Raw genomic sequence first — 72,089 nt, 5'->3', positions numbered from 1 at the left:
TAACACATTTGTTTTTCATAAAGGATGTAGCTAATGCATGGTCTCCAGAGGGACCAAAGAGAATATGAAGATGAATAAACATAATTTCAGCAGCATTTTGGCAGGGTCTTTGCAGGCAGAGACTAAAGAAAATGAAAACAAATGCATTCTTGATATGGCATCAGCTTTATACATACAGACAATATATTATAATGATGGTGATAATGATTACATGTAAAGCATGAGTACTTAGTGATCTGCAAAGAAATCATTTGTAAAATAAGGAACATTCTTACCCAATAAGCAGAATAACTTCTAATGTTTTAATGTGCAGTGGGATAACTGCTGTTGACAATGCTAAATTGCATATTTCAAAATAACTAGAAGAGAGGATTTTGAATGTCCTCAACAAAGAAATGTTATAAATCTGAGGTGGTAGTTATGCCAGTTACCCTGATCTGATCATTACACATTGTTTACCTCTTCTGAAATGTCACACTGTAGCCCAGAAAGATGTACAATTACTAGGTGTCAATTGAAATAGAAATAAATTTAAAAATGAAAAGAAAAGTTTCTTAGAGGCTGTTTTAAGGAGCCAGACCCATGAGAAAATGTAGCATACTCTGGTTAGTGGGGAAAATAAATGTGGATGGATATCGGGTTGATTTATTGTTTCTCTGTAGCAATGTGATAATTAATGTCTTGGCTCCTTGAAATTGTTTTTAATAGAGAACACCATATTATTTATAAGTTTGAGTTTCACATCTCATTTGTTACTTAGTTACTGTTACTAGAATGATTATATGATGTGAAGTTCAGCTTCCTGATAGATGATAGAGTATTCATTATCCAGGTAACTTATTTCATGTGAGTTACAGTTAGAATTTTAGTTCCACACAGACTTTTAAGGAATCTTACCTCTGAGACTCCAAGTGTTAGTACTTCTTAAAAAAAATCTATAATTATTTTCTGGAGTGATTTGGCCCAACTCTTTCGGTGCATTTTTGTGAAGTATAGCAAGTGACTAAAGCACATCCATCTGTCAAAACCACAGCCTCTGTTAGAAACTACCCAGCCCATTTTTTTCTTCCTGATTTGAAAGTTAGTTGCACAACAGCTGTTTGCAGAGATACAGGTGAAACTTATGTAAATACTGCCATATTCCTTCAAAAATGGAATAAATCACCTTCTGCATGCAGTGTGAATTAGCATATTTATTCTTTCATACCTGCCAAATATGCATTTTCCTTGTACATGTACATAAAATAGGGGTTTGAGAAGCATAAAGCTTCTAGTGTATTGCATAGTTATAGGCCATACTCTGAAGAATGAAATATACATGATTTTTTTTCATACATATAAAAGAAATGTCAAAAACTTTCATATAGTTTGAATTGAGGACCTCATTCAGCAGAATGCATGGAATTTAGAGGCAGGGGGTATTTCTGAAGGAATCTGATATCTTTTAGTGGCTGTGACAAAAATGACTTGGAAATACCAGTGATTCTCTCATCATTAGTTTACTCCTCTAATAAAGCTGTGATTTAGAAAGAAAGAAAAAGTAAAGGAGCCACATTTATAAGAGGAGTTAGAAATTTCTTACCTGCCAGTTTTTATAACACAGTAACTATAAGCAGCATCTAATGTTTAAATATTCTGAATATATTCCAATGCAGTTGATTCATAGGTATCTATATATTTATTGATTTTTCCCTATAGGATAAAAATCGAGTATTCTATGTAGATTATGGGCCTTTTTTAAGGCAGACATTTCATTTATATTGCTTTTATGTTTCATCATTCAGCTGACTGCATTCTCTAAATAGTGTTCTGCAGAGTTCTAACATGGTCAACAATGCTGCAATTGAGGTGGCTGTTGTTGTTTTTCCTTATTAATGAAGAACATTTAAAAATGAAACTTTACAGATCATCTGAAAAAAAAACATTAATAATAAAATATAATGCCTTGCTTATGTGAACATTCCTGTTTATAAAATTTAATATAAATGATTTTGAGCATAACTTTTGGGAGAATAATTTTTTTGCTAACTGGCAAATGCTTCTGATTCCCATGATTTCTACAATGCAGCATCAAATTGACACAATCTTTTGACATTATATCTGCCCTCTTTCTGAAATCACATCTATTAAGATTCAGAATATTTAAATTGTTAATTTTTATAACAACTTTGTTGAGATAAAATTTACCTTTTGAAGTGTACATTTTGGTAGGTTTTAGTGTATTTACAGAGTTGTGCAACAATTACTAATACCTGATTCTAGTACATTTTCATCACCCTGAAAAGAAACAGCATAGTCATTAATAGTCATTCCCCATCAAATTATTTTTAATGGAAGAAAGTCAGCTGAAATAAATGGAGCTACCCCGAGGTGTTATAAAACCAGGGAGAGAGAATCACTGATCCACTAAGAAAAAAGAAAAAAGAAAAAAACTTGGTTGCAATTGTCCCTTCTTCAATTAGGTTCCATGTCTTAATTTAGAATGATTGTTTCCAAATATCCTGCTGAATGTGATGATTTACATGCATTCATAATAGTTTTCTTCAGTATAGGCTTTGTATTTCCTGAGGACTCAAGCAATCTAAATGGAAGGAGTGGCTAAGGATTTTTTTTTTTTTTTTGTACTGGGTATCTGAGCACTAAGCTTGAAATATTTAAAGAATAGCTTGATGAATGTAAGATGCACTCCTAGATAACTTTCAGAAGTTTTAAAGGAAATATAAAGTACACAGTCTATAATGCAGTTAAAGATGCAATTCTCTCAAGGCAAGAAGATGCAATGACAAGATTTCATATAGGTCCTTGAAGCCACAGTTCTAGAAATTTCTCAGTAGTATCAACTTGCCAACAACCTGTGTGCTTTTGTGGTGCTGGAAATGACAAGTTACTGATGTGGTTAACCATTAAGTCAATTTAATTTTAACAACACGTATTTATAGTAAGAATAGAAACTGTGTATGCGTGGACCTAACTGAACAGTTCTGATTGTTATGTGTCAGTTATACCCCAATATCCTCAATATCTTTTCAGAACAAAAAGAAGAAAGAAAGAAAGAACATCTCTCTTCTATGCCTGAAGGAAACTGGCACAAGGGAATTAATGTTGAAAGTCTGTCTATATGAGCAACTGCAGCTCCTGATTAAATTGTCTGGATGATTCAATTTAAAAGATTGGTTCTTTATATTGTTATGTTAATTTGGCACTGAGACATTTAGTTATTGCAAGTGAACTTGAGCAATTAGTTTGAGCAATTAGTCAAAAACCTATAATAAGTATTTTTTACAAGAATTTTTTAGAGAATTGAAGCTGAAATCCATTCATGTTGCCTCAAATCATCATAGAATTTTGTACATATTATTTGTGTTATAATTTGATATACACATATAATCAAATATGTGTCATATAACTGATTATAATTTTTTCTCTTATTTATAAAACTGATCTTTTCCAAAATATAAATTTCTTCAAAGGCAGGTTGATTCTGTACCTTGTCACTCTAACACTAAAGAGAGCATTCTGAGATCATAAAATTTTTTTCTACTTGGTAGCTGAACATCTACCTGGAGTCTAGATTCAACTTCCCTTTCTACTTCTTTAAAGTGTATAAAAGGAAGCTTTTGGCCTATGAGACTTTGAATAACTTAACTGCATATAAATCTACATTTAAAATAAAGCAAAGTAAATGTAAATTTAATCACACACACAAACACATGCGTGTGTGTGCCCAGGCACACACATACTTTTTGGGGCAGTACTGGGAATTGAGCCTGGGGCTCAAAGTACTATATGGTGAGCTGTAACCACAGCCTTTTATTTTGCTTTTGAGGTAAGATCTCACTAAGTTGCTCAAGCTGGCCTCAAATTTTCAATCATCTTCCCTCAGCCTCCTTAGTAGGTGGGATTATAGGTGTGCATCACTGCACCTGATCTGAGTTATATTTTTAATTAGGGATACTGGTTAAAAACTACATGATTTCTTCAGCAGAGGTAGTAACAATTAATAAGTAATTGTGCTGTAAAAGTAACACAATTTGAGTTTTAAGGAGTTTAGTAAAACCTTTTATTTGTCAATAAATTATTTGAACTCTGTAACTTCTATATTTCAAGTATCTTATTAGATTCTGGGTCCAAATGAGAGATGTTGGTAATTTTAATACATCACCATCTTTTCAATTTTATAAAATGCAGTAAAAATATTTTTCTACTTAGTAGGGAGTATTTTCAAAGAGTTACACCTAGTAATTCAAAAATTGATAGATAAGATATAATAATAATTTAGGCACTTTCTCAATCTTCCCTCCCAAGCCTCACAGAGATCTTAATAGGGTTGGAAACCTCTCTGAGAGTACAGAATTGCTGTTCATAAGCAGTATTTCACAGTCGAAGATAAATTCTCCAAAGCCACCCAGTTGTATTTGTTCTATATTTCCACCTGCTAGTGGATTGATATTCTAAATAAATATTTAGCACTGTCAGGTCTTCCCTTGAAAAGTATTACAACAGCTGGGTGCAGTGGTGCACCTATAATCCCAGTGGTTCAGGAGGCTAAGGCAGGAGGACTACAAGTTCAAAGCCAGCCTCGGCAGCTTAGCAAGGCCTTAAGCGACTCAGTGAGACTCTGTCTCTAAATTAAAAAGTACAAAAAAAAAAAAAAAAGGCTGGGGATGTGGCTTAGTAGTAAAGCACTGCTAGGTTGTTCAATCCCTGGTACCAAAAAGAAAACTATGGCCAAGTATTGATTTAACTTCTCAAATTGTCTTTCTTGGACCAATATTAAAACATTTCTCCCCGTTTTTCCCCCATCTCTCTGAAACAAATATACTTCTAAAGCTAACAGGAGCTTTGTAGTAGGGTACATTTTTACTAAATGAATAGAATAACAAATTCTAATAGCACTGAAATGTACAAGCTAAAACAGCAAATCTTTAGTGAGAAATGAAACATGATATCATTTTAACATAATTCTCCCAGATCTTAGTTTGTTAAACATTTAAGTTTTCTCTCAAAAGTTTTTGAGCTTTTATTATGTAATGTATGTTTTCTTTTTTTTCCTATTTTTATTTTTTTTTAAATTTATATATGACAGCAGAATGCATTACAATTCTTATTACATATATAAAGCACAGTTTTTCATATCTCCAGTTGTATACATAGTATATTCACACCAATTCTTGTCTTCATACCTGTACTTTAGATAATAATGTTCATCACATTCAATCATCATTTTTTTTAAAATTTTTTTTATTGGTTATTCAAAACATTACAAAGATTGCAGAATCACATCGGTTACACATCCACATTTTTACATAATACCATAATAATAACTGTTGTATTCTGCTACCTTTCCTCAATCATCATTAATTACCCCATGCTCCCTTTCTTCCCCTTCAACCCCTCTGCCCTATCTAGAGTTCATCTATTCCTCCCATGCTCCTGCTCCCTATCCCACTATGAATCAATCTTCTTATAAAGGAAAAATTGGCATTTGGCTTTTTTGGGATTGGCTACCTTCACTTTCACTTAGCATTATTTCTCTAACTCCATCCATTTACCTGCAAATGCCATGATTTTATTCTCTTTTATCGCTGAGTAATATTCCATTGTGCATATATGCCACATATTTTTTTTTTATTCATTCATCTATTGAAGGGCATCTAGGTTGGTTCCACAATTTAGCTATTGTGAATTGTGCTGCTATAAAAATTGATGTGGCTGTGTCCCTGAAGTATGCTGTTTTTAAGTCCTTTGGGTATAGACCAGGGAAAGGGACAGTTGGGTCAAATGGTGGTTCCATTCCCAATTTTCCAAGAAATCTCCATACTGCTTTCCGTATTGGCTGCACCAATTTACAGTACCATCAGCAGTGTATCTCTCAGTATGCACAAAACTCAACTCAAAATGGATCAAGGAATTAGGAATACAACCAGAGACCCTGTGTCTAATAGAAGAAAAAGTAGGCCCTAATCTCCATCATGTGGGATTAGGCCCCAATTTCCTTAATAAGACTCCTGTGACATAAGAATTAAAATCAAGAATCAATAAATGGGATGGACTCAAACTAAAAAGTTTCTTCTCAGCAAAAGAAACAATCTATGAGGTGAATAGAGAGCCTACATCTTGGGAGCAAATCTTTACTCCTCACACATCAGATAGAGCACTAATCTCTAGGGTATATAAAGATCTCAAAAAGCTAAACACCCCCCCCAAAAAAAATAACCCAATCAATAAATGGGCCAAGGACCTGTAGAAACACTTCTCAGAAGATGTTGTACAATCAATCAACAAATACATGAAAAAATGTTCATCATTACTAGCAATTAGAGAAATGCAAACCAAAACCACTCTAAGATTTCATCTCACTTCAGTCAGAATGGCAGCTATTATGCGTACAAACAACAATAAGTATTGGTGAGGATGTGGGTAAAAATATGTGTGTTTTCTAATGCTGTGTTTCAATTATCGAGCACAAGTTTAGTACATGTAACCGGGACCATCCAATAAGACATTTGCTGTCACTTTGCATGGTAGAAAAATATAAGGGAATTGACATAGATTATTTTATCAGGTTTACTATTATCCGTAATTTCTTTCATATGCTTTAGGATATTAAATTTGGATATTATGCTTTAGAATATGAAATTTGAATGTTATTCATATATGTATTTGAATGTTAGAAGGGTGGGAGAAGAAATGCATATAAACAAAGTTAGTCAACTTTGCATTGCTATGATCAAAATACCCGACCAAAAAAAAAGAAAAAAAAAACTTACAGAAGGGAAAGTTTACTTGAGGCTCACTGTTTCAGAGTCCATGATGGCTAGCTTCATATCTTTTACGGGGAGGTGGGTACTGGGGGATGAACTCAAGGGCACTCAACCCCTGAGCCACATCCCCAGCCCTATTTTGTGTTTTATTTGGACCTGCCACAAGGCAGAATATCATGGATGAAGGCAGAGGAGATAAAAGCTATTCAACTCATGGCAGTCAGGAACCAGGGGAGGGAGGTGGAGAGAAAGAGGGAGGAAGAGAGAGAGGGGGAGAGATGGGAGGTATGGGAGGGAGGGAGGGGCCACAGACCACAGGGAAAATAAACTATTCCAGGACATGCCCACCTCCTCCAGCCACACCTCACCTGACTACAGTTACTTCCCAGTTAATCAGTTCCAATTAGGATGGATTGCTCAGGTTACAGTTTCCACAATCTGATAAATTTACCCCTAAACATTCTTATGTTATCACAGAAGCATTTGGGGAACACCTCATATTCAAATCATGACACTAACCTAGAAAGTAGTTGTATTAAAGAGACTACATTGTTCAGGAAACAGTTTGGATGTTCATTGTGCTGACCTTAAAGAGGTCAGGGTTAGAGGATTAGTAATATTGTTTGAAAATGAGTTCCATTCCAGGTTCCTGGGCTTAAACTCCTTTTGGTATGTCATTAAATTAATATTTCTGGTTTTAACATAGATAGAGATACTTTAATGGATCTTTTTCACTCCATCTTTATCCATAGTCAGATTTTTTTGTGTGATTACATTATGTAATGTATGTATTCTGCAAATTGGGTGCATGCTTTACTGATTATTCTATTATGAATACTTCATACTTATATGCAGACATCTAAAGTAAAACACTAAAGCATCCTTAGACAATGTAACATGATGGTTCAAGCCATGTGTTCTGTATAACCTGTAGTATTAAATACTTATTGGTAAAAACACTGCTGTTCTCATAGCAATTGAGATTAGATTTATGAGAATGTTTCCAGTAAAGTATTATCTAGATGGAAACAGCTATGCTGCGGTATATTTTGTGGAAATGAGTTTTATAATACATCAGTAAGGTTTCTATAGTTAGAAATTGGAATTCTTATCAAGGAGGTTAACCTTGTAATGGTTATATTTCATCATTGTGTTGCCAAAAACTCTGGGTATTAAATGTGAGGGTAAAACTAATCCTTTCAATGATGAGGTAGGTATATGAACATGTAATTATTAATAGCTCTAACTATGAAATTTCCTTTGAGGTATATTATAGCATGGGGATTATTCTGAAAAAATAAATAGCACTGTCACTTAGTCCTTTTGAATTTAAAAATTATTTTATACTCATTGAGAGAGAAAGTATTGCTAGAGGCTTGCAAATTAAAATCCTTCAATATGTAAGTATAGATGAAGATGATTTAAAATTTTATTTCATTAAAAGCAGGACTCAAGGGCTAGGGATATAGCTCAGTTGGTAGAGTACTTGCCTTGCGTGCATAAGGCCCTGGGTTCAATCCCCAGCTCTGGGGGGGGGGGGGGTAAAAAAGGACTCCTTCTAAAGATACTTTATTTGTTTAGACACTCAAAATATTTAAAGTTTATTTAAATGAAACCTTCTGGAATTTCATATTTGCCTATTCTAAGCACACCTTCCATGAAGGTGAATCCCACCTAATTTCCAGCCATATTCATTTCATTTGGTAGCTAATGAAATCATAAAATGACCCAGTTTCTCTGTAAAATTATACAATGCCGTGTCCTCTATGTAGTTCTTTATGTATCTTTTACTATGTACTTAATACTGAATTGGTGATCAAGGTCCATTACAGATGACTATAGAATTAAAATTCTTAAACAGTAATTAATTTATTACTTTTGAGCAATTATTCTTTTGCAATCTCGAGAATCTTTTCCTGATGACTCTTATTTTGGGTATATTTTGACTTCAGAGAACAATCAAGGAGAGAAAGTTCTAATAAAGTCCAAAGTTCTAAAAGTTGAAGGATTTCACATTAATTTCTTTCTGGTTTTCCCCCCATTGTGAAAAAGGTGATGGTAGAAGAAGAAGTTTGGAGACAGAGGTAGAAGGTTAGGGGAGCTGTTAGGCCAAACAAGACTGAGAAGAAAACTCAAAATAAGGACCAGGGAATTAGAGAAATTGGTTGATAAAAGAGTAGCAGAAGTGTGGTATTAGCATTTTCTTCATCTCTCTTTGTCCTGCTTTAAGTGCAGAGAAAGAAGAATAGATGGACTGACATCCAAGATTTTGCCAGTTAAGCATGGCCAAAGGATGCTGGGACAGTGTTCAACTCTATTGGCAAGAGAGAAGTTGAAGTAATAGATAAGGGACATTAACTTGGTTAGGGAAAGAACTTCTTTTGCATAAGTAAAGGTATAACAATTTTTGGAGATGATGGAGTAGTCTGTGTAGATAGAATTTGAGATACAGGAGAGGGAAGAGCCAGAGATGTAAAAAAAAAAAAAAAACCTCTGAGGTTCTTTAAAAATTGACAATGCCTGTGTTCCAAATTTCTTGCTAAGTTGGTTTATAGTACATCTTAGACAATGGAGTTATATTTTACAGAGTTGAAAACCATTGCTTAGAAATATTCTTAAGCAAACTAGGTTTGGTTTGGTTTGGTTTTTGCAAAGTAGGTTGTCATTTTCTCTTTAAGGCAATAGAATCAGCAAAGATTTTAAAGAAGGGAACAGTATAAGTCTTTCCATACTTAAAATATGGTTTTTCCTCAGAGTTATTGACAGATAACAATAGAGGACAGTTAGGCAAATAGGAGATTCACAGAGAGAACACTGCATCCTTCTGAGCTAGGAATGATCAGATCTTAAAGAAGGGACTGACAAAGAAATTATAGAGTATGTATTTGTGAGATTTAGTATTTATTTTACTACTTGTACTAATATATGTGTAGAATTATAAAACAGGGTGTAAGGAAACAAGATAATATGAGATTTTTATTTTGATTATTTCTTAGATTTTAACGGGCCCAGACTGCAGCTCAAAATAGTCTATTTATTATCTCAGTTTCCATGTGTCAGGAATCCAGGGATGGTTTTCTCTAAATCCTCAGCTTAGGGGTCTTACTGAACTATCAAGGTGTGGGCCAAGGATAAGGATTCATCAGAGTCTGGATTAGGGAAAACTCCCCATTTAAACTCTCAGGTTTTGGCCAAATTCATCTTCATACACACATAGGACTGTTTTGTTTGTTTATTTTTGCTGACTGACAGCCGAGGGTTACCCTCAGGATCTATAGGCTGCTTGGAGTTCCCTGCCATGTCACTCCATTGGCATGTTACAGCATGGCTGTTTGCAGGCCAAAAAGAGAATCTGTGTACAAAAAGGGACTGTTCCTCTTTTAAGATATTTCACCTGATTAACTCAAACACACCCAAGATATTCTCCCTTTTGATTAACTCAAACTAATTAACGAATTTGGCACATTAATGTATTTCCCTTAAAAATTATCAGTACATAATGATTATACAGAATAATATGCTTCATGTGACATATTCATACATAACATAATATAATTTGTTCAATTTAAGTTCTGAGTACTTCCCCATTCCCCTCCCTCCTCCCTCACCCTGGTCCCCCATATATTTTTATGGGATGCATTTTTAATTTGTTTTTTATTTCTGGCTTCCTCATATGAGAGAAAATGTACAACCTTGATTTTCTGAGTCTGACTTACACCATTTAACGAGATATTCTCCTGTTCCATCCATTTTCCTACAAATTACATAATTTCATTCTTTATGGCTGAATAAAATTCCATTGTATATGTACATGTTTTCTTTACTCATTTATCTGTTAACAGATGCCTAGGCTGGTTCCATAACTTGGCTATTGTGAATTAATTCTGCTACAAACATGGGTGTGCGTTTTTCTGTGTAGTATGCTGAATTTAGTTATATTGGGTAAGTGCCAAGTGGTGGCAATAATTCAAAGAGATGAAGAATACAAGAGAATTATAATGTTTTTGAAGTACATTAATGATATCCATTTTAGACATGGAGCAAATTGGGCATCAATAATAGTGACTTCATAAATGGTATACAATTCAGTAGAGAAATCAGGATTAGAGACATTTACTTGGTAGCAATCAGTAGAGGTGAACATTAAAACAAGGAGATCATCCAGAGAAAGATTATAGCAAGAGTAGTCCAAATAGTGGAGCAAGAACAAGTAAAACTGGAACTTCTGTAGCTATACTGTAGTCCATATGTCTTGATTCCAGTGCAATATCCTATTATACAATTTTTTAATTTTCCTTCTACTTTCTTCTTTCAGTAATATCTTGCTTTTCTTAATTTGTGGTCTGTTCTCTGTTCTTGTTCTACTTTCAAGTCACACTGCCTGGAAGTGAGAATCAACATCTATATTAGTGAAAGCCTTGGTGGTCACAGACAGAAGAAAGATTGACTCTATTATACTTCCTGTTCCAGAGGGTGACTTTCAGGATTGTAGGATGGAGAACTCAAGGCCCAATAAGAGAAGATGGCCCATGAACTGCTTCATTCTTTATCAGAAACCAAAAATAAATGTACTTTTTCCTGTCTCTTCCATCTCAGATTGTCTATTAAGTAAACAGAATAGCACATGTTTGAATGCACATGTAATCACATTGATTTATCTCTTAAAACTTTGGTATGTTTATAAGTACAAGACTGAAGCCACTGTAGCAATATATTTTTTAAAATATTCTGAGCTCTAATAGAAAATAGAATTTGATAAGAACATTTTAATCAGACTTTCCTCCCTCGTCTTAATTCTTCTTTCAGGTTATATTCAAGAAGAATGTGTCATCCCCTGCCCGTTTGATTGCAAGTTAAGTGATTGGTCTAGCTAGGGTTCTTGCAGTTCATCTTGTGGGATTGGAGTGAGAATTAGATCCAAATGGTTAAAGGAAAAACCTTACAATGGAGGTCGACCATGTCCCAAACTAGATCTCAAAAATCAGGTAAAGTGCATGGAACAACAACTACAAAGCTAAAAACTCTCCTCCTTGCTAATTCCTGTTGACATTGAAGTTGTCCTCTTACCACAGGTAGCTTGCTGAGCTTGGAAGAAAGATGAGAAGGGCATAAATTAAGATAATAGAACCAGTAATAGAAGCTTTGCCAGCTCAGAGGTAACATCAAGACCAACTTGATTTTCTTAGCAGTAGTAGGGTTTACAGAATTAAATGCAATTTTTTAAAATATTGAAATGTCATTTGATATTTAAAAGTTCATACACACACACACACACACATACACACGCACACATAGACACACACACACACACACACACACACACACACACACATGCATACGCTCCCTACATATATATGTATGATTTGGGGATGTATGTATATATTTGTTTGTATTATAAAATGTTGGAAGAATATCTATTACTATATGCAGTATAATTAGTGGACTTATCTGTCAGTTCCAAAAGTGGTAATTTTTTCCCTTACCTAAGTCTTTATCCTAATTTTCTTCATTCTCAATCTTATCTATTTGATAGCTCTCCAAGTCTTTTTTGGCTATTTCTCCACATTTTTTCCCCAAAGTCATGCCTATTTCCAAATGAAATCCTGATGGATGCCTTCCCATATAGATGTCTAATAAAGTTACCATCTTAAGCCATCAAAATTGCTTAGAATATTTCAGTCTGCTTTATTAATGTCACAACAGTATAAGATTTAGTTAAGAACAATAGTAAGAACTTAAATTTCACCTATGGTTGTATACTAATTATTAGCTTATGAGTGATATCAGTTTTAATTTTTTAATGATTTGAGTAGGTGGAACACAAGGCAATGTTAGTTAAAACTCCTTTATTCTGAGAGAGGTGAAGTTTGTCTCATGTCGGGGTAGATACTTTGTGAGTAGGAAACTTTTAATAGAATAGCTACTTAAGCTTCTATCACTAATTCTATTATATTAATTTCTTTCCTTTAAACACCATTCTGATCAGATGCTCTACAGATTTCTAATGGTAGAAAAATTCCATATGTCTGTTCTTACTGATTTATTCATTTTTGGTATTGGGGATTGAACCCAGGGATGCATAACAACTGAGCCATATTCCAAGCCCTTTTAATATTTTATTTAGAGACAGGGTCTTGCTGAGTTTCTTAGGGCCTTGCTAAGTTGCCGAGGCTATCTTTGAACTGGTGAGCTTCCTGCGCCAGCCTCCTGATCCACTGAGATTACAGGCATGTGTCACCATGCCCAGCAATATGTCTGTTCTTGATTAATTTGAGTAGCATATGTAGTATTACTTGAACTTATATATCCCATGTTATTTCAAGACCAGTATTACTAGCTATTTTTCTCAAGTTTTTGTATAAGATGTATAATTCACTGAAATGAAAAATTATCCTAGTGAGAAATATTTAAATTCTATTACAGAGACTAGTTAGTATGCCAGTCTTGTTTTTTAAGGTTATGCATTAAAATAATGACCATAGTTTCTTCCCTCAAAGAGGATGTAAATCTTTTGAGGACAGTAGAACAGAGGTTCTTAAGAGCAGAGGTCTTCTGTGGAGTTAAGCCTTACAGAGAAAGGAAGCATGCAGGTTTCTGGTCAGGAAGATAGATTTTGAGAATATTCTGTATGAAAATGATTTCATCATTCTTAGGGATTTTACAGGCATTTGAAAGAACTACTAAGAATTTTAATGTATAATAACTAATGACAACTCTTATCATATCTTCTTCAAAACCATCAATGAAATCCTAGCCTTTATAATACTAGTGTTTAACACTTATTTTAATATTCTAATTTTATAAATCAGAAAATTATCGAAGGGATAAAAGACTTCATTGAAACACAGACATTATGACTATATTCTCAGTGTTGGAATGCAATTGAATAGAAGAATGTGTATAAAAATTGAGAATATGAAGAAGTTAATGGTACTTATATGCCTGTTATGACTTAAAGAAAACTTGTTCCAGGCACCTAATTGACACATAACACACCTTTGAGAAGCAGTACAAGCTAGAAATGAAATCCAGTTTCAAGATTAGTTAGATAAATATAATAAGTGAAAATTAAGTGAACGTAGGCCCATCTGCAGAAGATGTTTCTATCTTTTGAGTTCAAGAAGGCAATTGTAGCCTTTCAAACACATTTGTTTTGTTGTAATGCTTAGATATGAATCCTGGGTTTTACTAATCACAAATAGAATTTAGTATGGCATTTATTCTAATATAAAAAGGTTTCAGATATCTGGCATGTATATGGCCTAATTAAAATTGAATAATTAAAGGCACCCCACTCCATACTTTATATATTTTTAAAATTAATTTTATTATAAATTGACAAATTGTAGTTGTATATATTTCTAGTGTACAAAATGAATACAATCAGAAACAATTCAATCCATATAATCAACATACATATTCATCACCTCAAATGCTTATCATTTTTTTATGGTAAGAACTTTCTTAGCAATTTTGAAATGTAAAATACATTTTAGTAACTGTATTTGTCATTCCATGTAGTAGATTTCTTTTAAAAAAAACTACACCTATTTCTTGCTAATTGATGATGAATTGATGCTTCATACTCTCTGACCATCATCTCTCTATTACCTCTCTTCCCATCACCTGGTAACCATCATTCTCCTCTCTCTGAGTTCAAAGGTATTGATACCACTCATGATAATATGTGGTGTTTTTCCTTCTGTGCCAAGCTTATTTCACTTTACATAATATTCTGTAGTTCCATTCATCTTGTCATAAATGACTAAATTTGTATTTTTTCTCAAGGCCATATAGTATTCCACTATAGTTTGGACTACATTTTTCTTTATTCATTTATCTGTTGTTGAACACTTAGGTTGATTACCAGGCTTGGCTGTTGTAAATAATGCTGTGTTGAGCATGGTAGTACAGTTGTCCTTCAACATACTAATTTCAGAAATTTCAGATCTTTGGGGTAAATTATTCAGATCTGGGATTGTTGGCACATAGGGTAATTCCATTTTCAGTTTTTTGAGAACATCCCATACTGTTTTCCATAATAGCTGTTGTACTTTATATTCCCATGAAAATGTACAAGGATTCCCTGTTTTCCATACATACTTTATATTAGGACAATAGGTAATAAATCCTCTCTCTCACAATGAGTCTGTGAATGTCAAGGGAAAACAATATTAAGAAAAATCCTAAAATTAAAAGAATTTTTTTTTTAAGAACCGATTGCTTCTCTAAAGCAAGCACACTTATTCCTGTAAGCTTGTCTGTGGAAAAATATTTGTGAGGACTTTGTTGTATATCTGCCCTTCTATATAGTAAACTCTTTTTTATGCATGTCATGTATGTTATACTGTATTATATAATTTTATTTGGACTTCTTTGTGTTTATGTGTGTATTTTGCTGATCAAACCCACGGCCTCATGTATGCCAAGAAAACACTCCACGACTGAGCCACATCCCCAATCCTGAAGTAATTCCTATTTCCTTAATCCTTCTGACAATAACTTGGGTTGTCATGGATTTTCATTATTTAGAAAATACTGCCCAGCTTCTATTATGAATGGCACTTCTTTAGAAGAGACTGTGATTGGTTTCTCTGTACCAGAAATCTGGTGAATTAGAGACGTACTGACTGAGGCTCTTTTGTAAAGTTCAATTTTACTGTTGACTTTAGGTTGATTTCCAATTGCTTTGTAAGTTTCAATTTATTTTCCTATTTTTGGAATCAGATTAATCTCCTATTGTCTATCACACATATGTAAGAGCTTTAACAGAGTTACCAAATTGTAACAGTAAGAGAGAAACAAAACTTTAGTACCTGGGCATGAGAAAAATACATTATGTGTCAAATTGAGCCTAACATAGTGTTCATAAAAACACTGAATTTGTTTTGTGTGTCTATTTATGTACATACTTATTCTATGAATATTTATCCTTTGATTCTCTTTAAAAAGAGGTCTTTTTTGAGGACAAGAGTGGTTTTTCTGTTTTTTGTAACTCAATCCATCCCCTAGTGCACTCTCTTGTGGGTTGACATCTTATATTCAATGGATGCCTAATTTGAAAAATAGCCTTTTCTTGGATGACTGGGTGTCTAGCTGCATAGAAATCAAAAAATGCATTAAGATGCTGGTATCTTATGCTGTGATTTGTCATTTGAATTCTTAAAAGCATGAGCTCTTCCAGGAGAAGAAATAAGAACCTCCAAATTATTATTGCCCAAAGAGAGTCTATTAATATTTTCTTGAAAAATCAGTGTTTAGATCCCCATTGAAATCTAACACAATGATATAAATGGAAAGGTCAATATTATGTACACAAGCTCATAAGCTGATCCGAATCTGTAAGTGAAATCAATATTTATAATCCCTCATAAAAGCCTCTCTTTTAAGCCAAAACCTATCATCCTGATAGCTCTTTCTCTGGAAGTGCCTAAGTGACAGCCATCCTTGAGTAGCTTTCTGCTAAACATATTTGTGATGCTAAATAGTTTGAATATCCAGCTTGTCCAAAGCTCTTATCTAGGCATAAATGTCTTCTCTGTAGGTTATTGGATTATCAGGTCACTTGGCTGATGCCCTTGACTCTTCTTGCATAATAAAAAACATAATGTGTTTTAATTTTACAGTCTATAATGTGTTGAGTGGATTTAAGTATACTTATACTGTGTACTTTTTGCTTTGAAATGCTGCCATCAGAAGATTAAATATGAGGACGTTAGAGCTCAATTGGGCTTACATTTTCCTTTATTAGATCATCATACAATTGAAGCCAAGGGAATTTTAGAAAACTATGTTTTGTTTATAAGTTATAAGGCATTGATATTTACAATTTGAATAAAAATCTTGTGTGGAGGTTTAGTTCCTGTACTTTTTAAAGATACATTCTACTTCAGTACATTCTTGAAAGATCTTTTATGTTTGCAACTGATTGAGAAAATATAAATTAAATGTGTGTATTTTCTAGAAACAATTTGCTATTTTAAAGGTGCATCTTCTTCCCCCAAAGAGAGGTTATTTGAATTTGGAAATCAGTAGAATTTGATTTTCAAATCAGGGCAATTATGTTTTTAAGTATGCTTTCTTTCTCAAGTATTATGGTTTAAATGTGGTGTCCCCCAAAAGCTCACACGTGAGACAATGCAAGAAGGTTTGGAGGAGAAATAATTGTCTTCTAGCCTTAATCTAATCAATGACTTAATTCTTGATGGGATTAATTGAGTAGTGGCTGGAGGCAGGTGGCGTGTGACTAGGCGGGGGAGGGATTCATTGGGGTTGTAGCTATATATTTTGTATCTGGAGCATGGATCCTCTCTCTGCTTTCTGATCATCTTGTGAGCCGCTTCCCTCTGTGACACTCTTTCACCATAATGTTTGTCTCACCTCAAGCCCCAAGGAATGGAGCTGACCTTCTAGGGATTAAGATATCTGAAACCATGAACCCTCTAATAAGCTTTCCCCTAAATTTGTTCTGGTTAGAATCTCTTAAAAGACCAAGATATACAAATATATTTCAACATGAGCATCACTTCCTTAGAAGAAGACTTTGGGATGAGAAAAATCTTCTATGTGAAATTAGCTCGTACTCATTTTGATTCTGCTTCATTCACTAATAGCATCATGTTACAATGCAGATAGGATAACTCTCATTCTATTTGGATATTTGTTTACCCAGAAAAATATGGCAACACTTAAGGTTTAATTTCACTTAACCAGTTTTAGCCTCATGCTTCTTTTCAAGCAGCCTGCCTCCCACAGATTGTGACCTAAACCAAAACATTCCTGGCAGTGTGCTACTCACTTTGGACTTGGTCCTTTGGCAAGAGCCCCAAACTGTTTGGAACAAGAAGCCTTCTTTGTGAGAGAGTTAATATAGAAGGAAGCTCTAACTGTCCCATGGTTAAATACATTCAGGTGTATTCTTCTTGCATGAGGAGTGGCAATTGGTGGTCGTAACTTTGATAAGAATTTGTTTCTAATACAAAATATCACTTGGAATGAAGGGCTGCAGAGTGATTTAGTGATTGGGGTTATTTGGGAGGATGTAAACTCCCCTCTCTCTGACATAGCAGTTATTGCAATGCCCAGGTACACAGCATCTCATCTCAGAGGCAGCATTAAATAGTCTGTGTGAGTTGGTGTTCTTGCATTTGTAACCTCGATACCTCTCTGCCAGTCCCAACTCTGTGTTCTCAAGTTGTTGTGGTGCACTAATTGAGCCAAGTGGAACTCAAAGGATAAGTAATCTTTCTTTTTTTTTTCTTACTTTTGCCCTGTTGCCATGTCCACAGGAAAAAAAATGTTTTTTCTTCTCAAGACATTCCCTCCCCCAAAACACTTGCATTCACATTTAATCATTCCAAAGTAATACCACTCAGGCTTGTCAAAATTCTTAAGAGCTGCCAGAATTCCTCATGAGAAGCTATTTTCTTATATCTTCTGTCCACTTGGTCTTACCTTTTACTCTTCTTTAATACTGGGTATCACTACTCTGCATGTTTCCAAACTCACTTATACTTATTATTCAAGATGTTCACTGTGCACCCATGGAATGTTCGATGGAAGGTTAAGCAATGTCTTTAATGCTGCCTCCAGGCTGACAAGTTTTGTTGGATTTGATTTAGGAACTCTTTCATTGTCCTCCCCCAAGTCGAATTCTCCTTGGCCTCTAACTCAAGTTCTGAAGTGCTAGATAGCATCAGTTTAAATAGGAAAATCACGTCATGTCTATTTTTAATTTTATAAAATTTAAACAAGTGCATAAAATAAAAGGTTTTGGGAAATTTGCTAGGAAGATATTGATTGAACCTGCTTTTTATATCTTTACTGGGTATGTTATTTAAGCTTTAAATATAGAATGGAAAGCTACCTCTGTCTTTCAGGCTTTGAAAGAATACAGACCTGACTTTCACTGTGAGTGTAAATTTATTTGACTAAAATGCATGTTAAAAATTAAAGCAAACTGAAGGGAATGAAGCACTTTCTTTTTTTAATATTTATTTTTTAGCTTTAGGTGGACACAATATCTTTATTTTATGTTTATGTGGTGCTGAGGATCGAACCCAGTGCCTCACGCATGCCAGGCGAGCGCACTACTACTTGAACCATATCCCCAGCCCCTGCACTTTCTTTTAAAAGCGATAAAAAATAAAAATTTGCTTAAGATCTATTTGAGAATAAGATCCTAAATTGCATTCTAATTTTGCAGTTCTTTACTTTTTAAAGCTTTATCCCAATATTAAGTTAAATAACTAGAAAGCAAGTAACCTAGATCCTATCACAGATCCTTGCAGAAAAGTATATGTTGAATCATGATTTATTTTTTCTGCATGACTTAAGTGTCAAGATAAAAATGTTCTCTCTGAGAACCTATCTATCAAGTCTTCTGAGACCCAGAGTTTACTGTTTCATAACCATTGTTGATAAAAAATACATCAAAGACTTTGGGATTAAGAGGAGGTTGTTGTAAAAATACTTTCCCAAGTAACTGCTCAGGATACTGGGGTTCAGTACAATGAGGTGGAGATAGGAATATGATTTTGTTTTAAAATAAAAAGTTTCTTTAGGTAGTTTCTTCTGATTAGGCAGGCAGGGTTGTGAATACAGCCCCAGTTGAGATTCTTGCCCACTGAAGCCAGCATTTCTGGTAAATTTAGTCCTGAAATCAATTCTTCTCCAGAGTTGACTCAGTCTGCCCTATTCAAACAATGAATTATTTGTTTTCTTAGTTGTGTACTCCAAGGAAGTCTGTGAGGACCCTTCCATTTCATAGAGCAGGAGACCAAGGTTGAGAGCAGTGTAATAACTTGCTCAATGTCACTAACTGGTGTATATAAGGGATTAATTATATAATGGAGGGCACATAAGGGGTTAATTGAGTCTTTCTGAGTCTTGATTTTATAGTCTATCAAATGGGTATAACTAATAACTGCCTCATCAGCTTATTATAAGCATTAAATAAGATTAAATGAATATAATATGAACGTTCTATCTCATTGCTTGGCACATAAGTATTGGACACATGTTAAATACAATCATTTTCCCTTGGTCTCTAATTGATTTCAGTTCAATGTACTTTTACTTGTTGCCTTTTAGAATTAAGTTATACAGATTGTTCTTCATTTTGTGGTTAGTTACTGGAATGTTTGTAGTCACATACTTTAGTTGTAATGACTCAGCTTAGATGCATATTAAAAGCTAGTCACCAGTTTCTGAATGGAAATCCGCTTATTTAATTTCTGAACCTCCTATCTGGCATTTCACTTTTCTTGTAGTGGGAGGAAATAATATAACTTTTATGTAGTTATACTCACTTCACATGAATTTGTGATTCTTTGATCCTTTTATGTAAATAATTTTATTAAGGAGTATGTACAGAAGGTTAAAAAAAAAAGAGAAACATTAGGAGCAAAACTCCATGAAGTTCCACAAAGAAAATTTTGCCACTCAGTCACTACCCTGGTGAAGAAATAAAACATCATTAATATCTCAGATGTCGTCTTATGCCTTGACCCCTTTACTACAATATTTTCTCACCAAATATAACTGTAATTCATATTTAAAACACTCATTTTATCATTTATAAAAAAAAACCTTTTTGTAAATGAAATTCTGAAATGGACACTTGTGTCTTTCTTTTCTCCTTAACATTGTTTGTGAGATTTATCCATGTCATGGTGTGTAGCAATATTTTGTACATTTTCAGTGCTTTATATTATTTCATTATGTACACCATGATTTTGTTAAGTATATCACATTTTATCTATTTTCCTGTTGGTGGGCATTTGACTTGTTTCCAGTTTGAGGCTATTACCAGTAACACTGTTGTGACCATTTGTGTCCATGTCTCATGCACATGTGTGCACTTTTTGTCTGGCATATACTAAGAGTTGAATTCCTAGATATAGAATATGATATACTTAACTTCAGTGATCATTTCATTTTAACTTCTGTACCATGGCAGAGCTTCCTAAATACAGATAATTTCCAATTTTTGACACATTTGAAATCTGAAATGTCTGATACTATGAAATCAGCGTAAGGCCTTACAGACACATTAAATGTATATCTCTGCACTTTTTCTAGCACAGCGTGTCAGTGATTGCTACCCACACCTGGGCCTGTATCTGTCCCCAAGCACAAAAAGTATATGAGCACTGTCTTCCTCCTGTATCTGCTTTCCTCTCTCCAAGATAACCCTCATGTTTCCTCTGTCTGTATTCTCCTTCCCTCCCCTCCATTGTACACACAGCAACCTTTAATGAACTTTCTACTTCACAAACCCGATCATGTTTAAAACTCTTTTAAGTTTTTCTGCATCCTTGGTATAAAGTTCAAATTTCATAATATATGTTGCAAGGCAAAGTTTTGTGGTCTGACACCAGTTGCATCTCTCTGAGCCGGGTGGCATGCCACACAGCAGGGTCCTTGCCCTCTGGCTAGGGAAGCTATTGAAGTTGGAAGAAAGGGACCTCTTCTATCTTTCTCTCTCCTCAGCAGCCCTCATCTAGACTTTCTTATGAAGTGGGAGAGTTGCACATTCTTAGGCTGATCACATAAACCCATTGATTGATGTCAAATACGGTGTCTTTTAAGAGAAATTATCTTTCAATTTACTTTGCAAGTCACCATACAATCTTTAATGAAATTAGATATTTGTGGTTACTCTCTTGCCCTTTCTCTGGGAACTACTCATCAAATTCTTCTACTTGCATTAAAATTTTGCTCCACTGTCATTTAGTATAGACTGCTTGGGACAGAGGGGAGTTATTGTCTTCTTTTCAAAAGTGAAGTCTCTTTCTCTTTGATGACAAGTAAGGGACACTGCAAATCATCAGTGCTAAAAGTAAGTGTGGTACCAGTTATAAAGTATGCCTTCTAAGAATGGCCCCTCACATACTCACAAGAGTTGTCCAAAGTTATCACCACCCCAATAGGCAACAACCCTTAGAAATGAAGGTAAACTAATTTGGGAAGCAGTATTAGGGAAGAAGTATGAATTGACCTGACTCTTCAGGATACTCTTTGTCAATTAGGGGACCACCAGAGACCATGTGGCAGAAATCAGAGTGGCAACCACAACACACAGAGCGAAACTGCTATTGCTTTTCTGTTTTCAAAGCAAAGAGATACAAGTTTGAAGTTATAGTTGGTCAATTTTTTAAGTTATTTTGTTTATTTAGGAGAACAGTTGCTCAAATTCTACTTCTTAATGTGTCCTTCTTGACCACTTATTTAATGTCACTTCTTGTCCCCCGCCCCTTGCTCTCCTCATGTTTACCCTGCCTTGCCCTTTCTTTTCCTACCATATGATGTCATCATTTATTATTATTTTCTGGTTTTTATTTTTGGATGTGTCTTCTTCACCACACACCTCAAAACAGATATTTTTCTGGATTTCCATGAACACCTTTAAGGCTAGTCACAGTGTGGTCTTAGGTTCTCCTAGAAGCAGAATCAGAGACAGGATTCAAGAACAAGTATTTTACTTCTCAAATCCAAGGAACACCACTCTAGAGGTGGTGAATAAGGAGTGTTACAGAAAAGGGATGAAGCCAGTAGGGGACAGGGGGTATCATGAACCCAGGAACATCAGGGCATCAAGGGTTAAGCTTGAAGGTGACTCTGGGGAAATGAAAAATACGTGTCTCAGATTTATTACACCTGAAGGGACAGGGAGGTGGGGTTTTCACAAAGAAATTTCCAAGATCCCCTGGTTGAAGGAAAAATATAAAGTATGCCTCCAAAGAATGTTCCCACATACTTGGTAAATCTAAGCCATGATTTGATGTCATGGGGGTCCTGAATTTCAACCCATAGTTTCTTCCCTCTCTGAATGCCTCTTTAATCCAATTCAACTCAAATATAATAATAAACACCATGCTTATTGTTTTCATAGACAAGTAAGTCAGGGGAATTTGACTTCATCCTGTAAAATTTGACTTCATCCAGAACACAGTAAAAACTTGCCCCTAGTATTATCCCTGTGTGACCACAGGTACCTAGAAAAACTGAAGTTACTAGATTGGCATTTTTCACTGGGAGTAGCATATTATCTGTGTTACCCATGGTCAAGCAAGAAATCCATTCCTTTTCTACTTAAAATACATTTAATATAGCTCGGTGGCTGGCTACATGTAGAATTTGTGTAGCTTACATTTGGAGTAAAACAGATAGATATGCATGTGGCTAGGAGTCTCATGTGGTCTCTCCTGAAACAGATTCCATACTCTTTGTGGATGTTGGATCAAAAAGCAAGGGAACTGAACAAATCTGGGTGCAAAGACTAAACTGTGCCCCAATTCATAAGACAGAAATAAAGATACGCAAAGGACTTCAGAGTACCCTGTATATATCCTCTTTATTCTCCCTTAGGGACTATGCTATATATTGAAACCCTTTTCTCTATCATTTCTGCTCACTATAATTTTGGCTATCTAGAACTGGGAATAAGCAGAAGGCAGAATAAGGCAGAACTGGTACATTTCCCCCTTTTTGAAAACAGTGTCTGAACCTAAGATATTCCAGGACAATACTATAATATAAACAGTTCAAGTGAAAAGAAACCTAAAAACATCTAAGCTACTAGTTCTTAGGGCTATACATGGGATTTACTGAAGATTTCATCTCTATCCCTCTCCCAGACTCATTAAATCAAATTTTCTAGTGATGGGCTCCAACTGTTTCTATTTGTAAAAATCCCCAGGTAATTCTAATGTGCATCCTGGGATGAGAATTGCTGTCTTATCATCTTGTAAATAAGGTAACTGGGGCTCAAAGAAGTGACTTGACATTTAATCACCAACTAGAATGGGGGTCCTGACTTTCACCCTATGATGCCTTCCCTCTTTGAACACCTCTTTCATCCAAATGAACTCAAGTATAATAAGAAACATCATGCTTATTGTTTTTTTAGGCAAATCAGTAGGGGACATTTGACTTCATCTGTAATATTCCCTCTGACATTGACTCCATCTGAACCACCAACATAGAGTGTCCTCTACTATGAATGAGAAATCCATTTTGGAAGGTAGTTTATTTAACTGAACATGCTACTTGCCTAAGACAGAGAAAGGACATACTTAGCTGCACATATACCTCTCAATGTGTAGGGAAAAAAATACACAGAATCCAATGGCTTCAAGGTTTTGAGTACTATGAATACTGATCTGCTTTACTTTGTATCATTCAATAAATGTTATACATATATGGAAATATATATATGGACATATGGAAATGTTATACAAGTGAGTGAAATGATGTAAAAGTATGATGTATGTATTGGTTAGTCTTTTGTTGCCATAACAAATACCCAAGAGAAACAATGGGAAAAGGTTTACTTGGGCTCACAGTTTGGGAGGTTTCCATCTCTGACTGGGTGGGCCCATTACTTTGGGCCCTCTAGTAAAGCAGCACATTCATGATGGAAGCACATGGCAAAGCAAATCACTCATCTTATGACTGGGAAGCATAAAAGGAAACAACAGAGTGGGATGCCACAATGTGCTTAAAGGTCATACTCATAATGACCACAAGACCTCCCACTAGGTGCCACCTCTTAATGGTTCTAGTTCCTCCAAATAGCACCAAGCTGGGGATCAAGCCTTTAATACATGGACATTTGGTGAGCATTTTAAGATTATAATTATAGCAATATGGATGAGGACTTCTTAGTAAGAGTTATTTGTTGGTGAGCCCTGGTAGCTTTCCACAACTGAAATAACAATAAAGTGGAGTTCAAAATAGTGAACATTTTGAAAGGCAACATTAATTCCATATCCATTCCTTTTTTCAGTCCTTCACCACATATTTTTTGACACTCTGCCAGGAGGAGAGTTCTGTTCTTCTCCACTGGAAGCTTACATTCCTGGAAACGTGAGTGGGGGATTAGATAGGTTTAAAGTAGGGATAATAATGCTGTGGTTATTGGTGACATCAGAACTACTCCACATACATGATGCCAGTTCAAACCCAATTTATAAAATTGTATTTCCTTTCCAGTACTGGCACAATTTGCAACCCACAGAAACCTTGGCCCAAATGGGTTTAAACAATAAGGCAGCCCATTTCCTTATGTAAAAAGAAGTCCAGTGGAAACCCAGGCTCCAGGTGGTTGTTTCTGGGTTTTGACAGTGTTGTCAAGGACAGAGCTTCTTTCATTCTGTCTCTGTTGGTGATAGGCAATGTTGGCCTTTTCCTCAGGTCGTCAGCAGGATGGCTCAGCAGTTTCTGACTTAGCTTCCAGAGCCATCAGTGACCAAAAGAATAAGTGTCTCTTTTTTAGAATCTTAGGAACAACAAAAATTTCCCAAAGTCCCCTGCCCAAGCTAACACAAAAGACTTCTCTTCACACGTCATTGGCTGAAGTTGGATTTTGTGTCCATTCCTGAACAGATCACTGGAAGAAGTGATGTCAAGAACTTGATTAGCTCAAACAAGTGTTTCCATCTTTATATTTTTAAAACTGCATGGCACGTAGAACTCTATGTATGTATGGCAAACTGGGATACCTGTTTAATGCTTTCTATGGTACTTGTGGATGGCCTGAGACCCACACACTTTGTGGGGTGGTGACAACAGAGTGTCAGTCACACTTAAAATGCATTTTTTTACATGCTAGTCTGTCAGGGCACTGCTTCTCAAACTTAAAAGTGTAAGTAAGTAAATCACTTGAGGGATCTTGCTAAAATGCAGACTCTAAGTAAGTAAATCACTTGAGGGATCTTGCTAAAATGCAGACTCTAATTGAATGGAACTGGGTTAAAGGAGTTCCCCATTCAAAGAAGCTCCCAGATGGTGGCAAAGCTGCTGGTCTGTAGATACTCTGCATACTGGTGAACATTCTGAGATGCTAATGAGTACCAGTCGGGGAGCACCTTCATAGGCTAATTAATCACTATAGATGGAATGTACATTGAGAAGTGAACCAGTATTTCTCTACATACTCTTTATTTTACTCTTTTTGTTGAGAGTATAATTAGTTTTAAGTAATGTTTTTGAGCTTTATACTGAGAAGGAAAAATTAAGTAATACTTTAAATCAATTATCAGATCTCTTTTGTGTTAAGGAAAAGTGACATAATGCTTTCCCTATGAGGACACAAAATTGCCTTGACCAATACTTCTGTGACACTTCATTTTTGACTAGGGCATCATTCCATTTTGCAAGTTATTTAGTAGAAACAGTCATCCAATGCCTCACTCATAATAAGCAAAATCCAAACCAGATGAGCAATAGGTTCATGTACCCCATTGCTTCTCCCCTTACCCTTCCCTCTGTAGCCATGCAATCCTTTCTTGGGTTGTTCACCAACAAATTAAAGGCATTTTAAGATTATCCATATACTTGTGAGGGCTCATAACAATACTCAAGAGGGAAGCCAAGTCTAATAGTTTTTTTAGATTCCTCTGAATGTTTCAATGTTTCAATCCAAACCTTCTATAGACCATTAAAATTTGCACCACCATTTGGTAATGGCATTACAATATTCTATCATTGTAATGTATCATTACAATGTATCAAAATTGTATCATTATACTAGCAGATAGTAATGAAAAATAGAACTGTATATTATTTTGTATGAGAGTGAAGTAAGAGCTTATATTTATGAAAAAGAAATCCCTGTGAAATTATTCATTTAAGGAGTTTTTTACATATATATATATATATATATATATATATATATATATATATATATATATATATAAATAATAATTTTATATTTATACATGCAAGTTTTTTTTAAGTTAAAAAAAAAACCCTGGGGGATAACGCATGTAGAATAAGTGAAGGTGGAATCTGAGAAAATGTAAAGCAGTGTGACATCACACACTTACAGCTTGCTTTAATCTGTACCATTGTTCTTATATTTCCATGTGTCTCTCCTGGTTCATCTGATCTGAGGCTACCTGAAGCAGGTGCCTTATCTTCCATTGCCCACAATTCCTTCAAGGACTGAGCACTCTCAACCATATCAGTGGAATCCATGTGTCCTAACAACAAAAACAGAAGAGGGAAAAAAATAAGAGTTTTAGAGGCAAACAGAATATTGTTGAGTTAGTAGGACTTTTGACATAGTGAAGTTACTGAGTTTTTTGCTTGAGTAAATTAAGAGTCACTAGATAAAAGAGTTAGCATGTGTATTTAGGTATTTTATATTCAGATTCTAATTTTAGCCTTACATTTGCTGTCCTTATGGCTTCTTTATTGTGTTTGAATTATCCCCTGAATAATTAGTCAAAGCTAGAAACAAGTAGACAAGCAGAATCAAGCCCTGAGATACAGAATAAAAGGGGAAATGATAGATTCAACCTCTGTGATTTATTGGAATGATTCATTCTTCTCTTGTGGTGAGAAAGAGATTAGAGGTTTTTGTTGACCACTTACTTGCATATTACATATTTTTTCCAGTTTTTTTTTTAAATGTTGATTTTTATGTAGTTGACTGAGGCCATGTCTACATTTGCAAATGACAAGGTTAATAAAATCCAGGGATACAGGCCATGAAAATGGAAAATTTGGATTTTTCTAGATTCTGTTCCCCATGCCCTTGGAATCATAAGCATTGGAATCTAAGTTCACTATGTCTAGGAAAACAAACCAGAAAGGTAATTGAATAAAATTACTATAATTCTGTGGGGAAAAAATTGGTCAGGGTAGCTACTTATTGCTAAATAGGGATAGGAAAGAACTAAGGGAGAGAAATAGAATAGAAACAGCTTTAAAGTGGAAAAGTGAAATATGAATATCTTGAACTCAATATATGATCTTCTTTTCATGAATTATTGCCTGTCATTTGAAATGCACATTATTCAGAACTACTGAAAAATATGTTCTGGCTTATTACTTAATTAAAAGTAAGTTATGATCATTTTCAATCTTTATATAATTTATGTCTTTTATAAGTCACAAATTTCCCATAATTCTATTGGCCCTAATCATCCAAAAAGTATTGATATCCTGACGTACAGTCATCATACATCCTTTCTCCTCTCCAGCCAATGTAACAAAAGAAACTGTCACAGCTTAGAAAATTGATATTCAAAAGTATAAAACTTGGCAGTGAAAAGATTAATTTTCTGTACTTAATGCCCCTAATTTTTGAAAAACTTTCAACTTTCTTCATAGTAAGACCAGTGTTTTCATTTTCTGGTTGGCAGTGGGCAGATGATAATGTTCTGCTCTATTTTACTTTATGAAGAACCAAGAGGATCAGTTGTTTCTCTAATGAGTTTGTAAGAGATGCTTCAATGCTGTGCCATTAGCTGCATCTTTTGGACAACTACAATAGAGAAGTAAGAAATGGTTTTAACAACTTGCAAAAATGATCACCATTAGAGTGAATGAAGCACTAAAATATATATATACCTACCAGATGTTTCAGATGACTAGATTTGGGAGAAAACATACAATTAATTTACATTTTAGCACTAAGTACAAATTTTAATTTATTCTGATTAACTACTTTATGGCCCATCTAGAAGAACATTTGAAGGAGTTATGGAAAGGCTATAAAAGAAATCGTAATCAAGAGATGACACTTCTTTGGCATCGAAGCAGAAGAGTTCCATGCCTAATGCTTGTATTGTTCAGAAGCATTCAAGTTTCACCTGCCCGAAACCTGTCATTGAATTACAGACCTGGAATCAAAACATGAGAAGGAGATTATTACACTTACTTACAACCTGTGCCAAAGTTTAATCCTTCCACAGACCAGATAAATTTTTCGAGTCTATGCTACACTCTATATACTTACTGTGGTCAAGTTGCTGAGCAAAAACACGAACAGATTTCTTGATAAGAATTAATATAAAGGATCCAGGTGCAGTGGCGCACACTTGTAATCCCAAATTCTCAGCAGGCGGAGGCAAGAGGATTTCCACTTATAGGCTCACCTGGGCAACTTAGTGAGACCATATCTCAATAGATAGGAAACAGTCTGGGGTTACGGCTCAGAGACAGAGCTCTCCTGGGTTCATTAAACCCCACAGTACCAGTAAGAAAAACGTGTGTGTGTGTGTGTGTGTGTGTGTGTGTGTGTGTGTGTGTGTGTGTGAATATATAAAGGAGATTGGCAAATTGAAAAAAAGTGATTGGGCTCCAAAGCTTTCCCATAGACATGAAAACACTTGAACATTTGAAAGCAGGAATGTTATTGAGATAATGCATTCAGTAGTCCTAATATATTGCCTGGTATGTTATCATAAGTTCTTGACATTATTATTTTTTTTTAATTAGTGACTTTTGGATATACATCCTGGTGAGATTCACTGTGATATATTCATATATGTACATAAGAAATTTAGGTCAGATTCATTTCACTGTTTGCCACAGTCTCTCGGCTGGGCACAAATCACGAGTCTCCACACAGCTTGTAGATTCAAACAGCAATTCTTTATTCCCGAACTCACACCGGCCGTCTACAAACACGTTCTGGGGGAATCCACGTTCTCTTCCCAAATCCACTCCGTTCTCTGCCCAAATCCTCTCCTGCCTAAATCCACACCGCATGGGCTTCTGTCTCTCAAAAAAATACTGTCTGACCCTAAGCACTCAAGAGGAACTCAGCAGCAGGATACGCCCTATTCCAAAAGAGGAACACCCTAATCTCCTATTACTAAACCGCCCTATTCTAAAGGGGAAACACCCTACTCTCCTATTATGCTAAACTGCCCTATTCTAAAGGGGGAACACCCTAAACACGGATCCTGCCCTGGTCCTTGAGCAAGGTCACCTTTCAGAAGTCCTTCCACTAGACAGCATGGGAGTAAGCTGGCAAGGAATTTGTCATACCTACTTGGCTGATGGCTCCCAGCATCTCCCCCCTTCTGATTAATTAAACAACAAGTAATGTGGCTTAAGGACCGTGCCTGGTAGGTTGTCCAGTTCAACATATGGCTCTTACCCGTCATCGGAAAACTGACCTTTAGGTAACTGACCTTTAGGCGTCAGCCTCCTGTCTTAGGTTGATACCATTGCAACTGGATCATACCCGTCACTGACTACCGGTCCAGCATACAGCCATACTTGTGGATAGGTCTATGCACCAGTGGGGGGGTGAGGTTCTTTGCCTCACCTCTGTTGGCCCCCAAATTTGGCCTTGGTGCCAGTGGGGGAGTGAGGTTAATGTGGCTTAAGGACCGCGCCTGGTAGGTTGTCCAATTCAACATATGGCTCTTACCCGTCATCGGAAAACTGACCTTTAGGTAACTGACCTTTAGGCGTCAGCCTCCTGTCTTAGGTTGATACCATTGCAATTGGATCATACCCGTCACTGACTGCCGGTCCAGCATATAGCCATTGGCCCCCAAATTTAGACCATCACTAGCAGAAGGGAGGAGGATACAGAAATGCCACGACACCAAGCCAATTGACAGTTCCTTTGGAAAAATTGCATCATTGGTGACACCATCAGCAAAGATCACTGGTGACACCATCAGCAAATATATGCCGTACGGGCCACCAAATGCCACAGTCTCTCGGCTGGGCACAAATCACGAGTCTCCACACAGCTTGTAGATTCAAACAGCAATTCTTTATTCCCGAACTCACACCGGCCGTCTACAAACACGTTCTGGGGGAATCCACGTTCTCTTCCCAAATCCACTCCGTTCTCTGCCCAAATCCTCTCCTGCCTAAATCCACACCGCATGGGCTTCTGTCTCTCAAAAAAATACTGTCTGACCCTAAGCACTCAAGAGGAACTCAGCAGCAGGATACGCCCTATTCCAAAAGAGGAACACCCTAATCTCCTATTACTAAACCGCCCTATTCTAAAGGGGAAACACCCTACTCTCCTATTATGCTAAACTGCCCTATTCTAAAGGGGGAACACCCTAAACACGGATCCTGCCCTGGTCCTTGAGCAAGGTCACCTTTCAGAAGTCCTTCCACTAGACAGCATGGGAGTAAGCTGGCAAGGAATTTGTCATACCTACTTGGCTGATGGCTCCCAGCAACTGTTCTTTCCTTGTTGTGTGCCTCCTCAATCTCCTTCATCTAATACACCAATGTTTCTTCTATTTTGATGGAATTCTCCCCTCTTTTTTCTCACTTTGGATTAGCTTCTGCATATCAGAGAACATTTGACCTTCAACTTTCAGGGTCTGGCTCATTTCACTTAGCATGATGGCCTCCAATTCCAACCATTTATGGACAAACACCATAATGTCATTCTTCTTTATGGCTGTGTAATACTCTGTTGTGTATATATGCCACATTTTCTTTATCCATTCATCTGTTAACAGGGACCTAGTTTGGCTCCATATCTTGGCTGTTGTGAACTTTGCTGCTATAAACATTGTTGTGGCTGCATCCCTGTAATATGCTGATTTTTAGAACTTTTGTATATATACCAAGGAGTGGGATAGTGAGTCCTATGGTGGTTCCATTCCTAGTTTTTTTAGGAATCTCCATACTGCTTTCCATTGTAGTTACACTAATTTGCAGACCCACCAACAATGTATGAGTGTTCATTTTTGCCCACATCCTCACCCACACTTATTATTGTTTGCATTCTTGATTGCTATTCTCTTTTTATTTTTTTAAATACACGATAACAGAATGCATTACAATTCTTATTATACATATAGAGCACAATTTTCATATCTTTGTATATAAAGTATGTTCATGCCAATTTGCCTTTATACATGTTCTTTTTTTTTTGCATTACAATGCCAATACTCTTCAATTTATTTCAGGAAATAGATATAAGAGGCAATAATTCCAAACTCATTCTATGAGTATGAGGCCAATATCACCCTGATCCCCAAACCAGGCAAAGACACATCAAAGAAAGAAAACTGCAGACCAATATCTCTAATGAACATAGATGCAAAAATTCTCAATAAAATCCTGGCAAATCGAATACAAAAATATATCAAAAAGATAGTGCACCATGATCAAGTGCATTCATCCCAGCTGATACAAGGTTGGTTCAACATAAGGAAATCAATAAATGTAATTCATCATATCAATAGACTTTAAGATAAGAATCATATGGTCATCTCAATAGACACAGAAAAATACATTTGACAAAAATATAGCACCCCTTTATGTTCAAAACACTAGAAAAATTAGGGATAACAGGAACATATCTCAACATCATAAAGGCTATCTATGTTAAGCCTCAGGCCAACATCATTTTAAATGGAGAAAATTTGAATTCATTCCCTTTAAAATCTGGACCAAAACAGGGATGCCCTCTTTAACCACTTCTATTCAACATAGTTCTTGAAACACTGGCCAGAGCAATTAAACAGACAAAAGATATCTATAGAAAAAGAAGAACTTAAATTAGCACTATTTGTTGATGATATGATTCTATATCTAGAAGAGCCCCCCCGAAAAAAAAAACACCAGAAAACTTCTAGAACTAGTAAATGAATTCAACAAAGTAGCAGGATATAAAAATCAACATCCATAAATCAAAGGCATTTCTGTGTATCAGTAACAAATCCTCTGAGAAGGAAATGATAACCTCAAAAGGAAATGATAACCTCATTCACAATAACCTCAAAAAAAGAAGATACTTGGGAATCAACTTATCGAAAGAGGTGAAAGATGTATACAATGAAAACTACAGAATCCTAAAGAAGAGAAATCAAAGAAGACCTTAGAATATGGAAAGATCTGCCTTGCTCTTGGATAGACAGAATTAATAGTATCTTGATTGCCATTCTGACTGGAGAAAAATGAAATCTCAATATAGTTTTGATTTCCATTTCCCTGATCACTAGAGATGTTGAACATTTTTTTTCATATTTATTGGCCATCTGTACTTTTTTTCTTTTGAGAAGTATCTGTTTATCTATTTATTTATTTTTTGCCCATTTATTAATTGTGTTGGTTTTGGTGTTAAGTTCTAGAGTTTCTTATGTATTCTGGATATTAATGCCCTATCTGAAGAGAAGGTGATGAAACTCTTCTATTCTGTAGGCTCACTGTTCACTCTCTTGATTCCTTTGCTGTGCAGGAGCTTTTCAATTTGATGCCATTCTACTTAATGATTTTCAGTTGTATTTCTTGTGCTTTGGGAGTCTTGCTAAGGAAGTCAATGCCTATGCAAATATGTTGGGGTATCGGGCCTACATTTTCTTCTTTAGTTGCAGTTTTTGGTCTACTTCCCTTGTCTTTGAATCACTTTGAGTTGACTTTTGTGCAGGATAAGAGAGAAGGATCAAGTTTCATTGTTCTACAGATGGATGTACAATTTTCCTAGCACCATTTGTTTAATAGGCTATCTTTTCTCCAACCTGTTATTGGCAGCTTGTCTAGTATGAAGTCACTGTATCTATGTGGGTTTGTCTCTATGTCTTCTATTATATTCCACTGATCTTCGTGTCTGTTTCAGTGTTAGTACTATGCTGTTTTTGTCACAGCTCTGTAGTACAATTTGAGGTCTGATATTGTGATGCTTTCAGTATTATTCTTTTTGTTCAAGATTGCTTTGGCTATTCTGGGTCTCTTACTTTTCCAAATAAACTTTAGGATTGTTTTTTTTAAGTTCTTTGAAGAATGTTATTGATATTTTGATGGGGGTTTCATTGAATCTGTACGATATTTTTGGTAGTGTGGGCATTTTGACAATATTAATTCTGCCAAACCAAGAACATAGAAGGTCTTTCTATCTTGTAAGGTCTTCTTCAATTTCTTTCTTCAGTGTTCAATAGTTTTAATTGTAAAGGTCCTTTACTTCCTTTCGTAGATTAATTCCCAGGGTTTTTTTAATAGGTTAATATGATGGGATAATTTTTCTAATTACATTTTCAGCAGATTCATTATTAGAGTATATATAAGAAAGTAATTGATTTACTCTACTAAATTAGTTTGTCAGCTCTAAAAGTCTTGTGGTAGAGTTTTTGGGGTCTTCTAATATAAGATCAGCAAACAGATAATTTGAGTTACTCTTTGCCTATTTGTATTCCTTTATTTCCTTCTCTTGTCTGATTGATCTGTCTGGAGTTTCAAGAACCATATTGAATTGGAGTAGTAGAATGGGTATCCTTATCTTGTTCCTGGGTTTTCAGAAGAAATGCTTTCAGTTTTTCTTCATTTAGTATGATGCTGTCCTTGTGTTTGTCATATATAGTCTTTACAATGTTGAGGTAAATTCCTTCTAGCCCTAGATTATCTTGTATTTTAAGCATGAATGGGTGTTGTACTTTGCCAAAGGCTTTTTCTCCATTTATTGAGATAATCATGTGATTCTTGTCTTTAACCTCTGTTTGTGTGGTGACTTGTATTTATTGATTTTCTATATGTTAAACCAACCTTGTAGCCAAGGTTAGGATTAAACCAACTTGTTCATGTTTTATTATCTTCTTAATGTGTGTTTGAATGCAGTTTGCCATTATTTTATTAAGAATTTTTGCATCTATGTTCATCTAGAATATTGGCTTGAAGTTTTCTTGATGTGTTTGTCTGTCTGGTTTTGGTATCAGGGTGATACTGACTTCATAATATGAATTTAGCATTTTTCCCTTCTTTTCTAATTTATGGAATAATTTGAAGAAGAAAGGTATTAGTTCTTTAAACATGTGGTGGAACTTGGCTAAGAATCCATCTGATCCTAGAGTTTTCTTTGTTGGAAAGTTTTTGATGGCTGTTTCAATTTTATTATTTAATATTGATCTGTCTATGTTTTCTATATCCTCATGGTCCAGTTTGGGTAGGTCATGCATCTCCAGGAATTTGTCAATATCTTCAAGATTTTTTAACTTATTGGAATATAAACTTTCAAAAGAGTTTCTAATGATCATCTGGATTTCAGTAGTATCTGTAATGCTATTTCATTTTTTATCTGTAATTATGTTAATTTAGGTCTTCTCTTTTTTTGGTTAGTTTGGCTAGGGGTGTATTAATCTTGTTTATCAATTAAAAAGCAACTCTTTGTTTCATTGATTCTTTGAATTGTTTTTTATTCTCGATTTTATTGATTTTGTCTCTGATTTTAATAATTTCCTGACTTCTACTGATTTTGTTGTTAGTTTGTTGTTCTTTTTCTAGGGCATTGAAGTGTAATGTTAGATTATTTACTTGGTAACTTTCTATTTTTTTAAACTTATAAACTTAGTGTTATAATCTCTCCTTTTAGAACTGCCTTTATATTGTGTTGACATTACTATTAATCACCATGCTGTTGAGGGGGCTAGGATAAGAACTTTGGAAACCCCACAATAGTATAATCTTTCTTCATGCCCACATATTATAATCTAGTGGACCACTGGCTAGATTTTTGCTACAGAGGGCATTAGCTGGAGTATTCAGTGTTCAGCTAAACCTGAGAATGCCTGTTCTCTTTAGACAAGATATACCAATATTAATGGCTATCTTCCTTCCCTCTCCTCACAGTCCTCCTTAGATCTTTGACAAGCATCAATAGCCAGGCTCATCCCTGACAATCTGTGATCCAAATCCATGCCCACATTTCATTTGTTTTAATAATTAAACTATAAACTAAGCAAACTGTTATATAAGATGTGTTTTAGCTTCCTGTCTTGCTGAGTATGCCTTTATAACAACCCAGAAGGCTATGTTGAAATTTAGGGATTCTTAAAGTTCTGTATCAAATTGGGCAGAGCTGATATTCAATCTGTGCTCTGTGCTCCTTCTTTTCTAGTCCCAACTCTGGCTCACCTCCATCTGCCTGTACCATTCTCTGTTGACTCCAAAAACACTCCCCACACTGACTCCTCGGGCATAAGGGCACTCACACAAAGGGGTGCAGTACTCACCCTCAGGAGGACAAATCTAGGAAAGAGGTTCACACAAATTATCAGCTCAACCCCATTTGGCAGCAAATTCTGTAATCTAATCGTATAATCTAATAGACTCTAGAGGGAGTCAGGGACCCCCTTGACTCTATGGGTTCTTCTATCATGGGAGAAACATAACTAGACAAGAACTGAGAGGGCTCTCTCTGCTCAGGCATAAAGGCAGAAGGCAGTATTGTCAGTGACCATTTATAAGAAGATTTATAGTATTATTTTCTTATAGTACCTTTAAGAAAACATCATTCTTGAAATTCAAGTGTCTCTTAAAAATTTTTAACATGAAAAGACAGAAAAGTAATGTGGAGAGTTTCAAGAAAATGGAAAGGGCTTTGTTCTTAGATGGAGATTATTTTACTCACTTTGTCCTGCACCTAGAATCTGCAGGCATTTGAATTCAAAGTCCTTAATTTAATCATCTTCCTCCTGCCCAAGTAGGAGTTCCCATGAACTTAGTTGCTGCTCATGCATATCAATATCTTGTCTTTATGCCAGCATGTGAGAAGTGTCGAACACTAATTACCTTATTCAATTGAAATATGACAGAGATTAGGAAGGTTTCACCTTTTAGAAAAGTGCCCTTGAATCAGAGATCCTCATATTTTCTGGTTTCAGGATCCTTTCAACTAAAAAAAAAAAATCAGTGAATATTCAAAAGAGCTTTTGTTTATACAAATTATATCCATGTTTACTGTAATCAAAATTTAAAGAGAGAAATTGAAAATGTATGTATTAATTTACTTAAAATTAGTTAAAATTATCCATCATACATGCTGACATTAAAATACTTCTATGAAAAATAAATACATATTCCAAAAAAAAAAACAAAAAAAGTTTTAAAAAGTGCCATCTTTATTTACTATCTAGAATCTGAAATCATTACAGTGTAATTTACATATGCTGTTACCTTAAAGTCCATTGGTCTCTCTGGCACTCTGAATAAGCCTTAAGTCCATGTATTTTTTAACATCATGTGTTAGTCATTAAAAAAATTTTTTTCCACTGAGTTATGCCAAAATGCTGATATATTTTGCTACTCAAAAGCAAAAATTCATACATATTCTTTCACATCATCATTGATATTATCAGGAATCTAAGCATTAGGAAGCTTCCAATCTCTTGGTGGCAGATGCAAGTTTTGCAAAATTCTAAATTTTGCTTGAAAGCTTGAATTTTATCATTGCAAACATGTACTATTAATTTTTTTCCCTTAAAGAGACAGACTGACTTCATTCATTTTGAGAAATCATATGCAAGTCTACATAGCCACAGATTTTCTGTAAAACTTTCTTTTTAGTGAAAGTGCTGTTCCACAATCAAAGAAGCTAGTTTAACTTGGAATTTAATAGCACTCATGCCTTTTCTCAATAGAACCATCGAACTTCAGTGTGCAGTAGAATTGCTTTATACTCATTTCAAAATTAGTCATATAGAATGTTATAAAGGTAATTGAGTGTGTTGTGGCGAAGACTACAATGACTCCTATTAGTACATTTTTTTTTATCACTCTTTGATTCATTTTAGGTACCAGCAATTTACCCTGTAATTCTTCTTTAGTAAACATGTATGATTGTACATATTAATGAGTTTTTGCATTATCATTACAAATGTCATGAATGAAAAGAAAAGCAAATAATGTTTAGACCCTCTGAAAGAGTCTCAGGGGCTCTACATTTTGACAAGTAATATCTTAAAAGCAGAATGGAAATGTCCTGAAAAGGAGGGGTTGTGAGCACAATAGAGTAGTGGAGGAAATTAAACTGTACTCTCCTCCTAGATTTCCACAGTCATAGTAAATCCATTATTTTTAAAAAGAACTATGAGTTTTTAGAAGAACCCTGCTTATTACCTTTTGCCAAGACAACAATTCTTATGTTCCTCTCTTTCAAAAAGCTATTTTTCTTTTTTAAAAAAATTCTTTATTTTAATTAGGTCTATATGACAGCAGAATGCATTTTGATTCACTGACACAATTGCTGCACAATTTTTCATTTCTCTGGTTGTACATGACACAGTGTCTCACCATATGTACCATCATACATGTACCTAGGGCACAGAAAGCTATTTTTCATTCATTATCAAAACTTCCTAGAAGTTTAAGTTACATGTTTATCATGCCACCTATAATTTCTTTAAGTACTTCTCAAAAGTTATTCCTTAGTCTCCCAGTTTTTGGTAATCTTAAACTTTTCCAAAAACTTACTTATATGCCATTAATCAGTCTTTTCCCCTGATTTCCTTAATGTTTGTTTCCATTTGCATTGGAGTCCTCAGACCCAGAAGAAAAAAATTGAATTGTTTTAGGTTTTACTTGTGGAAACCTAATCACTTGGGTCTGCCTTTTCTCCACTTTTTTCTAGCTTTACCCATGATACTTTTTGTCTCAAGCTTCCCAACTTAGAGACCAAACTTGGCCAGGAAATATGGTAATGCCAAGTTAACAAGAATTGTTCATTTTCCCCTATATGCTTTGCCTTAGTTCAAACTTCTGAACCATGACACAGACACCTCAGATGATAGCCAAACTTTTTAAACAGCTATTTTTTTCTTTCTTTGTTACATATTTTTCTCAGCTCTCATCAGCAAGTTTCTCCATCATGCTCCCAGGGCACAGTTACTTGGGCCTAGTTTTGTAATCCAGCAATTGGGTCTTAAAATTCTTAGTCATTTACTAATAGCTCAGACACTTAGCAAGATTAAATCCTCAAAATTCTAGCAACCTCATCATAATGGTGATAATAGTATCAACATTATGTGAAATATGAATGCATAAAAAATCACATCTAACAGTAGCATATAATGAACCTCAATAAATGATAACCATGATTGTAGTTATAATAAATCATTCCAAATGGACTTATATCCCATTTCTACTCATCACTTCTCTTAGCTCTTTGTAATTCTGTTCAAGTGTAGGTTTCTCTAGGACTGAATATTCTTTTTCTGAAACTCCATAAAGAAACTAGGCTGTTTCTCAGAAAGGCCAGTGCCCTCTATGTACTTGACTGATGCCATTTACTCTCCTTATGTATTTCAAACAAACAATCATATTGGAGATTTTTTTCGTGTATACTTAGATAGATGCTCAATGTCAAAGTCTTTGGGCTTTTCATTTTGAAAATACTTTTGCAACACCCCTTAGCATTTAGGATAAGAACACAATATGTATTAGGCTACCATTATCAGTTCTCCAAAGAATATGTTTAACGTATGTTTCCATCAGATTTTTGAATCAGGACTATCATTTCAATATTGACAAAAAGTCCATGGCAGTGTTCTCTTTTAGAGTTGTGGAAAACTTATTTTGATTTACAGTAGTACATTATGCTAATTTGAAACATCAACATTTATCAAGGCATCCATGTGGGTCTCATCAAATTCTGCAATTCAATAAAAAATTAGTTATAAGTATTCAATTATTTTATTAAATTCATATGTAGAGTGTTCTACATTTTGAGTAATTACATTGAAGTTCTATCTTCATTGAAAAAAGATGAGAATTTTCACTTTTGATTAAGCTAAATTGCATGTTTCAAGAAGCTCCCAATTAATTATAACTCAAGTAGAGATTTTTCATTAGTGTTCAGAAGAGGCTAAATTTAAGTGCATTAATAAATTAGCAAGATTAAAATTTTAACTATGCGAAGGGCCATTGGAAGTCTCTAGATTTTTTTAAAAGACACTTTGTAAAGCTTTGGAAATCAAACCAGAATTTCAAAGTAATTTCTCCAAGAAGTACTGTGTACTATGGTTTGAATGTGCATCTTCTCTAAAATTCATGTTGAAACTTAGCCCCCAGGGAAACAGTATTAGGAGGTGGAATCTTTTAGAAGCAGGGTAGACCATGAGGGTGAAGTCCACATGGATCAGATTAGCACTCTACCAAAAAGGCTTGAGTGGCAGCTCAACCACTTGTCTCTTCTGCCCTATGAGGACACAGCATTTGTTCCTTCTGGGCAAAGCAGCCTTCAGGGCATCTTCTGAAGTAAAATGCAGCACCCACCAGACACTGGACATTTTGGTGCCTTGATCTTGGATTTCCCAGTCTCCAGAACTGTAACACATATGTTTCTATTGTTTATAAATTACCCAGTTTCAGATATTTTGTTGTAGTATACTAAGAGACTAATACCTGTACTTCCAAATCTTAGTTACTCTCAGAACTCTGAGATTTTTTCTTCGTGCCATGACTTTTACAGCTTATAAGAGAATTGTCAGTTTTTGATGTTTTAGTTTTATATCTATGACAATTTGAAGGTCTGTCCTGGCATTAGATAAGGTTATTAGCTAGACATTTTCCAGACTGAATTATTATGGATAACATCTTCTCTAAGATTACTTTTAGAAAATTGCCATCTGATTTTTAAATAAAAAGTAAACCTAGATATCAGGGTCAGCAAGCTGCTTCTATAAAGGACAAGATAGGAAATATTTTAGGTTTTGCCCCATGGTCATTGTCATGGCAACTAGTTCTGTTGCTATATATTGCAAAAACAACCATGAACTGTAAGTCAACATTGATAAGGTTGTGTTTCAATATAACTTTATTTACAAAACAGTAGACTGAATTTGGTCTAAGGATTGCATTTTGCAATCCCCACATCCCTCCAATAAATAATAATTTCTTGAAATATCTTCATTTGGGGATATTAAAATCAGATATTACATAAATAAAATAGCAGACCCTTCTAGCCCTTCAGAATCTCAGGAGCAATGCTTATAAATATGGATGGAGTGGTTTCTTTGGGCTAAATAAATTAGCCTTCTGTGAGAACTTAGCGATTAGTTAACTTCAAGTAAATATAAATTGTTGAATACTTTAATTATTTAGGTCAGATTTTCATCTATATTTTGCATGTTCACTAAGAAGTTAATTGATTTTCTAAATATAAGGGTAATTGATTTTATTTTCACATCCAGATAATTTTTAGAAACAAAAGACTGAATGAAAATAAACTGATTTATTCACTTGGCAGGACTTAGTAAAGTTTTTAATATATTAATATGCAGTATGAATGCCCAAGTGACTGGGTAGACATGGTATCTTATATTTCTTAAACTTATTTTATCATAGAATCCCTTTTGAATAACTATAGATGGTACATGGAACGTAGATTGAAAAATGCACATATAGCTACTCCTGAGCTAGTTTGCCTGACAATATTCTTGAAATGCTTAGCCATCTGGAAATAGGGTTCCCAGCTGAATGACTCATTAACCATTCAGTGCATTAACCTGTCAATGGAAACTATTCTTTTTCCTCAATCACTGTTTAAAGTTCAGTATTATTGTTGCTTTTCTCTTCTCAGCTACACTCCTTTTCCACCCTGAGTGTGTTCAAACTTTTCACTTTGTCTGAGAGCAAAGACAAGAACAGATAGGGTGGAAGGAAAGGAAGAAAACTGTGGATCTCTATGCCCAATGCAGCCTAGGTTTTCTGAAATATAGATGATTGTACTTTAGACTCCTAGGACATAAAAACATTTCAAAGTTCTCTGGTTTTTAGAAAACAGTTTGATGAAGGGCAAATGACAGGATATTTTCAAGCAAAAGTCATGCGGAAGCACTGTGAGAGTATGTTGTCCCATTTGGGACTGAGATTTGTCCCAATAGAATACCTTGGGACATGCAGTTTCTCATCCATTGACGTTCAGCTGCCCCAAACCACCAGTCATTCTGTTGACTCTACTGCTAAAGGAATAATAGTATTAAGAGTTCAAATTAATAAGTAGAAGGCTTTACCTGTATTATCTGTTTTAGTTCTTGCACTGGAAGGAGCTACTATCATACATGTCTCCTTCCACCCCCTGCAATACTGGAAATCGAACCCAGGGCCTTGTGTAATGCTCTGTAACTGAGATACATACTCATTTCCCTCCCTCCCTTCCTCCATTCCTTCCTTCCTTCCTTCCTGAGGAGTGATTTTCAGGGAAGTGTAAGTAATTGACAAGAGTTACATACCTAGAAAGTCATGGATCTAGGACTACAATGCAAGGGAATTTGTCTCCAGATTTTTAGCTAATACTTATCCCTATTGATCCTTTGCATGATGGGGGAGAACCCCCTAAACCCCTTGAAATATTTATTAATCATGAAATATGCTAGGAACTGTGGCAGAAGCAGTGTATTCAGAAGTGAATTTGATCTAACCCTAACTTGAAGGCACTTATGCAAACCTTCCCAACTAGTTATCTAGCATTTGTTTATTTATTTACAGTGTATTTATTTATTTAGTAGATGGATTTTCAGACACCCTGAGGTGGAGACAATTAATTCTAGTCAATGAAGTGAGAGAAGGTTTCTTAGAAGTAACAGATGAGCTGATACTGATTCTAACAAACAGAGAATGCAAGAAATGCTTTCTGAGTAAGAGAACACACAAAGACACACAAACTCCAAGTGATGGCAGGCAGCAGCGTATTGTCAAGTACAACCAACTATAGTTTAGCATTTCATAGACAGAATTTAGAGGACATGTTGATATATTGGAACTTCAGGGAGGACTAAGGGAGAATCATTTATCAAGTTTATACGATGCCAGCACCATTGGTGGACAGAGAACACCTTGAGGACTGGACATGATGTGATTAGTTCCAGACATGCTGCTTTGAGGTTCCTTAAGGTATTTAGCTGAAGATTTCTAATCAATAGTTGGGTATTTAGAATTGAAGCATAACAGAATGCTCAATACAGAAGAGATTGAGATAGAACTAAAACTGAAATATTTCAAGTAATATTAGCTTGTAAAATATGATCAAAAGTAACTTTTATAAATATATTATGAAGTAAATATTTTAATAACTAGATATGAATATTATGAACATACAATATGTACTTGCCAAAATATATATGATCTATAATCCATATAAAAATTTTACATATGTATAATATGCAATAGAATATTTTACATATTTATAATAATATGTAATGTATTATATATTCTTTTAGAAAACTGTGTTCTATAGAAGACATATGTAGTTAAAGTACTTTAAGTTTCAGACAATTAGTATAGAAGTAAATCTTTAAAAAAAGATTGGATTTAACTATAATTTTATCAACTGTTTGCCATAATAATATGTTTTCAATGGAATAATATTAAAATTGGAAGTAGAGACACTAGTACTCACAGGAAGTTTTTCAGTTTTTTCTCTCCCTCTTTTTCCCTTTTATGTATGCATGTGAACACAAACATAATTTACCACATCAATAGACTAAAAGATAAGAACCATTTGATTATATCAATAGATGCAGATAAAGCATTTGACAAAATACAGAACCCTTTCATGTTCAAAACACTAGAAAAACTAGGGATATTAGGAACATACCTCAACATTGTAAAAACTATCTATGCAAAACCCAAGGCCAACATCATTCTACATGGAGAAAAATTGGAAGCATTCCCTCTAAAAACTGGAACAAGTCAGGGATGCCCTCTTTCATCACTTCTATTCAACCTAGTCCTTGAAACTCTAGCCACAACAATTAGATGAAAGAAATTAAAGTGATAAGAATAGGAAAAGAAGAACTCAAACTATCATTATTTGCTGAGGAGATGATTCTATACTTAAGAGGATCAAATTTTTAATAGGGTTATGGAGGATTTTTTCTTTCTCTTCTATTAAATATTTTCTTTTTTATTTATTAAAATTACTTTTTTAAGCTATACATGAAAAACTAAAAATTGCACATGCCATGTGCTGTTTTGATACATATGTACAGTACATCAGCAGGCTAAATAGATCTATCTCCTCAAACAGTATTTATTTACTTACAGTGAAAACATTCAAAATCTTTCGTTCCTTTTGAAATACATAGTACATAATTATTTAAATTTTTTTTAACTTTTTTTATTTTAGATGATACATAAAAATGGGTACTATAGGGATGTCTCTGTACCTATTCTCCTTAAACACTTATTATATTTTTTTGTGGTGCAAAAATCCAAAATCCTTTCTTCTAGCTTTTTGATATATACAATATATGATCAGTCTCTATAGTCACCTTTCTGTGTGCTAGCACTCCAGAACTTCTTACTTATATCTAACCATAACTCAATACCCATTGATTGAAATTTCCACTTCTCTAGTCCTTTCCATTGTCTCTCTCCAGCCTCTGGCAACCACCATTCTGCTCTCAACTTCCATGAGACCAATGATTTTCGATTCTGCATATGTGTGAGATCATGCAGTACTTATCTTTCTACGTCTAAATGATTTCACTTAATGATCTCTAGTTTCATTTATGTTGTCGGAGATGACAGATTTTTAATTTTTTAATGGATGAATTGTATGGTATATATGTAGCACATGTATTTTTTATTAATTCATTAGCTGATGAACAATTACATTGTTTTCATCTCTTGGCTATTGAACAATGTACATGGGAGTACAGATATATCTTTGATATGTTGATTAGATTTCTTTTGAATAGATGCCCAGTAGTGAGATTCCTGGATCATATGGTAGTTCTTCTATTTTTACTTTTCTGCAAAACCTCCATGTTATTTTCTGTAATGGATGCTCTAGTTTATATTCTCACAAACAGCAATAAAAGATACCCTTTCCTCTATGTCGTTGACAGCACTTCTAATCATTTTTTTTTTTATTGACTATACTCCTCTTACTGGAATGAAGTGATAGTCCATTGTGGTTTTGATTTGCATTTCCCTAGTGATTAGTAATTTTGAGCATTTTTTTTATATTTCTGCTGGGCATTTTTATGTCTTCTTTTGAGAAATGTTTATTGAGGTCAATTGTCCATATTTTATTAGTGTATGTTAATTATATGGAATCATGGGTTTTATGGTGTCAAACCATACATTTATATAAACTAATTGGATCCTTTCTACCCCTCAAAATCTCCTCATACACACCCCTTACTCCCCTTCATCTTCTTTGATAGTCTTCCTTCTGTTTTCATGTTGTCCTTCTTTTCCCCCTAGATTCCACATATGAGAGAAAATACAGAATACTTTTTTTTTCTGAGTCTGACTCTTTTAGCTTAACATGATGGTCTCTAGTTCTATCCATTTTCTTGCAAATGACTTGATTCTATTCTTCTTTTTGTATATGTAACACATTTATTTTGTATTGCCCATTTTAAAATGTGAGGGCTTTTTATTTGTTTGTTTGTTTGCTATTGACTTTTTTGTGTTCTTGAATGTTCTGGATATTAGCCATTTTCAGATGTATAGTTTGCAAATATTTTCTCCAATTTTCTACAGATAGTCTTTTCACTGTGATGTTTCTGTTGCCATACAGAAGCTTTTTAGTTTTATGTAATCTCATTTGTCTATTTTTACTTCAGTTTTTTTTTTTTTTTTTTTTGTGTGTGTGTGTGTGTGTGATTTGGGGCTCTTCTTCAAAAATTTCTTGCCCATTCCAATATCCTAAAGCATTTCCCCTATGTTTGCATTCAAAGTTTCATGTCTTAAATTTATACCTTTAATCCATTTAACTTGATTTCTATAACTGATGAGAGACAGGGGTCTGATATCATTCTTGTGCATGCAGATATCCAAATCTCCCAGAACCATTTATTTAAAAGAGTGTTCTTCCTCCAATGTGTATTCTTAGCAGCTTTGTCAAAATTCAATTGACTGTAGATGTCTGGCTCTCTATTCTGTTTCACTCATCTATATGTCTGTTTTTATGCCAGTCCTTTGCTGTTTTGATTATTAAAACTCTATAGTGTATTTTGAAGTCAAGTTGTGAAGTGCCTCCTTCTTTGTTTTTGTTTTGTTTTGTTTTCCTCAAGATAGCTTTGGTTATTTGTTGTTGTTGTTGTTTCGTTGTTGTTGTTCCATATAATTTTAGGGCTTTTTTTTCTGGTTCTGTGAAGAATATCATTGGTATTCTGATAGGAAATATATTGAATCTGCATATCACTTTGGGGAGAATGGACATTTTTAACAATATTGATGCTCCCAATCCATGAACACAAGAGTTCTTTACACTTTTGGTGCCCTCTTTAGTTTCCTTTATCGATGTTTTATGGTTTTCTTTGTAGCAGTCTTTCACCTCTTTAGATAAACTTATTCCAAGGTATTTTTGTTTGTAATTATTATAAAAGGGATTGCTTTCTTTATTTACATTTTAGATAATTTACTGTTACTATATAAAAAGTTACTGATTATTTGTATTTAGATTTTGCATCTTACAACTTTGTTGATGTTTTAATAAATTTTTGGTGGTATCTTTGCAGTTTTCTAGATATATGATCATGTCATCAGCATCATTATTGTTTTCCAATGCATATGCCTTTCTTTCTTTCCTGAATGTTCTGGCTAGGACTTCCAGTAGTATGATAAATGAAAGTGGTGACAGTAGGCATCCTTATCTTCTTCTAGATCTTGAGAGAAAGCATTCCACTTTTCACCATCAAGTATTCTATTAGTTTTTGGCTAATTATAACACTATAAATGGTCTTCATTATGTTGAGATACATTCATTCTATATCTAATTTGCTCAGTGCTTTTTAATCATGAAAGGATGTCAAATTTTATCAAAAATATTTTTGTGCATCTTGAAATAGTATGGCAAATATATTGATTTATGTATGATAAACCATCATTGCATCTCAAAGATAAATCCTACTGGATATGGTGAATAATTTTTTAATATGCTATTGGACTTGGTTTGCTAGTATTTTGTTAAGGACTTTTGCATTTAGGATACTGGCCTGCAATTTTCTTATTTTTTTCCTTTCTGTGTGTGTATGTATGTCTTGGTCTAGTTTTGATATCAGAGTAATGATGGCCCCATAGGGTATATGGTGAAAAACTACTCATCTTCAGAGTTTTGCCATAATAACAAGAATTGATATTTAAATATTTGGTATAATTCACCAGTGAAGCACTTTGATGCTGGGCTTAGGTAGGAAGATTTTTATTACTGATTCAGTCTTGTTACTTATTATTTTTTTTTCAGATTTTCTGTTTCTTCATAATTTAATCTTGGTAATGCATATGTATCTAGGAATTTTCCATTTCTAGGTTATCAAATTTGTTGGCATATAGTTAATTAATAATAATCTCTAAAGATTCTTTGTGTTTCTCTGGTGTCAATTATTATACCTCCCTTTTTATATCTGATTTTGGGTCTTCTCTTTGGTTTTCTTGTTAATTTAGCTAAGGGTTTGCAAATATTATCTTTTTGAATAACCAGATTTTTATTTGATTATCTTTTGAATATTTTTAGTGTTTATTTCATTTACTTATGCTCTGATTTTTATTTTCTTTACTTATACTAATTTGAGGTTTAGTTTTTGTTTTTTTTAGTTCCCTGATATGTAGTGATAGTCTGTTTTTCCATGTGAGCATTGATCACCATTTTAATATTTTATTTGCCTTTTAAATAAAATTTATTTTTTAGATAAAATGTAGATTCATAGCAAAATCAAGCAGAACATCAAGAGATTTCCACATGCTCCATGCCGCATTTGCAACATCTCTCCACTCAGGGCTACATACATTACAGTTGACTTAATTATATTCTCACATCATTATCACACAGAGCTCACAGTTTATATCAGGGGTCACTCTATTTTCAATTTAATTTTTTCCTTACTAAAAGATGGTAAAACAAGCATCGTTGGAGAAAGTGGTAAATATACTAATCCTATATATTGAAAGTATCATACTTGGATCTAAGGATAAAGAATACAGCTCAGGAAAGCCATGAGTTATCTAAAAGAACTACACACACACACACACACACACACACACACACGTGTGTGTGTGTGTGTGTGTTTTAATTATAAAAATAATTCTCATAAAAAAGATAATTCTCATAATTTAAAAATTCTAGATTATACAAATAAACATTTTACATCCCAATATAGTCTTTCTAAACCTTAATTTCCCTTTGGGTTTCTGGTCACATGCCTGACAAGTAATCACTTGAAAAGTTTACTTTAAAATTTGAATCTTAGACCCACATACTACTGAAAGTTTATAAAATTATTGAGATCATTATTTTTTTTAAATTTTAGAAACATTGACCTAGATTCTTACACTTAATCTGTATTCTTTACTTATATAATGTATTTATAATTTATATAATGTATTATATAATATATAATGTGTTATATATAATAATATATAGTAGAATAGAGTCCCTATTCTATTTACAGAATCTCTATTATTCTGTAGTACATAGGAGTTTGAAATTTGAGTACATTGTATTTTCATATCATAGAAGTTCTTAATAAAACAGAGTTACAGTTAACCCTGAAACACACACACACACCAAAAAAAAAAACCCTGCATGCATACACATGAAAGAAATAGTGCCCCCACCATCCTGCCAATGAGATTTAACGTAAGAAGAGGAAAAAGTGAAGAGGAAGAGGGAGAAAAGGAAAAACATTTATCTTTTTTTAAAATAAATTAACTATAGGAAAAAACAATCAAGAATTACAGATGTGGCTAACTTTTCTTTATAAAACTATTACTATTTCAGACCTTTCCCATTCATCTGCGTTTATGTAATAGGAACTAGAAAAAATATATTTCTAATATATAGACTATCCTTTTGTCATTGTGAAGATCAGGTGCAGTGTTGGTCAAAGACTCAGCTGATGATGAGCTTCTTAATCCCAGGTTGCTGGGAGCCAGTTTGCTTTTTGGACACAACTTGGAGCAGAGACCACGTTTTATGCTACACTGATAAAAATCATATTGCAGCTCCTTTTCAAAAGATTTTTGCCTTTCCTACTTTAGTATCAATTGAAATAAAGGCCATTTAAGAGTCAAGTTTGGGAAAAATTCGTTGAAGAAAGTGAATGAAGTTGGGTACAACTCTATCAGTTTCCAGTATTCTACAGGTCATCGCTATCATTTGATTTTTGTTAAGCAATCAGTAATGAGCGTGATTTTTACAAAATCTAAAACTTGCCTTTTTCTTTATTTCTTTTTTTTCTTTCTTTCTTGTTCTTTTTTGTTTGTTTGTTTTTGGTACCAGAGAGAGATTGAACCCAGGGGTACTTAACCACTGAACTACGTCTCCAGCCATTATTATATTATTTATTTTGAAACAAGGTCTTGCTAAGTTGCCTAGGACCTTGCTAAGTTGCTGAGGCCAGATTTGAACTCACAATCCAGGATCCTGCCTCAGCCTTTGGAGTCCCTGCAATCATAGTCATGTGCAACCACGTTCAGCTCTTTTTTTCTTCTAGGCGTACTACTTACATCTCATTAAGGAAGACAATGGCAATTTTTGATTAGCTCCATTTTCAGTCATAATCCATGAATTGTAGTTTGACATTTAGCTCTGAACACCTTTTTAGCTTCTTTAGTATACATGCACCTACCTAGTCCTGCAAAGTAAGAGAAATGAGACTTTGTTTGTCCTCATTGTTTATTTAAAAATGGGTTCCAATCCTAGTAAGGCGAACTAACAACAAAAGGATGGCATTTAGGTTTTGAAATGCCTTTTTTTTTTCCACCCAGATCTTGTATCTGTTTTCCAGGATTCACCATTTCTACTCATGACTCCCATCTTCCAAGGAGGCTCTTCTTTTAGGCTAGTCAGTCTCCTCTCTCCTGCTCCTGCATCATCTTAACCAGTACTAAGTGAACTCTGAACTGACACAAGTTACTCTATGATCTAAGCAGCTGGTATTCATAATATTCTTATCTTCTCAGGATAAAAAATTTCTAATTACAAAAGAAAAATCCCTAATTCCAGGTTAGTAAAGTGAAAGAAGGTAGAGCTTAAAGGAGAGAACTTGAACTTTGGAGACAAGAAGACTTGGATAGTCATGCCAAGACCCAATTATTCCTTCCTAGTTTTCTCCTCTGTAAAATGGTAAAACAATGGTTATTTTTTCAGGAATCTTACCAGGATTAAATTACATAATGTATTCAAAGCTCCACAAATAGGAATTAATTAGCAGTTAAGAAATAATAAAAAGAATCAATACTTTTAACAAGGTATAATTTTAAGTACTATGGCAATAAGCTTCAGGAAAGTATTTCGGACATCAGTCCTTTATTGTTCTTTATATTTCATTCATATTAGTGCTCGAGTCTTCCTTATTATTCTGAAAAGAGATTTATAGGAAGTCAGATGCCAAATCTACTGAAGCCTTTCCTTCAGTTTTAACAATTCCTTTCTCTAACTGCTTGTAGAACAAGTCTTATTATTTTGGCCACAAAGATGCAAGTTAAATGTCAGCAAGAGATTAACTTTATTATATGTAATCAGAGAACATTCTGAAGTTAATAAACCGTGAGTTGGCCATATCAGTCTGCTGTTGTCCTAAGAGCTCCTCTTCAATCTCTCCGCCTGCTATCACCACTTCACACACTGGAACAGCAAGATAAGTGAGGACACTCATGACTCACAGTTTCCATCATAAGGAAAATCCATTATCATCCTCAAATAAAATGGCTGGTAGTAAAGGTCAGCTCATGAGTCCAAAATTACCTTTGGTTTATAGATGAGAGAAACAAAGCCAGACAGATGTGAGTCAAAAATGCTGACCACCTTCAAAGTCTGAAATTTCCTAAAACCCAGATGAGAGGATAGTAACACAATGGAAATGGTTTATCTTCTGCCCCTACTGCTTTCATTTAAATTTTCCATTCTTTAATTTTGATCAAAATGTATTTTTAAGAAAAGTGATACCAGTGCTTAGAAGCAATCTAGCTATTATTGGGTATTTACTCTCTGCCTATTTGGAAATGATTCTGTTAATATATCTCAGCTTAAATATTCATACTTCATAGCACTTTGCCCATTTTTATATGGAATCATGTTAGTAATTTCATTTGATGCCTGAAGTTTTTGAATATAAAATTTTACTAGTAAATAAATTGAACAATAGAAAATCATTTTCCCAAGATAAATCAATCTTTCTGCCTCTTGACTAACCAGAAGTCATGTAGAGACAGCATTCATTATTAAATTTTAAATTTGTGGTTAACAGAAAGTTACTAATTTAATATTTGCTATTAAAAACTGCTTAACATGTACTAGTCTATATCACACCCTTATTAAATAGAGCATGGTATGATGAATGAAATAGATGGAACAGTTTCTAATTATTGGACCACTTATTTTTCCTTAACATCATCATTTTTGTACCTGAAAATGAACTAGATTAAGTTCATAAGGTATAGGAGAGTAGACTATAACAGCTACAACATATGCTTTAGAATTTACTGCTTAAAAAATTAAATTTGTATTTATTACCAGTTTTTCTTCAAATTTCCTTATTTCTGTGAGTCAAGTAAACAAAATGAGGATAGTACTTAGTGAGGTCCTATATCTTAATCAGAAATGCATCTCTGATCATATAATATATGAACAGGGATTACATACTGTCCCCTGCCTTTTTAAGGATCTTGTATAGCAATTAGAAACAAAGTGGCAATCCCTTTTATCTTAGGAAGCCTTTATTAAGCTTCATCTGACCACTTATTTCTGCCACTCCCCTACCTTTTAAGAATATTTTTATCCTATGCCTGCTTTTAGTTCTTAAGCCATATTTTACTTCCATAATAATTTTTTTAGCTGCCATTTATATCATGAAAAGATTTATCCTCCTTAGCTTCATAACCATTTCCTTCTGTGAGCTGGTGCTATGCCTCTATAGACACCTATTTTCCAGTCATCTAACTTTCTTCCCCACAAACAATGCACTTTGTTTAATTTCCATCCTGCCTACCTAATCCAGTTTCCATTTTGTACCTGCTCTGTGTACTGTAATACTCAAATTTTGTGTCCTCTTCTCCAATAATGCTGACCTAATCACGTCCTCCATCCCAAACTCACTGACTGCTACTTTGCAATTTGGTGCAGCACTGGGGAAACTTCCACCTCTAGTCACTTACCATAGTGTAACTGTAGTTACTTCTTTGTCTTTGTACATATAGATTGAATACATTGCACAATGCTGAATACTATGTTATCATAGGATCATGTTATTTCCACCAATGTGGGGTATATTTTTCCTGTTTAATAAGGGGAAAATATGCAGTAACTTCAGTGAATTTAGTACTTCAAATTAATGAATACTCAGGAAAAACCAATAGGTTGGATATTTACTATAGTTTTCCCTTCTTTTCCTTAAGAGCCATTGTTTCCTAAAAACTATTTTATGGCCCCTTTACCACCTAAATCCTTCTCCCTTCTTGCTATTGGCAGGAAGAGGGTAAACCCTCCCTCAAGCCCTTAAAATAATTTTTAAATCCAGGGTGGTTTATACTTCTCTAAAGAGTTCTCTACACAGTAGCTGCTTCAAAGGGTGAACTTTCCATCACCCCAAGGGCTTTATTGAGAGCAACTCTGGAGTGAGTGGGTTAGTGATTTTACAGGACCCAAACCTCATCTCTCATTAACCACCCAACGATTGCTGCAAAAGCTTGTCCACAGTTCCCTAGTGTCTAGCCATCTATCAGCTTCTGCAAATACCCTGTTACTTCATATGTCTGAACTATACTGCTACAGGGATTGCACACCTGGTTCTTCTCGGAACAAAGACATTCTTCTCCAATATCTTTGATAACTGCATTGAAATAAAATTATGCCTTTCAACTTTTAAATGATATATTCTGCCAAAAATAACAAAATTATAGTTCTACCCCCTTGTAATTCTACTACATTCATTTGCAAATTTTGTTTGTCACAAGTAACTTTGAAATTTTATTTTCCACATTAAAACATAAAAATAATTTTCCTTTGAAGGAAGTACATTTCAATTTAGATTCAATTATTTGTTTTTCATCTTTTTTACTCTTTTTTTCCCAAAAATATTATATGTGCCAAATCAGCATCAGAAATGGAAGAGAAAAAAAAATGGAATTAGTGAAGTGTACTTTGAGCCATCTTTTGAAATACTTCAAGTAGAGAAGTATCAAAGAATGATAAAATTTTAAAGATACCCCAAAACTTCCAAGCTCAGCTAATGAGCTCTCTCATTTTGCACGTGATAGAAAGATTCCAGACCCAGGGCTCCTGGATGACTTTTCTAACATCTCCTGTAGCCCAAGAGGAACAGATTTGGACTAAAACTGGTCTTCTGACAACCAAATTAATGCACTTTTCACCGCAGCTAATCTAGCCTTCTAACATTATAAAGAAAAATTTAAATCTAGACATGTTAATCAAGGCTTCCAGCCAGAATTTTCCCCCCTACCACCAATGGACCCATTTTCTATCTCTTAAGTTCTCTTTCTTTTGTGTTTGCCTTTTTCCTTCTTTTTTATCCTTCTCAATATATGATCAGCTTTTATTGTATCCAGATTTCTCTCATATGGCCAGCTCTTTTAGGTTATTACCAGTTATAATTATCATTGCATCAATAATTTCTCTCCTTCAGCTGCACTCTTTCAAAATCACAGCTAGTGCTTGATCTCTTCTAACAGCATAAATCTCTGATCCATTTATTTATAATCTGAATTCATGCAATTGGAAGGATTTAAAAGTTATCATTATATTATAAATACCAAGTGAGTAGGGACCATTTACAAAGTGGTTTGAATTTCTTTACATGGAGTTGTGACTTATCATTAAGTTTTGTTCATAAAGATGATCTTTAATTCAGCCATATTTTTAAATGCCTGTAAAGTGACTGGAACCAGGAACTATTTTAATCACTGAGGTTTTACTCTTCAGTTACTTACTTTAGTTTCCCAGACCTTACTTTTTTAGCTACTAAGTTCCAATCACCTGATCCCTGTGTTCTGCTGGGAGAATGGCTCATCTGAAATGGTGTGTAAAAGGTTATATGATTGTATATCCATTCTTTTTTTTTCTTGAGACAATAGTCATAATTTTCATTAGGTTCTACAAAGAATCATAATCCAAGATTAATAAATACTACTAATTCGGAGTATCCATCACCTACACTGTATTACAGGTAAATATTTATAGAAAAATTGCTTATTACTTTTATAGGCTTCTTGTGAGTCAAACTCTACACACACATATACACACACACTAGGCTCTTCCTGATTTTTAAGGAAGATTAAAATTCTGTTAATTAAGATCAGTGGTACACTGTAATGCATATATGTAGTGTACATTATACTTTACAATAATTTTTATTGTAATTTTAATTTTTCTTCAACTACATCCTAGCAAAAGAATCTTAGGTCCTAAAACATTTCACTTTGACTTAATTTTTTCAACTTGATAAATTGTATAGATATCCTCTAAAATTCATTTTATTAACCATAAAAATTTTAGCCAAATTCCCTATGTTTTGTTTTGAGATACATGTCTAAAAAAGAGAAAGTAACACCCTTCTTACATGTAGAAAGTATACGTCATTATTTTGGATAATTTGAATTTATTTCATAACAAAAGCTATGAGACATTGGCCATGGCTCTTAGGTTTCCATCTCCTGTCCTTGGAATCCTATATATCTTCTCAAATCAAGTAATTTAGAACACACTGAACCAACAGCCCACACTGGGCTTTAGAGTTTCTTGGCCTGTGGCCTTTCTATGGAAAAGGAGTTTTTGTTTGTTTGTTTGTTTTTGTTGTTTGTGGTTTTTTTGTTGTTTTTTGTTTTTTTGTCAAAGAAAGTGCAGAATGGTGAGGGCAGGAGCTCTTAATTGTTGGTTATAGGAACTAACTGGTGGTAATCCTGCATTCAGCCAGAGAGGGAGGGAAAAGAGGAAGAAGGAGAAAGTAGCTACTTTGACCAGTCATGAATGAGAAGGGAAAGAGAGACAAGTACTATATCTTGAAGCAATTACCTTCACCTTAGCCCTTGTGAAACTTGGGAAAAGAGAAGTATCTTAGGGCCTAAATTAAAGTAAGCTCCATCATATTGAGGAAAGGAATAACTCTCCACTTCTCTCAGGAATCCCATGCTTTTCTGTGCAGTGCAGGATGCATATGAGGCATGGGTGTATAGTATTGTCACCATGCTCACCAGGAGGGACAATACTGAGGCTCCCCCAGGAAGAGGATAAGGAAATGCTGGAGCTCCCATGGTGGTTTTGAGAAGATCCTGCTCACAAGCATCCTATCCAGAGCTACCAAGAAGCATGCAGTAGGTCTGGGGCCTCTTGCAGAACAGCAATAAATGTGGAGGTCAGGTATAAGCAAAGGAGTCATGATTGGGAAATCTTAATTATTGGTGTAATAAAACCAATTATATGTTTATAATGGTGAGATTCAGAGAATGGCATTTGCTTCTCATATTTACTTTATTACTGTCCAAATCCCATTTCAGTCTCAATGGTTCATTATAAGTGCAAGATAATTTACTGATTACAGAAACTTGTCCTGTCTGCAGAATTTTGAGAAATTCTGACTATATCTTGGTATTTGCGGGTGCGGGGGGAGGATAAGGTTATTTTTCAGCCTGAATAAATCCTGAATATATTGTAATCAGTTCTTATAGAGGCAACAACAAAATAATTTCCTCATTTCAACATTCCATTATCTTATCTCCACTCATTCCTTTAATATTGTATTTACTCCCAAGTTTGTATTGGAGGATCCTTCGTGTCTTCTACTTATTAGTACGTGTGTGAGTAGGAGGGCACTGGAGATCAAACCCAGGGCTCTGTGTATGCTAGACACATGCTCTAGTGTACTGAGCCAACCCCCTAGTTCTCTTCTACTTATGATCTTTCAACACATGAAGGATTTTCAAAAGATCCAAGTGTCATTTACTTCCAAGAGTCATTGAATTGGTAAGTTCTCACCAATGCTCCTCAGTGGATGGAAATCATGAGAGTATTGAAGTTCCTTCAAGTGTCTTCACAAACAGATCATATCAACAGTAGGGAATGTGAACTGGAGCAGAAAAGGACAGATTGGGAAATACCATGTGGTAACTGTAGCTCAAAGCAAATACATGAGTACAGGTAAAGCCCACCTGACCCCTCTGCCATACAGCATATACACACTTGAAAACTAGCAGAAATCCTAGTGGGAGGAAGAAATTCCTTGAGAATAGGCAATACAGTATGACCCAGAATCAACTAGGAGCATATTGAAACTATATAAATCCTGGGGTAAAAGGTGAAGGTAGGTAGATATTCTAAGTCAAAAGAAATTCAGTTTATGAAAAAATATAGGGTGGTAAGGGACTGTAACATATAATCCCTGATAATACAGGGTATAGTTAACAAAACCAGATGTTTCAAGATACCCACTGTTTAAGCATGGAGTTTAGACAGAAACCCTCAATTCCAGTCAAAGGCTTCCATCTCCTTGAAAAACCATCAGTTGTGAAACCCTGACCTAATTAAATTACCTTTTGAACTTTCAGAATAAGAAACTAAATGTTGAGTAATGAACCTATATAGGTGTATAAAATGTAATAAGGTCACAACAACCAAATGTAACCTAAGTGTGAACTATGACTCCAAGTTTAGATCTTCTAGAGGAAATACGAATGAGAGCAGTTATTTAGGTAACACAGATGTATGTCATTTTTGACTCAGTAGCAAAGATTTAGACATCTTTGTCTAAATGTCTTCAGGCTGAGAGCCAGGCTCTCACTTCAATATAATGGGTATCACAGTTTGTTCTTTAGGGTTTGCAGAGTCTAGAAGGTAGCACACCAACAAAGCAAATGAGATAAATTGGAGTTATTGTAAGTCAGGCACACTTTAGTTTGCTTTCTAGATCTGTCATTTTAGCCCTATGCAGTTCTGAGAATCATGTAATATTCTCTGGAGCTATTTTTTAAATCTAAAAAGTGGACATAGTAATATATATATTTCTGAGAGTTTCTGTGGGAATTAAAATGAGAGTGGGTGCAGTTTCAAGTATAGAATGTGACATTCAGTAAGCACCTATTAATAGATTTCATTTTGTTTATACTGTCAGTAAAGCATCAGGGACACTTCCAAGCAATTTAGCACACCTATGAATTCTTATCGTATTATACCAGGTCCACCCTTCAGTGCATCCTTATCGCCTCCTCTGAATCCTAGAATTTGTTAATTGCACAAGAAAAGATTATTGAAAAAGGGAACTGTGACTAAAATTTGTACCATTCAGCTTTCACAAGACATTTGGTATTAAAAAGAAAAAACAAAGAATCAGAAATGTTCATTTTTTTTTAGATTTTTAAGAATAAAAATCTCAATATGTCATTCAGGAATAAAATCAGTTGTATGGCAGGAACAGTTAACATTTAGAATCACCACAAATTGTGACATTTACATTAAAGGCACAGTTTCATAAAATCATAAAACTAAGGATTTACTACATCCACTCTTTTTGAGATTAGATACCACTGATACATGAAAATGTGTCCTTTATCAACATTGACCAGCATTATCATTCTGAATAGAATATGGTGGATCTCTTCCCATGAAGTACCAATGACAGAATGCAGGCCTGGGAAGTATAGAACAATGAATGAATTCCTTACTAGTATTAAAATCATTTCAAAATTACATCAAGGTGTTTTGTATCTACCGTAGAAAAAGATAAAAAGTAAAATGTAGTTTATTAAAGAGGTCAAATATGTAATCTCGAAAAAGTTTTTTATTGGGTTTTATTCTATGGCATAAAAATGATCCATATTTCCATTTATTTTACTTTCATTCATGTTAGTTGATAGCTCTTTGGTTGTTTCAGACATGGAAATCTTGTCTTAAGGTTGAAAGTTGGAGTCACAACCCCCACCCCCAAAGATATCATTGATACAGTACCAATATAATTGTACTTAGAAGAATCACTCAAGTAATTTGCAATTAATTCAAGATTTCTTCAAGAAAATTGCCTATGAGTTTCTCCTCTAATTGTGGTTTAGTAAGGAAATTAACATCTCTGTAGCATCAAAGAACAGAGGTAAGTTAAATTCAGTGGTTAATTGTGGTGCTAGTTACAGAAATCTGAGCAGGGCTTTCGCTAATCAAGAATGTGAGCTTCCCCTGACAGCTACTGGAAGTGCTTTGGTGGCTGTGGTCTGGCTAATGAATTAAGTAATTTAAACAGGAAAGCATTAAATGAGCACTGATGATCAATGTACAAGCTAAAAGTGTTGATTTGTCTGCTCTCAGTTCTTGTCCTAAACCTAAATATGAGAAACTCATAAACCAGTAAATGATGTGTAGTGAAACACTTTAGTATAGTCAGAACATAATATTAGACAAAACCAATGATGATGAAGTAATTTTCTTTACATTAGGGGATAGGATTCTTTGATTTATCATTCTTCCAGCCTTGTTCTTTCATCACAATAATTTTGAATTTCAACAGTTCTCTTATTCAGATACTAAGTGAGATTAGCAGTTCACTATAGAACATGAATCCTTAATGATAGATAAATATATGTGCACTTACCCATATTCATATATATATATATATATATATATATATATATATATATATATGTGTGTGTGTGTGTGTGTGTGTGTGTGTGTGTGTATGTACATATATTTCTATTTAGTCATCATACATATATATGCACATGTTTATATGTGTATGCATGTTCATATATAGAAAAAGAAACAGACATAGGGACAAACAGAAAAGAGAGAAAGAAAGAGCCATAAAGGTAAGAAACAAATCTGACATTTGAAATAGAGTACATCGATTCCATTAAGGAAACCTTGAGGGCAAAGTGAATACAACCTAGCCTCTTGCCAAACTTGACCTTTGTACTCAGACAGTGCTTCAGAATCAAGTTACCTTTCTTAAATATTAAGAGTAAAATGTGGTGAAACTAGTGATTCTGGGAGTTGAAAAGTTCATCTACAGAAATATTAGTACTGCTAATTTAAATGAATTTTTAGTCCTTGAGACCATTGAAAAGTTGATTAATTTAGTGCCACATATGTCCTCAAATTCCTCTTATTATGAAGACTACTTGTGTTCAATCTCAGCCCTTATACAATTCTCTGACTCCATATTCATAGCTTATATATTTACTTTTATATTGATGAAATTTAAAATATTCTTAGAGCATTGCATAAAAACATACAAAGTATATATTTTCATTTATAGAATATAATGGAGTTGAGCAAAAATCTTTTCCCTGTATAATTTTTAGAAGATGCCAATCATTATTGCATATTACCTAAATTATGTAATAATGGGTTGTCAATAACAGGAAACTGTTCCAAAGAGGCAGCAAGATAAAAACACATATTTTAAAGCAAAATCTTCATTCTATCAGTGCTATTTGCATTGTATCATATACCAAAATGCAGCATATATTATAATCTCTAAGCAAGCATATCAGTGTTATAACCTGATACTGAGGTTTAATTTCTATTAACAAAATGTAGTTATACATAACAGTACGGTTTAATGAGTTGTGACAAATTTATACACCTGTGTAGCTACCACTCTAGTCAAAGCACTGAACATTTCTCCCAACCCAGTCAGTATGTAACATATTTCCTCCCCTGAAATCCTTTCTCCCATTCTTCACAGAGCTATTCCCTGATGTCTCACACTCTGTACAGATAAACAGTGTATGTGTTGGAGGTCAGACACACAAAATCTGTTTTGAAAATTCTATGTTGCTACACATGTAGACACTCTAGTTAAGAAATTTTATATTTATGCCTTTCTCATGAGAAGAATATTAAGCAATATAGTTGGAGAATTACAGAAATAACACTGGGCTTGATAAGAAACAGATCTGCTTTCAAGTTCCAGATTATGTACTTTTTTTGCTGTATAGTGCACATTTCAAGTTACATAATGTCAGTGAACACTGGTTTCCTCCTATGTTAAATGGAGTTGACATCCACTTACAGAGTATACACTAGACAAAATGAGATCCAATGAATGATTCACCTAGTGCAAATATTGTCACCTTCATGATACTGTGTGTACCCTTCGCTAAAATTACTCTTACTTTGAAGACCACTTCTGATCATTCTCAGCTATGTACCACATCTCTTACTCCACGGGCCATAGTGTGTGATGTTTACTTCTAAGATGATGAATTTATAACATTTTTAGACTACTTCAGAAATTCGTAAAAAGCATATGTATTAATACATAGAACCCAATGTCATTGGAAAAAAGTGTTTTCCCTAGTATTTTTGAGACAGTTTAACACCTACCCATTCTTCCTCACTTGCCCATGTGTTGCTAAAAAGATCTGTGTTAGATTATTTTCCTCCCACCTACTCCATTGTAGGTAGATGGTTCTTCTTTAGGAACATTACCAAACCAGCAGCAACACTCTAATACCTGTCTTTTAAATAGCAAGATATGATATTTATCTAAAATCACTATTGCTATAATACAAAAATGTTTAGATACCCTCTGAAGATCTGGAAGACTGTACACTTTTTGTCTTTTCTCTGTAGTCTTCTTGGGTCCAACATGTCCTTGACATTTAGATTTAGGTCATAACTACAGGAAGGGATATTGAGACTGTTGCTTTGCTAGTGAGGCAAGACACATCTATTAGCTTTCCATTGCCATGACAAGATACCTCAGAAAAACAAATGAAGAAACATTTCATTTTGACTCAAATTTTCAAAAGTTGCAGTCCATGGTCAGCTGACTTCATTGCTTTAGGCCTAAGGCAAGGGAAAATATCATGATAGAAGGGTGTGATGGAGGAAACTGCTTGAGAAGGGAAAGCAAGGAACAAGAGATGGGTAAGTGAGAAATGAAAGACAGAGACCAGGCAGAAATACACAGGAGAGTTTATTTGTCAGAGCTGACAAATAAAGGCCATCTCTCTATAGGAGAGAGAGGCAAAACAGGCTTGGGATCCTGGGATTTTTATAGGTCAGGCTCAGGAATCAGAGCCCCTTGGGTCCTAATATGGGAGGTTAAGGGTTAGGTTGGTATGATGGAGTTGTGAGCCTTTCTCAGAAAGGCCCTTGGGTGGAAAAGCAAAACTTTTTCCTTAAAATTGTGGCTGCCACTTAAGATGGCCCTCCACACACCAAGCAAGGACCTTATAGCTTGTGTCATTTACATTCAGGAAGCAGAATAAGAGCAAGGAAGGGGACAGAGACAGGATCTATCCTTCTAGGTTATGCCCCCAGTGACCTGCTTCTTCCACTTAGACTCTACTTTTGCCATTTTGTTCCACCTTCCCAAACCTATTCACTCTTGAACCCATCAATAGATAAATCATTAATGAGATCAGAGCCTTCATGATCTAATGACTTCCCCCCCAGAGCCCCACTTCTGAACACTGCTTCTTTGGGGCCATGCCTTCAATGCATGAGTCTTTGGAAGACATTCCTGATCCATAACAATATATTTCTATAACCTGAGAACATAATGATAATTTCAGTCCTTTTCTTTTGGGGGTTAGTTTTCTAGTCTCTGCAAAATTGAAAAGTTACCATTCAAAGTAGGGTAGAATCCCTAGCAATTAGAGAAATACAAATCTAAACTACACTGAGATTTCATTATCAAGAATACAAACAACAATAAATGTTGGCAATGTGGGGAAAAAGTTACACTCATACATTGGTGGTGGGACTACAAATTGGTGCAACCACTCTGGAAAGCAAGTGTGGAGATTCCTCAAAAAACTTGGTATGGAACCACCATTTGACCCAGTTATCCCACTCTTCAGATCCTTTCTCATACCTTCTAAATCAGAATTTATATCCAAACTACTTAAAACCAGCATACTACAATGATACAGACACATCAATGCTTACAGCAGCTCAATTCACAATAGCTAAACTATGGAACCAACCTAGGTATTCTTCAACAGATGAATGGATAAAGACAATTTGGTATGTATACACAAAAGAATATTACTCAGTCTTAAGAAAAATGAAATTATGGCATTTGCCAGTAAATGGATGGAACTGGAGAATATCATGCTAAGTGAAATAAACCAATCCCAGAGGAACCAAACAAAAATGTTTTCTATGATATGCAGATGCTAATTCACAATAGGGGGTGGGGCACTAGGGAAGAATAGAGGTAATTTGAATTAGATAGAGGGGATAAAAGGATGGGAGGGAGTATGGGGGTAGGAAAGGTAGTAGAATGATTTGTACGTTATTACCCAATGTGTATATATGAATATATAACTGGTGTAACTCTACATCACGTACAACCAGAAGAATGAGAAGTTATACTCCATTTATGTATGATGTGTCCAAAAACATCCTACTCTCATGTATAACTAATTAGAATTTTTTAAAAATACAAAATTAAAAAAAAAAATTTAAATACAGTAAAATAGTGTGCCTATTCAATAGGCAGACTCTAAAACAAGATTAATGTGTTGTGGTAAATATCCATGAGATTAAAAAAAAAAAGTAATGGTGCTGGGAAAACCACTGAATTCTGATGCTGGTCTGAGCTTAAGTGAAGGAGAAGGGGATGGAAGGAAGGTCTGGGTAAACATCTTAGAATACAGTTCAAAGGGAAATTCAACAAAGCCATTGGAGGGTTCTTGAACTGAATTTGTCTGTTGTACATTTCCCAAGAATGGGTCTCCTATCACACCTCTTCTGAGTTATGTGGGAGCAGTCAGTGGAAACCATGGCCTAGTCTATGTAACAGATGCAAATGCAATGAAGGATTTCAAATTTCAGAAGTTTGGGGTGCTGAGAGGCTTATCCTCATTACCATAAGTAATCTTTTCCAAACTTAAGGAGCAAAAAGATCACATGGGAATTCTCATTAAAATTCAAATTCTGAGGTAGAAGTTATGGGAAAGGATCTGAGATTCTCCATCTCTAACAAGCTCTTACACACTGCTGGTGCCAGTGGACTGAGGACCACAGGTTGAGATACAATAGTAGGGACACTTTGCTACTGGTGGGACCATTGTTTTTCCACTCATTTGCAAGCAAGGAAGCCCAGATCCACAGAATTTTTGTACCTTCCCAACTGATATATCACTGTCCAGTCTAAAGATGACCCTCTGTGTCATACGATCTTCCTTAGGTCAAAAATCTGTGAGTAGCCTTGTGAGATCATGTTACATAAGCTGTGGTAGTCTTGTACAATAAATAGCCAGTGTTTTAAAATATATAATAGCAATAGGAAATTGGAGGAATAGTATCAAAAACAGAGCCACCATTGAAAGAACAGTTTGTCTATGTATACTTCCAAAGAGAAGGGGTTGCCACACTTAGGAGGGTTTTGCAGGAGAGTACCTGGATTGGCAGGACGCAGAGAGAGAGGGGAGGACTATGGTGAGAGCTGTTATTGTGGTTTCCTGGGAAGGGATGAGTGAAGTAGGATAAGTGGACTTAAACTTGGCTGGTTTGAATAACTGGCATAAGAGCTCTCTCTAGAGTTAAGGGTCTTTGGCCGCTGATGATTAGAATAGGTGGGTGGAGGTACTGAGACAGCGCAATAAAGGATGTGAGGAATGGGCTCTGGATTGACTGGTTTCTATCTGAAAAATGTACCCTTGAGGAAGAGGGTTCCTCCTAGGAGGGCTATGGGTGTTTTCAGGGAGGCTGGAGGCAAAGCAAAGTGATTCTGGCATATTATCAGGTTGACCAGAACAAGCCATGGCTGAAGTAAGCTTGTAGGGCAGGGGTTAAAGTGTCAAATTGACAGACGCTAGAACACGGTTAATGCAGCCCTTGGCTTTGTTTCAGAAATGAGTTGTGCACATAAAAGGCCCTTCGATGGCTCTTCATCATAAACATTGTCATTACGCCTGAGGAATTGTGTCTGGAGATTGTTTATGTCCTGGGGAAAACCATTTTTTTTTCTACTCAGTGTAAGAATTTTCTTCTAACTTCTTGGATTTTTAAAATTTTCTTGAATAAACACTTATTTAAATCATTGTTTCTGTTCAATTAAAATCACCCTGATATTTCTTTAAGTAGATTGACGCTACCTGCCTTCTACTCTGTAGCTTTGTCTCTGGACCTTTGCTTTGTGGAAAGCAAGGGGCCATGGGAATGCTTAGGTAAGTACTCAGGAGGGAGGGTCAAAGAAAGCCCACAAAACAGACTTAGCCATTAGCATTTACCACAGAAAATGTTTCAGAGAGTAGACATATTTCTCTCCAGCCCTGTCTTCTTTCAGCTTTCTTTAAAGTTTTGTGATGAAAACCTGATTCAGTGCTAATGGATTTTAAGTTCTTGCTGTCTGGGAATGTTCTGGAAGCTACTGTAGGTCTGCTCAGCTCTGGGGCTCAATAGTCTGCTATTAGTAAAAAATATCTGTACCTGAATAGAGTCCCACACAGTACATTTCCAGAAAGGTGAATTAGCAACGTTAAACTCAGCAGAACACTCATCTCCAGAGGCTTGCGAGAAATAACAATCATATAATTGGTGTTTTCTGAAGAAAATAGCATGGACTTTGGCATAACAACACAAGCTCAGCTGGCAGGCTCCCAGTGCTTAAAGAGACTTGGGAGAGAAGCACAGTACGTAATTATGTCCTTGAATGGAAACAAGATAACCCCTCCGGTAATGGACTAGTCTCATTCATACAGAATCTGGCCTGTTTGTCCACCATCATCTTATAATGACAGCCAGCAATGGGAGGGAAATTACAAATGGGGCTCACTCCCATGGCACAAAGTAATAATCCTATATTCTGTCTTCTCTTCCAGCCACTGAAATTAGAGCCACCTCCACACAAAGTCAAAGAATTGTCAGCTGCAGGGGAGGTCAAACCTCAGTCACCCATTATGGTTCAGGGATGTTCAGAATATAAATCATACCAGAAAGTTCACTTTATTTCTCCTGGGGGGGGGGGGGAAGGAAACTCCCCTGAGTTTGGAATTTCATGATCTAAAAATTCTTGAGTGAGGTTTGAAAGAGTAAGCTCAGTTGAGCTTGGATTCAGAACTGCTGTGTTACTACTAGCTTTGCCATTTGAGGCAAGTGGCTAAACTCCATGAAGTCATATATCCCATTTCTTCTATCATGACTTTAATAAGAACCTGAATTAAACAATAAATGGCAAAAAAACTCTTTGTAAAGTTATACTTACACTTCAAATAGGAGATTAATTTTCAGGTCTGATTCCTACTCACTGTGTTTAAATATATTTTCCTGCCGTCTGATCTGTTCTTCCTTCCTCATAGCCTTGTGTCCTTCCTTATTTCTATTTTTGTTTTTAGAAAACAATGGATTTTTTTCTAAAAAAATGAGCCAAAAATGACCCAAATCAATTAATTTTATGTAGATATAATCTTTAATTTATATAGCATAACACTGAGAGAATCACAGAAGTCCTTGCTCCCTGGGATTGAATCCTGCAGTTACTAAATGACTGTAAATATGCATAATTATTTAGCTTCTCTGTGCAATTCCCATTTTTAAAATCTGGAAAAGATAATGGTATTTACCTCACAAGATTCTTATAATATACAGACACCAAAACAGACATGAAGACCAATGGTACAGAATAGAAGACACAGAGACAAACCCATATAAATACAGTTATCTTATACTAGATATATACTAGCCACCACAAACATATATTGAAGAAAAGATAGCCTCTTTAACAAATAGTTCTTGGAAAACCATTTGTAACAAAATAAAATTAGACCCCTCTCTCTCACCCTGCACAAAACTCAACTCTAAATGGATCAAGGATCTCAACAGACCAGAGACCTTGCGCCTACTAGAAGAAAGAGTAGGCCCAACTTTCTACCATGTTGGCTTAGAAACAAGATTCCTCAACAAGACTTCTAAAGGGAAAGAAGTAAAATCAAGGATCAATAAATGGTATTAAACTAAAAAATCTTCTTCACAAGGAAGGATACAATAAAGAATGTGAAGAGACAGCCAACAGAATGGGAGAAAATCTTTGCCATCTGCACCTCAGAGCATTAATCTCCAGGGCATATAAAGAACTCAAAAAACTTAACACCAAAAACAAACGAGTAAATAACCCAATCAATAAATGGGCAAAGGAAATGAACAAATAGTTTACAGAAGAAGAAATATGATTGGTCTACAAATATATGAAAAAAATGTTCAAAATCACTAGCAATTAGAGAAATGTAAATTAAAACTACAATGAGATTTCATCTCCAGTCAGAATGGCAATTATAAAGAATATAAGTAACAATAAGTATTGGCAAGGATGTTGGGAAAAAGATGCACTCATACATTTTTGGTGGGACTGCAAATTGGTGCAACCACTTTGGAAAGAAGTATGGAGATTCTTTGGAAAACTTGGAATGGAACCACCATTTGATCCAGTTATCCCACTCCTTAAAGGAGGCCTTAGAATCAGCATACTATAGTGATGTGCCAATTTCAGTGTTTATAGAAGCTCAATTCACAATAGCTAAGCTAAGGAACCAACCTAGGTTCCCTTCAACAGATGAATAGATAAAGAAAATGTGGTGCATGTACACAATGGAATATTACTCAGACTTAAAGAAAAATGAAATTTTGACATTTGCTAGTAAATGGATAGAACAGGAGACTATCTGGAGACTCTCTGGTTCACTGGATTGCACAGGGCAGAGTGGGGGAAGGGAGGAGAAATAGGAATGGTAAAGACAGTAGAATGAATCAGGCTAACTTTCCTATGTTCACATAAATACATGACCAGAATAACTGCACATAATGTGAAACCTCAAAAATGGGAGGTTATACTGCATGTATGTATATGTCAAAACTCTATGGTCATGGATAACTAAATAGAACAAATAAAAAAATTTAAAAAGATTTTTATAATAATGAAATAAATCAACATTTGCAAAACATTAAAGCACTGTATGGCATATAGTAATTGAATTATTTGATAAATGAGACACCATAAAGTGTTATTTAAAAACCAGTAAACTGAGATGAACTGAGCTTATACTTTAGTTGTTAAAAAAAAGCCATTTTAAACTTACTTAGTCAAATAGAATTTATATGCATAAAGCTGGTTTCAGTAGTTCCCATAGATCTGAGCAAGCCAGACCCTATCACTTCTCAAGAGACATTATATTTTGGATTACCCTTTTTGATAGAAAGTACTTAGTAACCTAGTACCTAGAATCATCCAAGCTCAGCAGTGTAGTCAGGGCAAGCTTCTGAGCCCTGGTTAGACCTAGACCTGGAGCAAGACAGGGCTGTCTTCAACCTTCTATTTCATGCCCTATTAATCTGAGCATGAACGCATTCAAGACTTGCCATAGTGAGGTCTCCCTAGGGCCTGGTGAGCAGGTGTTAATCCTGAGAGACAACTGGGCAAGTGAATAACTTTCACTGGGCAAAGCAATAGTTCTTTGCATGACCATATGAAATCAGGCTGCCAGAAGAGTACTCTCATACTCTAATTTTGGAGGACTCAAATTGCACACATAGTATAGGCAGAGGCCACACACACCAAAAACATTTGTCCAGTTCCCTGTACATCCTATGACAACCCTGTGTGATTAAGAGTTGCCTTTCTTTTTTCTCCCCCTTCATTTCTTTGATTTAATTTTAATAGCTTTTTTATATATAGTAAAATTCAGCCACTTAAATATATAGTCAGAGGAGTGTTGGCTACTATCAAAAGCAAGTTTTAGAACACTTCCATTATACAAAACATTTGCCAAGTGTGCTTCTTTGTAATTACTCTGGTGGTTAGGTGCTTAGACTTTTATAATTATTACACGTTTGCAATTTATTGTTCCTTGGATCATTAAATATAAAATCACTTTCTCTAAGAATATTTCTTCTCTTGAAGTCTATTTTGCCTAGAATTCACAGAGCCCCACTAGCTGTCTTCTGCTTATCATTTTGTTGGTTTAACTTTCCCATTCCTATTTTCAATCTATCTGTGCCTTTGAATTGAAACTATATCTCCTGTATATATTATATATTTGTGGTCTGTTCTTTATACAGTTTGAAAATCTCTGTGATTTAGTATGTTTGGTGGGTTCATATTTAATGTAATAATTTATACAGTTGGATTTAGATATGGAATTTGGCTATCTGTTTTCTATTTCGCTCCTTTATGTTTTAAACCTGCTCTTTCTTTCTTTCTAGTTTCTTGGATGTATTACAACAACCCTTTCTTTATTTTTTAGCCAAATTCCTCCCTTTTAAAAGAGTAATTACTCTTGGGGTTAGAATATACCCATCATGAATTTATTATAATCTAATATAAATAACACTGGCCTCTAATAAAATACAGGAACTTTGTATACAAGAATAGCTCCATTTTGCTCTGTTGTCTTGGTATCATCATATATATTATATCTGTATGCATTTAAGCTCCAGAATACAGTACAATTTTTTTTACCCAAGTATAAGACTTAAACAAATTAAGAGAAATGCATGTGTGTGCATGTGTTTTAAATATGGTTATCATTTCTGGTTCTCTTCATTTCTTCCATTATAAATGAGTTATCATTTTTTTGTTATTTTATTTAGCTAAATGGATGTTTTAGTACATCATATAGTGCAATTCTCTTGGAAACAGGTTACTTTTTGTTTTTCTTTGGAAAACATTTGATTTCAATGTTTCAAACCTTCAGATTTGAATAATGATTTTTCTGGATATAAAATTCTTGGTTCTTTTTTTGATTATTCTGTCAATGAGATTCGAATGTGACTTCAAAAATCTCCTCTAGCTGCCATTGTTTGTGGATGAATTCTGCCACTAACCATTAAGTTTCTCCCTTATAGGTGATTTGTCATTTCTCTCTTGCTGCTTTCAAGATTTCTATTTATTTTTGGCTATCAGGAGTTAGACACTGTGTGTTTGGGGCAATCTCCTTTGTGTTTATCCTATTTGGGTTTTGTTGAGCTTCTTGTATGTATTTTCACCTGTTTGGGAACTTCAGGTAAAATTTGTAAAATCTTTTTCTTCCTCTTTTCCTTCCTTACCTTGCTCTAGAACTCTAATTATAATTGGTGGAATGCTTGATATTGTCACAGATCTCTCTTCAAATGTTGAAAATATTTGTTTTCCATTCTGTTCTTTGAATTGGATAACACACTGTCCACATATTGATTTGTTTTGCTTATTATTTCTATATTTTTCTAATTCTTTGAACATATATTCCTCTAATTCCTTGAATATAATTTTCTTAAATTTGGAAACATCAAAAATAGCACTTGAAATCCTGGTCTGCTTATGTACACTCCTAGCCAATTTTTGTAGACTGTTACTTTTTTTCTTCTTGTGCATTATTCTTATTTCTTTGCAGGATAATAATTTATTTTGTGAGAAACTGGACAATGAAGATGATTTGTTGCAGTTACTTTAATCAATTTCTTTTTTTATTCTTTCTCTGAGTGTTTTTGTAATTTTATTTTATAGAAAATTAATGTTTTTGAACCTACATAAGCTGGAAAATATTTCTGCTGTGCAGTGTGTAGTACCTAATGTAGCCACTCAGTGTTTGGTAACCTGGTTCTCCTGCAGTTTCATGGACAGCCAATGACATATGTAAGATTACAGTTATATACTCCAACTCAATAAGGCTTCCATCCTCTGTCACCTGAATGTGTGGGTTGACAAATGGCTCCAAATACATGGCAAATCCTTAGTTCTTCCTCAGACTTTTAAATTTTATCTTGACTATGCTGTGTTCTACCTTCAGGGGCTCTAAGAGTAAATGAGGAATGTATGGAGAGTTTCTCCCTCTCCCTTACTCCCAACATCTCCCACTTATGTTCCTCGTTGCTTGTCACCTTCTCTTAACTGAGTCTGCAAACATCAATTGGAAAGCTAAGAAATTTTTCCACCTGAATCGGAGAAATAAAAATGTCCTCATAACATGGCCAAAAAAAAAAAAATCACCCCTTTCACCTGGTGAAAAAAATTAACAGTGTTTCCTGAATAAATAATTCTTTTTTTAATAGAGAGAGATGAGAGAGAGAGAGAGAGAGAGAGAGAGAGAGAGAGAGAGAGAGAATTTTAATATTTATTTATTTATTTTTAGTTCTCGGCGGACACAACATCTTTGTTTGTATGTGGTGCTGAGGATCCAACCCGGGCCGCACACATGCCAGGCGAGCACGCTACCGCCTGAGCCACATCCCCAGCCCCCCTGAATAAATAATTCTTAAATCATTGCCTATACTGGTCCATTTTAAATGACCTGAAATAATTATTTTTGATAATTATGACCAATTTGATTTCTAATCATCCATCTCTCTCATCAAGTCATTATTAAAAGCTAAATTCTTTCATTTTATTATAAATGCTTTTTATAAGTCACTTATAAAATCAGTTTTATAATTGAGGGTTTATTATTATTATTATTGAGGACTTTAAAAGCCTGTAATAAAAGATATCATATATTTTAAAGTTTACATAGGCATATTTCTAAGTCCCTTACACATAATGATTCATTTTATCTTCATCCCCACAAGGCAATATTTTTTGTCTTCATTTTTGATGAGAAAACTAAGCACAGGCAGAATTAAATGACTTGCCCAAGGCCACTTGGCTACTTAAATGAAAGTGCCAGTCTTCGAATTCAGGCATTATAAGATAGTCACCATTGTATACATTCTCTTAATTTCACACTATTAGAGAGGGAAATCTATATGAAAAAATTCTCAAGGACTTCTGACATTGGCTAAATCATACTTTTTAAAAAATAAAAAAAACTAAAGTGTCCAATTAACACTATTAAAAACCTCTTAAGAATAAACATGATAGACCCTTAGTATTCCCTGTGTCTTTCGACTTATCATGTTAAAAAATTTGAGTTCTTTAAACCATTGGGGCTTATTTGTCATATACTTTAACAATGCTATTTATGTATCTAATTAATCACTCATTCTCAGTAAGTAAGCTGGTGAATAATAATAAGCTGTAGGTTACATTGAGACTCTGAGTGTATTTTTTGAGATTAGGAGATAGTAAAAAATTGTGCAGCAACACATACCTAAAAGGGCATAATAAAGTGAATAGTTAAAAAATTGATGACTTTGCTATAGGTTGATGTTTTCATTGGAAGTGGAGGATTTGGAGAGTGTAAGATTCAGCATCACATGAAAGTCTAGGTTTCATCAGTGGAGCATAAAAATAAAGATAAAATCCTCTAATAATTTGTGATCAGAATATTATGATCCAAACACTGTAAACTACTAATTAATACATGATGTACTTTGATAATTGGAAGCTGTGGAATACTTATAAAGTATATAGTCATGTATTGAATGTAATAAAGACCTTATGGTTTCAGGGGGATGGATGATGGCCAGCATCTCAATAAGGGGTTCTTCTTCCTGCCCAAGGAAATCTAAGCCACCCTAAAACTTACAATTTTAGATAATTAGTAACAAAACACAAATACTCAGAAATATATTTACAGAATACAAAGCCCCTGATAGATCTAGTCCACATGGGTCTGGAACTAGACAAAAGGAAAACGGCTCTGGTGGTTTAAGGAGGTACATCAAAGACAGGGATATAGTTTCAAGGGCGGAGTCTTGCTTCCTGATGTCTTAAAGCCAGCAGGTTGGTTGGCATCTTGGCATATTACACCCATCTCAGGTAATTTGTGGGCCACTGCTGAGAAGGAAAGAGATTCATATTGTCCCTGGGAAACTGACCAGAGGAAATGTCCATAGCCATTCCCAGATACTAGATGCCTCTATCCCCAAAGCTTCCATGTGTGGTAACCCACACTCAGCCCACAGTTGGCTCGTGACATTATGGTATAAATTTCACTGAAAATAATGTAACTAAAATCTGTAAACATTTCATTAAGAATGAGTTTCTTTCCTGTCTGAATCAGATTGCACTACAAATCAGATCCTGAAGCAAAGATAAAGCCAACATGATGAGGGCTGTTTTGGAACTGACACTTAATCAGAGGTTACCCAGAGAGACAGCAGAGTTTGCAGATGAGGAAGTAAAGTTTGGAGTCTCTATGAGAAAAACTGAGTACTGGGAGACAGACTATGTCTAGAGGATCTGAAACCAGACATGAATTGTGTCAGATACACATTCTTTGATTATATCTTTCCATTTGCTTTTGTAAAATGTAATTTTATATCTCAAAGTAGTAATACAGCTGCTTTCTATCTCTGTGCCTCACTGTATTTCTTTTTTCACATCCATTCTGTGACTCTCTTATTTCATCATTGACAGTATTTTCCCATGAGACATTAACTGAAAATTGATGGATGGCTTAATATTGACTTTGCACCCTCTAGTACTGCTGATCTCTATGACAATATATGTAACATAAACTTTATCACATATCACAGCAATAAAAGGATCTGGGGATATTATTGGGGGGGTCCCTCAATTCATTTGAAGACTTAAAAGGAAATTATTGTTTCCTGTATTTTTTCAAATTGTATATATTTTCTGTATATTGTTTCAAAATTAGAATAAAATCCACTTACTGTTTTCATAACATGCTGAAACAGACAGTTCTTAACAATGAATGATAAGAGTATCTGAATCCAATAGTACTATAGTTCTGATTCTAGCTCTTGTATTTGTTAGAATACATAGGTCAAGTCACTTCACTCTTTTAATAATTATCTTCCCCAATTATAAAGCACAGATAACAATACCTGCTTGAAGAGCCATTGTGAAGATAGGTTATATCTAGAAGTCAGTCATTGTCCAGTCAGAAAATTCACACCAACAGAAGTGTTTCAATGAGAGAAGAACTAATTATAGAAGGTTTCAAAGGTATTAGATGAGCTAGAAAAGAAAAGGGGGAAGGGAGCTTATGCCCATAAAAAGATTCTTGCCACTAACATTGTTAGAACAGTTATTTTCAATGCCACTGCTG

Source organism: Callospermophilus lateralis, unplaced genomic scaffold, assembly GCF_048772815.1.
Source record: "Callospermophilus lateralis isolate mCalLat2 unplaced genomic scaffold, mCalLat2.hap1 Scaffold_858, whole genome shotgun sequence".
NCBI classification, from domain to species: Eukaryota; Metazoa; Chordata; class Mammalia; order Rodentia; family Sciuridae; genus Callospermophilus; species Callospermophilus lateralis.
Note: the sequence above shows the minus strand (reverse complement) of the source record.